This window comes from Panthera uncia (assembly GCF_023721935.1).
Source record: "Panthera uncia isolate 11264 chromosome E2 unlocalized genomic scaffold, Puncia_PCG_1.0 HiC_scaffold_19, whole genome shotgun sequence".
Classification (NCBI taxonomy): domain Eukaryota; kingdom Metazoa; phylum Chordata; class Mammalia; order Carnivora; family Felidae; genus Panthera; species Panthera uncia.
This window is the reverse complement of record NW_026057588.1, coordinates 30,708,706-30,780,794: the sequence shown is the minus strand read 5'-3', so window position 1 is coordinate 30,780,794 and position 72,089 is coordinate 30,708,706. Positions and strand designations below refer to the sequence as shown.

Below are 72,089 nucleotides of genomic sequence, written 5' to 3'. Positions count from 1 at the left end.
CCCCGGCAGGGCACTGCTCAGGGTCCAGAATGAAATCTGCCACCTAGTCTTGGAGAGGACACATGGATCCTCGGCTCAAAAGAATCCTGAGCATCCTCGATTCTACTCCAGATCCTCCCCAGGGGAGATGGCTCTTGAGATCTGTTGGGGCAGGCAAGTCACAGTACTGAGTAAACGCTCAGTGCTCACAACCAGTGTGAGGTACTAGTGATAAAGACACTGAGCCAGATGTAGAGAAGCTCTCCCAATGCCAGCTTCAGGCACAGGGAGGTGTTATATGTGATGAAGAGAATGGAGTAGAAGTCAGGCAGCACTGGGTTCTGATCCCCCTTTTACCGTCTGTTTCATGGCTTACTCTGTGGGATCACGGGAAGATCTCATCACCTCTTTGTGCTTTCATTTCCCCATCAAAAAAGTAGGTATAAATATGCCCTTTTTGCGGAAGCATCCGTGGCAGCACAATTACACAATATTGTGCAGATGAGACATAGTAAAGTGGTAAGGTTGGCTAATAATGATCTCATTCAGAATCTGATGGTCTGAGAAATTGGAACATGGACAGGGGGGTGAATTTAGAAAAGGCCTGTCTGAGGAGTTGACACTTCAGTTGAGAGCAAAAGGAGACAGCAGTATGGGATAAAGCATTCATTATAAGAATTCATTATCTTATAACGGGAGATCCTGGGGCAGTGAAGTTTGGAAGGGGAAGGGTGAATTGAAGGGTCAGAGAAAGAGCCAACAACAGTCCTGAAGCCCCTGTGTAGGTGAATACATTGGAGCAGTGGGGACATCCAAGAAATCAAGCATATCCAGCTAGCAAGATGAGGCCATGAGGAGACTCACAGAGAGGGCTCTGGGGTGCTGTTGCCTCTGGGAATCTGCCACCTCCCTGGGGCCACAGCCACACATCTGGACGTGGGCCTGGAGTAGCTGTTGGTCAGTTGTTGGCCAGCAGTTAGGAAGATAAGCTGGACAAAAGGCAGAGGAGATATGGACAAACTGCAAGGCTCCAGGTACCTCTGTCTGCTCAGCAGTATATGTGACTTACACGATCTTTCAATAATAATGACTGATGCTTCACTTCCTTCCTCCAAATTCTGTGCCGGTTCCCTCTTTGGCCAACTCTATCCCAGAACCATGCACGAAGGAGATTCTGGGAGATGTAGTTCCAGCTTATCCAAATTGATAGTACACTCCATTCCGATGCTAGTGCACTAGTTACTAAGATAGAGAAAATACGGAGAGGAGCAAGTTTGGGGTGGGAAATGTTAGGAGTTCTTTCATGGGCACGTTTAATTAGAGATGTCTATTTAAGATGGCCATCAATGATCCTGCGCTTCATGCCCTGTGTGATCTTCTCCCCTTGGGGTGGGCTGGATTTAGTGACTCACTTCCAACAAACAGAATTGGGCAAAGAGGATGGAATGTCACTCCTGAGATCAGGTTACAAAAAGACCCTGGCTTCTGTCTTGGGTACTCCTCCTTGTCCTCTTGCTCACTTTCTCTGAAACAAGGCAGCTGCCATGTTGTGAGTTTATGGAGAGACTCCCATGGAACAGCCATGTGAGTGAACTTGGAAGCAGAACCTCCCGCATCACACCTTCTGATGAGACTGCAGCCCCCACTGACAGCTTGAGAACATCAGCCAGAAGCACCCAGGTAAGTGGCATCCAGATTCCTGACTCACAGAAACTTGAGATAACACGTTTATTTTTTCAAACTGTTTACATTTGGGGGTAGTTTGTTACGCAGCAATAGATAGCTATAGACACCAAAGTGGATATTTATGCTTGAAGCTTAAGGGGAAGGTCAAGGATGGATGTGTTTGTTTAGGAACCATTAGTGTTTGATGGCATTTAAAGCCATGGAACGGAATAATGTTAAGTAGAAACAGTAGTCAGAGAAGAGCAGAAGTCTGAGGAGTGAGCCTTGGGGATTCTCACTGTTCAGTGGTCAGACAAATGCGGGAGATTCAGCAAAGCAAGTGGACACCAAGTGGCTAACGTGGAAGGAGGAAAAACAGAAGGGTGTGGTATCAGGAATCAAGAGAAGGTCATGTATCAAGGAAGTGGGGGGGGGGCTCAATGCTGCTACAGGTCAGTCAAGGTGAAGGCAGAGAAGTGCCTGTGGGCTCTGACCACGTGGATTTGGTTAGCAACCTGGACAAGGCCGTTTGAGTGGAGCAGGAGCTCACGTGGACAGGACTGAGGAAGGTGGGGGTGTTCTGTGCTTAGCTGTGTAGCATGAGGCATGCCCAAACAAATGGGGACTCCCCCTTTCGGTTCTACTATCGCTGTGTTTGCTTCCCTCTCTGGTTCTTGGCTTTGGGAGATGATGACAGAAGATGACAGGGGCTGGGCAGAATGGATGGTGGCTTTGAGGAACAGGAGCAAGTTTGGTAGCACAGCTGGGGAGCTCAAGTGGACATGTTCGTTCGCTGAGATCATTTCTTTGTTTGGCCTGAGCTAGAAATTTGAGTGAAAATCAGTCATTTGACAGACCCTTACTGTGTGCAGAGTCTTCCAGGCAGGAGTGATCTGTCATCGAGTGAGACATTACCCCGAAAGGAGTGGATTCAAGGTCCAGGGGGAGGCACATGTTTAAATAAACATTATAGGACCTTGTGATTAGTCATGTATGACAGAGGTACGTCCTGTGCTGTGGGAGAGTAAGAGAAGGAGGGCCTGAGCTTGCTACAGGGGGTTGGGAGTGGGTGGGTAAAGAATGAAGGCTTTCTGGAGGAGGTGGCCCTGGGGTAGAGGCTTAGAGAGTGCCCACTGAGTTTTTAAACTTAAAGTCTGGGAAGATTATTCCAGGTCCCTTCTCTCATCTCCCTTCCAACCCACCCGCTTGCTCTCCTTTTCCAACTCATACCCCTGCCCCTCTCTCCCTCCTTCTCCTCTTCTCCTTCTCTCCCTCCTCCTTCCCTGGCCCATGATGAAAGGCTTTAGTGGCCTCCCAGTTAATGAATTATGCATGCCCTTCAGCGGGTGTGCCTGGCATCCAATTAGGGCCTTGGCCAGGTTGATAACATAGATTAAAATGTAATTCATTGAGGTTGACATTTAAGCCCCAGTGTGAGTGGCAGGAAAGAGAAGCAATGCTTCCCCAGGACCTGGTGTTTTGGGTGGGGGATGGGGAGGCTCTCAGCTACCAGCATTTGCTTAACTAATGCTGGTTTAGAGTCCAGCCAGCCTGCGGGCTGAGCCTTTTGATGCACCTTTGTGCCGGGGAAAGGTGCAAGGCAGGCTTTGGGTCAAAATAAGCTTTTTTTAAAAAAAATTTTATTTAGAAATAATTTGAGATTTACCCAAACGTTGTGATGATAGTACAGAGAGTTCCCATATACCCTTCACTGAGTTTTCCCTCATGTTAACATCTTATGTTACTATGGTACAGTGATCAAAACCAAGAAATTAACATGGGTACAATACCCATTAACTAAACTACTAATGTTTCTTCAGATTTCACCCAGTTTCCCACTAATGTCCCTTTTCAGTTCCAGGACCCCGGATTGCCAGGATCCCATATGTCAGTGCAGGCTTTGGTGACTGCGTCTCAGCATGGACAGCAGTCCCTCTCCACGTGCCAAGCCAGGGGTTCTCAAACTCTTGAGTCCAGGGAGTTTCTGGGGATTTTGTTGAAAAGGCACATTCTTCCCTAGACATTCTGATTCATTAAATCTTGCAGAGAGACCTGACATCTATATTTTTAACAAGCACCCCAGGCAATGGAGAACTGTTGACCCTGACCAGCACTCCAAGCAAAGTTGGTTTGATTCCTAGTTCCTTTGGCAACCCAGTTGTCAACCTGCAGATTTCCCTCATCCCCCAACTGAGCCTTTGGGCCTCGCAGGGTTATCCTCACCCAGACCCTGGGGGGAGGATGACTAACACGCTGGGCAGGGCAAAATCCCAGGTAAGTCTTATGAGAGAGAAGAAGGAAGAATATTTATCTGCCAGTCATTAATATACAAGTTTTCTCGTTTAATCCACACAACAACCCCTATGAGTAGATACTACTTCCCCCATTTTATAGATGAGGAAACCAAACAATCATGATATTAAGTGTGAGGTTGCCAGATTTAACAAATAAAAAAATCGGAGGTCCAGTTAAACTTGAACCTGAGATAAGGCAATGTTGGGGTTATACTTATATTTTGAAAACATTGTAGTTCATCTGACATGCAAATTTAACTGGGCCTCCTGCATTTTATCTTGCGGCCCTACTAATATCCTTTGGTTGCAGAGCTCACTAGTAGGCTTCGACCAGATCTGGCTTCAATGTGTGTAGCATGGGGCACCCTGTGCTTACCTGTTTAGTGCCCGTCTCACCTGTTGGACCACAAGCAACAGGAGGTGGGGGCCATATGTAATTATCCCCTGCTGTATCTTCAAAGCTTGGCGGTGTGGCAGTAGGTGCCTAGTAAATATTTATTGAATAAATGAATGGCTAAATGCATGCACGAGTAGAATCTCTACTTCCTTTGTACCATCATGGTGGTTGACAGAGAGCTAAGCTGGTGAGGTGTCATGTGATCAACTTGCTGATAGAGATGTGGGAGGAGTTAGAGGGTCCAAGGTATCATGCCCACATCTGGAACCCTAGCCCTTGCGCCCTGAACAAGGACAAAGTGCCAGCTCTTCTCATCTCATCCTCTCAGGGCCTCTGCTCTCCCAACTGGGAAATGAGATTGGGTCCCTTCCAGCTCTAGGTTTCGGCGATTCTGTGATTCCTAACCCCACCCTCCCGTGGAGATAAAAAAAATATGGCCAAATAAGAGGATGTGCTGCCGACTATATTTACTTCCCAGCTCATTCTTATCTCTCCTCTTCTTCCTCTCCTCCCTCCTCCTCCATAATGATTTTCTCCGCACCCCGTGGTGCCTGGCTTTGGGTTCCTTTCCTCGAATGCTCCCTTCCGCCCTGTCAGACGAAATCAGAACCCCAGAGAGACCCGGCACAGCACAGTTCTTCACATTCAAGGGAGACATTGGGAGCGCATTGTATCTTTTAAAATAGACCCGTTGTCGTCGGAATGTATTTTTAGCTGTGGGAGAGATTGGCATGCTCTCCGTGCCACCATCTGCCAAAGGCAGTTGCTAGGCAACTGACACTGACGACAGCAAGGGGATGACTTCATGGAGGATCTGGGGACCCTGATGGCCCCATCCCTCTCCACTGTCTAACTCCTGCATGCGAACAGCCAGGCCCAAGGGAATAAGCACTCCTTGCTTTCTGGGAGAGGCCAGGGAGCTGGTTCAAGGCCTGTGGGCAAAGTACGGGAGATGCTATACAGGTAACAAGAGACAACGGGCCATCACTGCCACCCTGACTGGTGGATTTTCTATTTAGAAATTTAGATGCTATTGTGATTTAGGGCTGGGATCTGGACTCAGTGAATCCAAAGGATACATATCCTTCTTCTCAGCAGCCCACAGGCACTGGTCTGAGTCACAGCAGGAGCTGTTTGGAGGTCATCAGCCCAGAGCAGGATTCATGGATGAAGTAGCCAACTGGTGGCCAGAACCCCTGGGTTTTTGCTGAGTGATTTGGGGTGAGTCTCTGCCCTTCTGTGTCCCCCAGTTTTGTTATCTTCAAAGTAAGGATATTGAGCCAGATTATAATTCACGGATAGGGATAAAAAGCAGAAGAACCACAGAGTAGAAAAACCCACGAGCCAGACGTCGGTTTGGAGCCCAACTTTGCCCCTTAAAGCTCATGTGTGACTTAGGTGAGATGCTGAACTTGTCAGTACAGTCTCAATCTGCGAACGACGGCAGTAATGGGCTCATTTTGTGTTGTGGGCATTCAGCAAGGCAGAGCCGGGAAGGTACGCAGCAGGACGCCTTCACTTTGGGGCCCAGTAAATGGGCAGGTAGATTCCATTTCTGCAGCAGAGCCTGTAAAGCATCTGCTGCAATTATTTCCCTTCATGCATATTAACACTTCATGCTGGGCACATTTCCAGCCTCCCTTGCAGCTAAGTTCTCAACAAGGACACGTGAAAGGAAGGGACGGCTGCAATTTCTACCTCCCTCACTTAGAAGAAATTGCTTCCCTGGATGTCCTTGCTCCTTTCCTTTCTGGAATCCAGGGCATGGATGGGTCCGTGACACCACTTTGACCCTGCGGAACAGGACAATCTGCTTGGGGTAGGGGAGCAAGGAGAGCAACAAGATGAAAGGATCCTGGGTCGATGTTCTAAGAGGACTGAGCACATGTGGTTTGTTTGCTTGGGGGAGGGCAAGAGCACTGGCAGGTGAGTGGGGAGGCGACAAAAGGAAGAGAAGGTAGCCAATAAAGGCCAGCCACCTCAGCAGGTGACAAGAGCTTAATTCCCTGGGGAAGCTCTGCAAAACAGAGTAGGCCAGGAGCTTCAGAGAGAGCTGAGGGTGAAGGAACTGGGCCATGTTGCCCCCCACACCCTTGATCCCTGGACCACTCTTCCAGTCTCCTGTGTGCCCATGGGCAGAGTGAACGCCCCCAGCCCGAGGGCAGCCCTTTGCCATCAGAAGCCAGGCTGGTGGGCATGGCAATGATAAGGGGATCTGAGCGGATGTGGCACAGCAAGAGAGCAGCAGCTGAAAGAGAAATAAACTTCTGTGTTCTTCAGGCCACGTAGTGAGGATTGTTTTTTTGCAGCTCAACTTTTACCCTAGCCAATTCAATTTCCAAATGCTATGCATATTAGGAAGTCTCAGTTTTATGTAATCCCTCTAAGCTCCTAGACTCCATGCGACATTCGTGGAGGTTACATCATGGTCGGGAAAGCAAGGTTAATGCTAAGGAGCACAAGTATCTCAACGGAGCGTGCGTCACATGGCACCGCTGGGATTTGGGGAGAAAATGACGTAGGTCCTCAGAGAAGGGCAGATGAGTATAGACCAGCACAGTCACAGGAGTCTTCTTGGCGGAGGTGAACTGAAGCTGAGCGCTGTCGGCTGGGGTGGAGGGCACCCTGGCTGAGCCCCGGGTAGCTCTTCCGTGAGGTATGGGGCAAGCAGGTACCTGGCTCACAGCACCGCCGTGTGGTCTCCACCAGTGGACGCTGGGTTTAGCTGCACGGTGCGTTTAAGGAGTGGGCTGCTTGGTGCCTGTTAGCTGGGAGTTCTTCCTGGTGTCTGACTGCAGTCAGTCCTGCTTTACTTCAGGTTTTACTTTAACCTCTAAGCATGGGTTGGGTTTGACGATGACTGCGAGGAGTGGGTTAAAATTAGCAAGCCCATGTCACCCCCATTCTCTGTGGGAAAGGGGGTGTAGAGAAGAGTCCAGCCCTCCCCCCTGCCCCCATGGATTGAGGACAAATAGGAAAGAATGAGGCAGTCCACCCAGGCTCCCAGAGCCCCAGTCATCCCCAAGGCTGGGAGAAAGAGCAGAGGGCAGCGTCTCTTAGGCGAGTGGACTGTACGGCCTTGATCCGAACGCAGGTAACTCAAACTCACCCTTGCCTGCTTGTTGCCAGTGCCACCACCAACTCATGTCTGTGAACATGGGGCATTTCCCCCCCCCCCATTCTAGATTTTCCTGGCATTTTATTCTCTTTGAGAAAATAAGAGCAGCTTTCTTTGTTCTCTTTGGGAAATATGTGTGGAATGGGGAGAAAAGAAGGGGTGCAGCCTTTAGAACTGAGGGCAAAAGGAGGGTCTCTCTGTAGCTAGTACTAATTCCCTGTGCCCAGGGAAGATGGGGACATAGGAGGCTCCGTGAAGCATCCTGTCTCTGAAGAGTAAGAGCCATAGGCCAGGGTACTTATGGCCAATACAAGACATAAGATGGACTAAACTGCGGGGCTTGGGGCCCATCTGAATATACCAGAAGCAAGAAAGGAAAGATTGGGGACACCTGGGTGGCTCAGTGGGTTAAGTGTCTGACTTCGGCTCAGGTCATGATCTCACGGTTTGTGAGCCCCACATCGGGCTCTCTGCTGTCGGCACGGAGCCTGCTTCAGATCCTCTGTCCCCATCTCTCTCTGCCCCTCCCCCACTGGTTCTGTCTGTCTGTCTGTCTCTCTCTCTCAAAAATAAATTATTTTTTTTTAAAAAAAGAAAGGAAAGATCAGTGTGGACTATAATAGAGAGGGCACTATGAACAAGAAATGTTCATGGGATGCTGACCCAGAGGATTCGGGCAGGAACAAGAAGCTGGAGTGTTTAGGGGGAGCAGTGAACACAGCAGAGGCCCCCTGCTCTGAAGGAGTAGGAATGGAGCAGGAGAGTTAAGCTAATTCCGGGGGTGAATGCAGGGTGCTGAGGGAGGGGGAAAATTGGCAAAGAACGAGGCAGGGAAGGGAAGGGAGGGGACGGTTACCCAATGCCCAGGCCAGACAGGAGGCCATTCGGTCAACACTTCATGGGCTGGGAGTATCCATATTCACGTCCCAGGAGCTTTGGGGAGTGAGTGAGGATGGAGAAGCCCAGTGAGTGGGGCATAAAGAAGAGATACGGACTGTCCCTGGTGGATTACGATGTGCCTCAAATCCCAGGAGGCCTGGAGATGTCCTCGCAAGTCCCACACAGCATGCACATGAGGGACAGTGACAGGGGCTGGATGGCAGGGGGGCCTCCTCCTGCCAGGTTGAGCTCATGTCTCTCCACCCTGCTCCAAGAGTCCCTGCAGTGAGTGAGCTGGCCTTGCCATGTCTCAGAGCAATACCTTTACCAAGGCTGTGGGGGGGGGGGCTCACCTAAAAGTAATAGGCGTGGAATCACTGTGCTGTGTCTAAAACTCTTCTGTCTGCTGCACTGTCATTCTGGAGCTGGAGAATGAAATTGTCCATTCTTTCCCATACATAGCATTTGAAGCTGTCAATAACTTGGATCTCACCTCATTTTTCATTACTGTCTTCCATCGTCATCGTCATCATCACCATCATCATCATCATCATCATCATCATCATGTTAATAACAAAATTAAAATTAACTAGCTTTTATTGAGTATCTGTATGTGCCAGGAACTCAAAGCATTACACATATAATAGCATTTAATCTTTGTGGCAACCCTATGGGTAGGAACTACTTTTTCTCCCCATCTCACAAGAGGCAACTGAGGCACAAAGAAAAGAACCGGCCTAAGGTCTGTACACCAGCATGTGACAGGACAGCGGATGTATCAGACGCCAGAACGTATTGCATATGGTGCACATTCGTGCCCCCAGCCTTTCTGCAGGCTGCCCACCATGCCTGGACTGCCTCCCCACTTCTCAGCTTCTCATTCACCTGATGGACAAGCATGCAAACCCTAGCCGGCAAGACCTAGCTTAAAAGTCACCTCTTCTAGAAAGTCTTCCCTACCTCCTGGGGAGCAACTTTCTTTAAGCTCCCCCAGCACACCCTGATTATGGTGTCAGTCACATCACGTTGCTGGGTTTTGTTCGTGTGCTTGTTATTTCCCACAAAGGAAGAAACCACTCTTTTTTTTTAATCTTTGCACTTTTAAGTAAACAATTAATTGATATATAAAGAAGCTGCATTTTTGTTCCAGTTCATGCTTTCCCTCTCCCTTCCCCACCCAGGTCTGGTGTAGAGCAAGGCTGCAATAAATATTCATTGAATGGAGATGTCTTTCTGCCCCCACTCAGCTCCTTTCCTGACCACCCTGTTCCCGACTCTTTGCTGTGTGGGAGAATCCAGACATCTTGTACAGCTGCAGCTCAGTGTGGCCCATTTTGGCTGGGATTCAAGGAGTAATTGCAGACAAATAAGTATTATTACAACCCGCATCAATCAACATCCCTCTCCTCAAATGCTCTTGCCAGGAAACAGGGGATCTCAGTAAGAATCTTTCTGTTTAAGCTTAAGCATCTTTCTGGTGCCCATGGAGTATGTGATACTCAGAGGGTCACCAGCACTGACCATCTGCAGCCGAGTTTGTAAAACATACTGCCCATATTATTTGAGATTCCAGGCCCCTAGAGGCAGACATACTTGGATTCAAATCCTGTCAGTCACTGTATCTCTCTGTGAACTTCACAAGGGGCTTGCCTTCTCTGGGTTTCAGTGTTCTCACAGGTAACATGGAATCACTAATACTTCCTGGGTATATGTTGCAATGATTAAATGAGATAGCACGTTTGAAGCATCAAGAGATTTTCTGGGCAATTAATAATTGAAAACTTTCTTTTTCTCTCACTTCTTAGTTAATAATTTCATTCTTTGTACTTTATTGGAGGTAGGGCTTTGTGTCAGCAGCTAAACGTTAAGTTCCAACCCTATCTACATTCCAGAACTTTCAGAGCCCAGAATAACCAGTGTAGAGAAGCTGTCCTGGAGAAATAGGGGCTTGATCTGGGCATGGGAGGAAGAATCATGTTTAAAATAAAATTTATAGGGGCACCTGGGGGCTTAGTTGGTTAAGTGTATGACTCTTGATTTCGGCCCAGGTGATGATATCACAGTTTCATAGATTCGAGGCCCATATCGGGCTCTGCACTCAGCACAGAGCCTGCTTGGGATTCTCTCTCCCTCTCTCTCTGCCCCTCCCTCACTCATGCTGTCTCTGTCTCTCTCAAACTAAATTAATAAACTTAAAAAACGTTTGAAAAATAAATAAAATTTATAGATCTTTTGTGGGGTGCTAGAGTATTCTGGAGACAAGGAAAACAGGGAATTAGAAGACCCCAACCACAAAACTCCCCTCCCTTGACAACACCTTCAGAACCATCCATGATATTTCTGCAGAGGAAGTTGCCTGAATGATGAGGCCTGGAAGGTGGGTCTGGGGACACTATGGATGTCCAGGGCAGCACTCTGAAGCTAAAGGAGAAAGAGCTTTCCCTGGGTCACTGGCTCATCTAGCAACCTGTTTTGCAAAATAAGGTTTTAAAACTTAACATTCAAGTGGCCAAGTGGCTCTGTTTGCATGGATCGTGCTTGTGTGTGGTAGAATTTGGCTTCTTTTTGCCAATCGTTCAATTCAGTTGAATAAAATGTCCTGATTACTCTCTTTGGGTCAGACATAGTGGTAAGAGTTGAGGATCCGGGGCAGGAAAGACAACTTGCCACTCTTGTGGTGCTTACTGTCTTCTAGAGTGATCTATGGGAAGGCATGAACTAGAAACATGAGTGCTGACTTCTGCCTGGGGGCAAAGGGACACCTGACCTGAGATTTGAACGATGAGTGATCGGTTATTATTATGTGTCAGGTGAGTGTTTTCAGTTCATTGGCCAAAAAAAAAAAAAAGAAAGAAAACAGTGTCCTTTGGTCAAACAAACCTGGGTTCAATCCCAATTCTGTCACTTATTAGCTGTGTCACTATAGGCCAATCACTGAATTTTTCTGAACCTCAGCTCCTTTTCTGTATAATGAGGATAGTTGTAAAAGCTCCTACTTGAAATGGGTTTTGTGAAGATTAATAGAGGCATATATGTAACACACTTACACAGTGCCTGCGTAACCACTCGATAACTGGTAGTGGGGATGGTGGTAGTGATTTTACCCTGAGAAACCGAGGAATGGAGGCCCAGAATCTCAAAGTTAATGTACAGTTGGTGCTTTATGATGTGTTTTCCACTGGCCTTCTGATATTTTCTATGAAGCTCATAAATTCTCTTCCTCCTCTGCCATCAATAACTGGCTGACTCACTGCAACTCAGTTCAGATGTTCCATTATCTGGGTGATCATCCGTGGCAGGTCTAGTAAAAGAGTTACAGAGAAAAAGCACAAGCACAGACACATTTCATTTTAACTTGTACTTTGACCCCAAATTCCAATGAAATCATAGTGAGTTGGGCTGGACCCGTCTCATGATCAAACCCTTCATCTCCACAGGGTAACTAAAATCCAGAAGCCTCCTATTCCTCAGTTTAAGCCATTATAGGTTTCTTTCTGGGGTGACCAAGTACAATCGGGTTCCCTTATTTAGCAAATACTGTGTTGTTCAAATCATCTCACTATGAGTATAGACTTTTGCAACTTCCTCATATTTTTCTGTCAGTTAACTCATTGTTTTCTCCCTTATTTGGGGAGGGTGTCAGGTTATGCTTTATATATTTTGAAGCTTGTTAGTGGGTGCCTACAAGTTTTTGATTGCATTAAAATCTTAGTGGATTTTTTTTTTAATCATAGAGTTCCCATCCTTATCCTTATTCATGTTTTTCAACTTAAATTCCATTTTGTCTGATTTCACTATTGTGAAATACCTTCTCTATCTTTTCATTTTCTACACTTTTCTTATTTTGTTTCAGGTATATCTTTTGTAAGCTAAGTGCAATCTGGTGACTTCCAACTTTTTTTAATTGAATATATTTGACATATAATGGGTAAATGTAAGGTGTACAGTGTGTTAATTTGATACATTTATGTATTGTAATATGATTGTCATTGTAGCAATATTTAGCACCTTTATCATGTTACATAATTGTCTTTCTTTTTTAATGGTTGAGATAATTAAGTTTTAGTCTCTTAGCAAGTTTGATGATTGTAGTACAATATTATTATCTAATTCATTATATAAGGAATTAGATCTCTATGGCTTATTTATTACTCACTGCAAGTTTGTACCCTTAAACAACATCAGTCTTATCATCCAACCCCCCAATCCCCTAAGCAACCACCATTTTGCTCTATGCCTTTTATGGGTTTGACTTTTTTAGATGCCAAAATAAGTGATATCATACAGCACTTGTCTTTTTCTGTCTGACTTATCTCACTTAGCATAATGTCTCAAGGTCCATCCATGTTATTGCAAATGGCAAGATATCCTTCTTTCTCATGGCTGAATATTCCCTTGTATTACATATGCAAACATATATGTCCCTAACATTTTTAAATGACCTCTGACTTTTAGTAAGTGAGTTTAAGCCATTTACATCTATTGTGATTACCATTATATTTGGTTTTATTTTCGCAATCTTGTATTTACCTCACCTGCTTTCCTTTTTTCTTCTTTTACTTCCTTTTGTTTGTTAATGTTTTCTTTGTTTTCTCCTTTTTCCTTCCTCTGCTAGTATAAATTCTCTTGTTTCTTGCCTACCTTTTCTTGATATTGTTTTGTGAATTCACATTTGTTGGTGAGAGTTTTTGTTTTCTTTTTTCTCTCTGTGCTCATCACTGTCTGTTGTGTGTGTGTGTGTGTGTGTGTGTGTGTGTGCATGTGTGTGTGTGTGTTGCTTCCATTCAGCTCTCCTGGCCTTTAGATTCAGGCCTTATATAATCAGGTATGTGTGTAGGTGTCTTACTCTATATGAATATTACAAACTAAGTGACTGAGCCAGCAAATCACTTAGATAAGTCCATGTTGCCAGGGTTTCTATGCCTGTCCAGCCCCATTTCAGTCAAATAGCTTAGAATGGGGCATAGCCCTAGGCAGGAAGAATACCTTTCCCTAGCTCAGATATAGGTCTGAGAGCCTGGCTTTGGCCTCCCAGAGTTCATTGCCCCTCTTAGGCTTCAGGAGTTGAACTTTTTGCTTATTTCAGGTCTGGGAGTACAGCAGGTCTGCAACTTCTCTTCATACCTTTATTCTCTCTCTCTCTCTCTCTCTCTCTCTCTGTCTCTCTCTCTCTCCCTGCAAACCTTTAAAACAGGTCCAGCTTAGGGATCTATATCCAAAGGAGTCTCGATTAAGACTGATGAGTAGAAGGAGTAAAATGACCTTCCCCAGGCTGACCTTTTGTCAGAATTGTGAAAGAAGCAGTTATTCTTTTTTACCTCCTCTTTCTTATATCTTTATTTCATCTTTCCTCTCTCAATTCCCTTCTTTCACTACTTCTATATTGACCTGGATTCTTCTGGTCTGAAAAACTCATCCCCCTCATCTGGGGGCCTTGAGCTTCACCACCACTCATTCTCCCCCAAGGTATTCGTGTTGTAAAGAAGAAATGACCAATGGTGACATTTGAAGTAACAGGTGGAGATGGAAATTTGGATGATACTCTCCATGTTTTATTATAAATGCAGGGGCATGAGGTTGTATCTGGTGGGGGCTACTCTTTTGTATCCTTTGAGTCCCCTTCAAAGGCACTGGGCTAAGGACTCTGACAGCTGTGGATGATGCCTCTGATAACCCTATATATTGTGACTATCTTCTTGGGAATGTTTGAATAGACAATGATTTCACAGAATGTTGGTCAGGACTGAGAGAAGAAACCAAAGTGATCTTTTCTTTCATTTGCTTCGTGTCTTCTATTGAGCAGGTCTCTAGGAGGCCAGTCCGTGTCTTCTGTGGGCAGGTTTCTAGGAGGTCAGTCCTAATGGTCAGTGAAGAAGTTGTGCCATCTCTTTCTGCCTGAGGGTGGAGGACAGCCCTCCTGCTTAACCAAACTGGACATAAGGCAGCATGATAGAAAATTTCTACTGTCCATTCCAGGCCCCATTGATCATAGCCTCCCCAAATGTCCAGTCACTGTTAGAAAGTAGATGTTCATGTTTCTCATTCCCTACCACTGGCTGTCCTGACCTGCCAGGCGGCAAAGTTTCTGTTTCATTCTAAATGGAGCAGAGGATGTGGAAAATCTTTGGTGGCTTCTGGCAGGCAAAGGATCAAAGCAGTGTTTAGCAGCCAAAGGCACAATCAGAAAGGCCAAGATCAAAGGGGAAGGGCTTCATTTGAGAGTAAACTCTTCTGTTCCTCATTACAGTCCTTGCCAAGGCTTCTGTCATTCTGTGTTGAAAGGAACAAGGATTAGGAATTTGGGCTGTGGCTGGCTGCTGAAGCCACGTGCTGACAGACAGTCCTGGAACAGCTACAATTTAATTGTAAACCTTAAAATTAAAATAAAATCCACTGACTTATAAGAGGGAAAGAGGGTCAACACTAGTGGGGTCAGAAAAACCATTTTCAAGAGCCCTTGGGTTGGCCTAAATTCTATATATAAAATGGAAGGTGAAAGTGTTTGCCATGGAAACCATCAGAAGGAAGATGAGGGAATTCAGGTCTTGGTAAGTGATTCCAGTTTTTGTTGTGGGCACTCAGTGCACCAGGGGAAATAATTGAGGCCTTGATAAATAGGAAATCTGGAGAGGCTATACCTGAGGCTTAATGCATTTTTTAAGGGGATGGATTCCTCACTGAGGATGGGGAACCTGCTTCCCAAACTCTGTGGTGGGTAGCTTAGGATATTTTGTGTTTGTAGGGGTTTATTTTAACTTTATAGGGTAGCTCTCTCTCTTTTTTTTTTTTACAACTATGACCAAAAAATCTTTGAATAGGATGCCCACAGGTATCTGCTTGCTGGCTTTTTTTCCTTTCCTGTCTGAGAAAGGACCCTAGCTTGGGTAGGGGTGAGGTGAGAAGCTCTTCTCCTGACTCAGGCAAACCTCTCCCCTCTTTGTGCCTCAGTTTCCCTATCATCCAATGGAGATGTGAGATGAGATGAGTGCTTCCTGGATGCACTTTTTAGAAAAGTGAACAAAACTTGGGCATGGCAGTGGGTGGATGGGGTTTAAGTGTCCAAGTACTAAAACGAGGATGTGCAGGTTAAATTCAAGTTGGCATGCAAAATGCCACAGAGCTCCCCAGCTTTTGGCTGCAGGGTGAGGGAAAGCTTGACTCTTGTTCCTCATCCCAAATCTGCTTCACGCAGACCATCTCCCAGATTCTTCCCAGCTCTGGAAAGCAGAGCTCTTTGACAGGCTGTGTGTCCTCAGCCTCTGGAAGTGGCTGTAGCATCACAATTGCATTTTTCCTGGAGGACAAGTTCCCCTGCACTCCTGCAGGCCCCTGCACAGGCCTTATTATGGGATGGCACCGAGCTCATTCTTTCAGAGTGAAAGGTTCCCTGTCCATCTGAAGCGAAGCTATTATTCCTTGATAGGAAAGCCTTGTCATTCTCAATGTGCTTCTCATATGCCTTTTCTCTCTTCATCAACGTGAGCGGGTATTAATCTCACTTAATTCCTTGCAGCTGGCCTCACTTTGCATGGCTGTTTGGGGATAAGGTTCTTTTGTTCCCCTCTTCTTTTTTCTTAGGCAAACAGATTTTCTTTTGAGTTCTGGATGAATGTCACTCCAAGTTTTTGGTGGGAAGCAGCCCTCTCAGAAACAATTTCTCCTGGGGCAGAGCATTAGAGCAGCAAATAGGGAAGAAGCATTTCCTGTGGTTGTCCTGCAGTGGAGGCCAGGCTTCTGTGGTAACAGAAAGGGTTAACAGAGGTGAAGGGGGCCCATGTTCAGGTCTGGATCCATGCTTGTTTGCTGTGTGACCTTGGGAAATCCCCTTATTCTCTCTGAGCTACATTCTGACTGTCTTGCAACAGAGATTTGGATTTAATCATTGGCAATGTTTAAGACTACTTTAGAACCCTCTTTTAATGAAAGCTATAGAAAGCCAATATGAATCATGTGAAATCACTGCTTTTGTAAGTCAAAAATGTCAAGTGTATCATATGGTTTATCCCAGGGTTTCTTAACCTCAGCGCTATTGACTACGGGGGTGGATAATTGTGGAAGTCTGTTCTAAGTAGAGTGGTCAGTAGCATCCTTGGCCCCTACTCACTGGATGCCAGTAGCACTCCCCAAGTTTTAATAATAAAAATGTCGTTAGACGTTTCCAAATGTTTCCTGCAATGGGGAGGGGTACAAAATTGCTCCTGGTTGAGATCCATTTTTTTGTTTTGTTTTGTTTTGTTTTGTTTTGTTTTGTTTTGTTTTTGTTATGAGAGACAGTGAAGGAGGAGGAGGAGGAGGAGGAGGAGGAGGAGGAAGGGCAGAGAGAGAGGGGGACAGAAGATCTGAAGTGGGCTCTGTGCTGACAGCAGCGAGCCCGATGTGGGGTTCGAACTCACAAACCACGACATCATGATCTGAGCTGAAGTCAGATGCTCAACTGACTGAGCCACCCAAGTGCCCCAAGACCCACTGTTTGATCTAATAAAATAAAATAAAATCTAATAATTGAGAGGTGAGAGTGTCCTTGGAAGTCGGGGTGGGAAGGAGCATTACCTCGATTGGTTCTCTGTGGCTCCAGAGGCTGTTCTGATATACCAGTGTTTTAGAAGACACAGTTTAAAAACTGATAGACTCAAAGCCCAGAGTGTCTCTCAGCTCAAAACTTCCAGATGAATCCAGGGTCCTCTTTCCAAGTTAGAAATTTAATGTGAAAGGCAGGGGAGGCAGCTCCTGAGGGATAGCCGGCAGCAGTGCTCCCAGCTTCCATTTTGGAAGGATGTATAACAGTATAAGCTGCTTTTTCTAGGCATCCTCATTTGGACACCTTCTCCAGGAAGCCTTCCATCATAACAATGAGAGAACATGCTCTTGACTTCTATATCTGTTCTGAAAGGGACCTGTCCATTCTGTTCCACCAAACCAAGCCTTCTCTTCCTGCAGGCCCAACCACTGAGGCTCTTTGAGATGTTGGCATTGGGACCTAGGGCAGGTACTTGAGCATGAGGATCTCTAGAAAGGCAGGTCAGGCACTTGATGTGCTTGCCCAGGCTTGGGGCTTGGCAGGAAACAAATCCATGGTTGTATTTGGATCCACGCTGAGTCATAGGCAGTGACTCTAAAGCCCTTACGGCAGGACCTCTGTCCCAGCCTCCACCTCATTTTGCCAGACCAGCTGTGGGACCTTGGATGAACCTTGCTTCCTCATCTGCAAAATGCAGCCATCAAGATTTCTTTTACACGACGATTGAGAAGAGTAAATTTAGATTACCTACTTAAATACCTACACAGTGCCAGGCACGCAGCAGTCTCTTTGAAAACAATCACGAGTGTGATGATTCCTCTGAAGATTTTAGTGTTGGCAGTCCAGCCCAGGCACCTGGGTCAGGCTATCATCCCAGGAAGCCCCTAGCCCCCCTCTCATGCTGAGAGAGAGCTGGCCAGACTAGGACAGAGATTTCTGGGCTCTGGGTGCCCCCCAGGGACACATCCCTTCGTGAAGACGAACCTTTTCTTCCATAATTGGAGATGAGGCTTCAATTCTTACTTGTACTCACTGGATCTCAATTTCCTGGTTTAATGAAACAACCTTATGGGGTCAAACATCTGTTCTACAGGTAATTACAGAGTGTCCATGATACAGCACTATACTTTACTTGGAGCCTTCCTCCTTTGTTCTTAAGGATTATTTGCTCTTATGTTGCCTTAATTCTCTCATTCCTCAAATAAAAATAGCCATTTTTTCTGATTATAAAAATAGTACATGCTCATAATAAATACAGTTGCAAACCATACAGAAAAGTATGAAAAAAGTAAAAAAAAATCACTCCAATTTTTGTCTCAAGATTTTGTCTCTCTTGATATCTTGTGGTGGGCCTTTTAGAGTTTCTGGAAGCACCTACACATGATTTCACATGCACACACTCAAGGAATATTCACTATTTGCTTTTATGTTTTAATTTAAGTATAATGTGCAACGTGCATATAGAAAAGTGCACAGATACTTAGTGTACAAATCAAATCGTCACAAAATTTTGCTCATGCAACCATACCACCACATCAAAATACAGAGCATTTCCCAGAACCCCCGAAGTCTTGCAGTCATTACCCACGTCCCCGCTATTCTGACTTCTGTCACCATAGGTTAGCCTGACTAATTTTGAACTTTACACTATGGGAATTATGCGGTATATACTCTTTTGTGTCTGGCTTTTTAAGTTTGACTTTGGGAGATTCATTCAATCCATGGCCTATAGTAGCACTTTGTTCTTTTTCTTCGCTGTAAACTATTCCACATATATTGTGGATATACCACATTTATTCATCCTACTCGTACATTTATTTTTTCTACTAATGCTGGGCTTTTGAGTTGATTCCAGCTTTTGACTATTAGCAAATAATGCTGCTATGCCTGGTAAGTTAATTGTCTAAACCCTGATGGTAAAGACACCTTGTCATCTCTAAGTACCTCTTAAGCAAAAAGGAAATGTGGAAATACCTGCCCTATGCAGGATCTTGGCTTCTCTGTGGTACATTTAGAATCTTGGAGGAGATAATCTGTCAAGGTTCTTCCATCAGGAACATGAGGGATTTAGGGATTGCATCTTTATATTCAGACACATGCTTGATCCTTCTCTACTTGAAGGTAGATGTATTATTAGTCAGGGTTCTCCAGAAGAACAAACCCAATAGGATATATGGAGATATGGAGATCTATATCTATATCTATATCTATATCTATCTATCTATGGAGAATGATTGCAGGTCAGTGGTTGTAGAGGTGAAGAAGGCTCATGATCTGCTGTCTGCAAGCCGGAGAACCAGGAAAGCCAGTGGTGTAATTCAGTATGGGTCTGAAGGCCTGAGAGCTGGGGTGGCTAATGGCTTAAGTCCCAGTCGGAGTCCAATGGCTAGGAGGTCAGGAAAAGCTGCGTGTCTCAGCTCGAGCAAAAAGCAAATTGCCCATCCTCCATTTTCTTTGTTCTATTCAGGCCCTCAACAGATTGGATGATGCCCACCCACATTGGTGAGGGCAATCTTTTTACACAGTCTACTCATTAAAATGCTAATCTCTTTCAGAAACACCCTCACAGACACTCAGAAATAATGTCTTACTAGCTATCTGGGCACCCTTTCATCCCTTCAAGTTGACATATAAAATTAACCATTGCAGCAGGCTTCCTTAGGACCTGCCCCTTCTATTTGGGTATTGACCGACATCTTCTAAGTGAAACAAAGTAACTCTTTATCTTGCCCCCACTCTAACCCTGGGTCACGTAAAGGGTCCCAGCACCATTTCTTCCCCTTGCAGAAAACCTCTGCCCGTGACCCCCAACCCTGGAGGTGCCTTGGCCTTTTGGCCAGAGGAATGAATAGATCATGACCCCTATCCCCCGCCTCCCCCTTGCGTGCTGGTTCTCCCCTCCCCCCTCCAAGTGCTTTGTTTCCCAGTGAGGATAGCAGGCAGTGGTCCCTGGCAGTTAGATGCTGTTGGCATGGGCTTGGGCAAGCAGAACACTTAGCAGTCCCCTGGAGACACAAGCTGGAGAAGAGCTTTTTGCACACAAGTGAGCAGGAGGGCCTTAGGCAGGCCCCTGAGGTGGGGCCTGGAGAGGTGGGGGCTACTGTAGGCATGTGAGAAACCTCCTGGGGCCCCAACTAATAGAAAATCTTCCCTTGCGAATTCATTCCCTGGGATGATTGCCACTCCCCAGGCAGGCAGAGTAGGAGTTAAAAAAACAGGCTTCCCTAATAGAGTGTTACTTTCAAATGCTGACTCTGCCATTCAGCATCCAGGACCTTGGGCAAGACAATAACTTTTTGAAACCAGTTTTGTCATATTTAAAATATCTCCCAGTGTTGTCATCAGGATGAAATGAGACAATGCATATCACCCTTTTTTTGCTCCACGGTGCTTGCACATTGTAAGGTCAGCACCGTCAGGGAGGAAAGTGAGAACCCTCTGTGTAGAGAAGAGTGGTCAGGAATCAGGAGCCATGGTCCTGGTGTGAGCCCTGACCCCTCTAACCCTCAGCGTCCACATCATTCTGATGAGGAGGCTGGCTTTGGTCATCTCTGAATCCCTCCTAACTGTAACTTTCTTGACATCTGTGTAGCCATGATTGCTGCTTCCAAAGACAAATTTGCAACGTAGGGGAATGGGTTAAACAGACTTAGAAGTCTGGGAACTAAATACCTAGTTCCCCTAAGCCTTAATTCTCTCATCTATAAAATGGAGTAGTAATACCCACTTCATACAGTTGTAGGAAGATTAAATAAAGTAACTTATGTAAAGCACTTAGCACCGCAGAAGTCATGATAATAATAATGAAGCAGTCAATATTACATAATAATTATATAATATTAATATAACCCATAAATAATTTAAATATTTCCTCCAGTCGCAAGGAGTTGAACTTTTAAAGCTTGACTCCCATGGCCATCATTGAGAGCAAAGGAGTGTGTTGTAATGTAACTACCCCAAAGTAAGTCCAAAAGTATAATGTTTATAATTATAATTTATAATTCATAATTATTCTTTATAATGCTGTTAGGATGTAGAGCTCTCACTCCACCCGAGTGGTGGGAAAGCTTAGCCTGACCTTTTTCTGGATTCCCTAGGCCCCTCCCTAGTTCTGCAGATTGGGTCCTAATCCCTGGACCATCAGCCCACGCCATGGCATGGTTTAGGGGCAAGAGGTTTGCAGGACCACCTACTTCTCAATCATTGGTCCACAAAGGGTCCACCATCCATCATCCAGAAGACCTATGCCTTTTGTGAGTTACATTTGGGGCAGGGGACTTGGCCATTTGTGTGATGGCTTATAAGATCTTGTGCCTGGGTACATGTTACCATTCTGGCTTGGGGTCCAGGACTCATCTCCTCTCCAGCCAGGAAGCATGACGCAGATCAGGTTTCTCCTTCTCTCCACTCTCCTCCACCGTTCTCTGTTCCTTCTAGGGCATGACCTTTTGGAAACAACAGTGTGGAACTGAAATGTTTGCCAGACATTGATTCTTTTTCTGCCTTGCTACAGGCTTTTTATCTTATCGTAAGCAGCTAAGAGCACACTAAAGATACAACATTCTGTCTCAGGAGTTTTAGGGGTTTTTTTTTAGGCAGCATCTAACATCTACATACCAACTTCTGTCTCAGTTATATATTGCTGTGCAACAAACCAACCCAGAACATAGTGGCTTTAAAAAAATAACCATTTATTCAGCTCAAGTTTCTGTGGGTCTGGGCACAGCAATTTGGTCTGGGCTTACTCAAGCAGTTCTGTTGGTTTTAGCTAGCCTCACTCATGCATCAGGTCTGCTGTCAGTCAGCTAGGAGACCCCACCATCAGCTGGAGCGATGGGGACACTGGTGCCCTGACTTCCATCATCCGGTAGGCTAGCCAGACTGGTTCACACATGGTAATTGCAGGGTTCTGAAGGGCCGAAAGAGAAGCCAAACCCATATAAGCACTTTTCAATTCTTTGCTTGTATGATATTTGCTGTTGTTTCATTGTCCAAAGCAAGTCACATGATGAAGCTCAGCGTCAATGTAGAAGAAGAGTCAATGCCAAGAGTGTAGATATAGGTAGGTGTGGACAAATTTTAGCCTTTCCTGCAACAATCTTCCAGAACACCTTCCCACTCCTTACCCGCTCCTTAAAAAAAAATTTTTTTTTTAACTGTTCATTTATTTTTGAGAAGCAGAGAGAGACAGAGCACGAGCAGGGGAAGGGCAGAGAGAGAGGGAAACACAGAGTCTGAAGCAGGCTCCAGGCTCTGAGCTGTCAGCACAGAGCCCGATGCGTGACCCGAACTCACAAACTGCAAGATCATGACCTGAGCCGAAGTCAGACGCTTAACTGACTGAGCCACCCAGGCGCCCCACACCCTCTTTCTGGTAAGTGTTGAAACACTATTTCTTCCTTGACACAGCCCCACAATCGTCTGGGGTTAGGTATCACAGTGTTAAGGTCAAAGAGGAAGGATACTGTATGAACTACCCTCAAAGCTGTGGAGAGGACTAGGCTAGGAGCAGGGAGCTCCCTGATGAGGAGCCCTGAAGCCATTGGTCAACAGCTTTAGGTGCAAGGGTGAAAAATAAGGGGGTATCTGCCGTGTTGCCTCGGATTAATCATCTTCCTTCTTTGCACACCATCTCGGTCCAAAATGCAGTTGGGGCAATTACCATATTCTGTCTTCTGTTAGAGTTACCTACATTCACACAGTAACTCCCTCTAAGGTGAAATTTATGCCTCATTTTCCTCCTGCCCTTGTGCCCTCCTGCCCACAGACTCTTGGACATATTAGTTTCTCAGCAAAGTTCACAGGAGGTCCCAACACTCTCCAAGGATGTGTGGAGGGATAGTATTTTGAAGTGTCACATTCTCCTGCATTCCTTGTACCTATTTGGCCCTTTCCTCATTCAGTTCGTGAGGCCATTCTGCATTCTTCTCCTCAAGGAAGGACGGCATGGCATAAGGCAGCCCAAATGGGAATCAGTTCTGAACTTCTGAGGTTCAAAAGCCTTAGCCCTCAGTAGCTGGAGAAGGCGTGTGCTCATGAACATTATTAAGTTTGAAATTTCAGGGTCAGCATATGCTGGGAATTTGTTTGTGCCTCGACATCCTCCTCCGGTCCAAATCCACTGCAATGACAGACAACACAGAAAGGGAACCTTGGGAAGGTGGAGCTCTGCTCAAACTCCAGGCCAGAAAAGGAGCAGAGACAAAGAGCAGTGAGCCAGGAGGGAGCTGCCAGCTTGGATCTGAAAACAGCAATAGTGGCAGGTGACTCCACTCTGCAGGGTGGTGACGGGCACGCAGTATAGAAATTCAGTTCACTTGGAGAAAAATAGAGTCTCATTTATTGTGCTGCCAAGTTTGGAGAGTGGGATTCACACACACACACACACACACACACACACACACACACACCCCTACATGCAGACGGTATAGTACACCTGGACACTTACTGATTCTTTCCTAGTGGAAATCAGAGACCTCACCTGCACTGGTGAATGGGCTTGTGCTGTTGACAGAGAGCTGAGCCATTCCAGGAAGTGCCCGGTGTGTTTTCAGGGCTGTGGCCTGAGCTCAGGGTTTAGCCACAGGATGTGAGGATGAAAAACTGACTAAATCCAGGGGTTGGCTTTTAGAGCACGTCCAGGGCGGAGGGAAGATGTGGAAGTCAGCAAAGTATCCTGTCTAGCTGGGGTGCCAGCATACAAGCTATAATAACAGTGACCCAGGCTTGACAGTGAGTGAATCTAGAAATGGCCTTGACTTCTGACCCCCAGCAAAATCCTTAGAAATGAGACCTCGCTGATTTATCTTCAGTCAGTTGTTGAAATATAACTTACCTAGAGACAAAGTGTCAGTGTTCAGCTTCATACATCTTTACATAGGTTGACACCCATGTGATCACCAGATTAAGACACAAAACATTTGCATAACCCCCCAAAGTTCCCATGCCCCTTTCTGCGCAATTCTCCCCACTGGCATGACCACTATTCTGACTTCTGTTACCAGAGGTTAGTTTTGCCTGTTGGTGTCTGGCGTCTTTCAATCAAAAGAATGTTTCTGAGATTCACTCACATTGTACATTTCAGGAGTTTTGTTTATTTTATGGCTGAGTGGTAGTATTCAGTTGTATGAACACACCACAGTTTATCCATTCTCTTGTCGATGAACATTGGTCTCTAGTTTGGGGCTAATATGAATAAAGCTTCTGTAAACATTCTTGCACAAGTCTTTTTGTGGACACATACATTTATTTCTCTTTGGAGTATAAGTGCTCAGTCATAGGGTTGGTGAATGTTTACCTTATTGGAAACTGACGTACAGTTTTACAAAGTGGTTTTTACCATTTTAACCTTTCTCTCCTAGCAATGGACTCTGCATCCTTGCCAATACATGATATAGTTAGTTTTTTTTTAATTTTATTTTTTATTGTTATCCCTTTTGGTGATGTATAATGGTACTCACTGTATTTTTAATCACATTACCTTGATGGCTAATGATATGGAATACCCGTTCATGCGCTTATTAACTACTTGGCTAGGTTCTTTTGTACAATGCTTGCTCAAGTCTTTTGCCCAATTTTTAAAATTGAAGTATGATTAACATAGAACATTATACTAGTTTTAGGTGTACAATATAGTGATTCAGTTTGTACACAGTGTGAAACGATCATCGCAGTAAGTTGAGATACCATCCGTCACCGCCCATAGTTATAAAATTTTTTTTCTTGTGATGAGAACTTTTCAGATTTACTCTGTTAGCATCTTTCAAATATGCAGTACATATGGTTAACTATAGTCACCATGATGTACATTAAATTCTTAGGACTTATTTATCTGATAACTGGAAGTTTGTATCTTTTGACCTTCTTCATCCCTTTTGCCCAGCCCTCCCCCACTCTGTTTTTGCCCATTTTTAATTAGGTTATTTGTGGGAAATCTTACATATTCCAGGTATGATTCCTTTGTCAAGTATATGTATTGTGAATGTTTTCACTCAATCTGTGTCTCATCTTTTCACATTCTTAATGATGTCTCTTGATGAGCAGAAGTTTTAAATTTTAATAAAATACAATTTATAAATGTTTTTCTTTTCTGATTAATGCCTTTTGTTTCTCTCAGAAACCTTTGCCTATTCTAATATTATGAAAATGTTCTCCTACGTTTTCACATTTAGGTTTTGGTATGTCTAAATTAATTTCAGTGTATGACGAGGTAAGGGTCAAGTTACTTTTATAGTAAGTCTTGATGTCTGGTAGTGTAAGTCCTCCAAAATTTTTTAAGGTTTTACATTTTAGAATCAGTTTTTCAATTTATTTTTGAAAAAAAAAAAGAAAGGCCTGCTGGAGTTTTTATTTGGGTTGAATTCACTCTATAGATCAATTTGGTTGAAATGACATCTTAATAATACTGAGTCCTTGAATCCATGAACATGGTTTATCTTCCCCATTTATTTATTCATTTATTCCTCTTAGCATTGTTTTGTAGTTTTGAGTCAGAGGTCTTTCAAATCTTCCATTAAATATATCACTGAGCATTTGATGTTTATGATGCCATTATAATTTCATTTTCTAATTTTTTTAAGTAGAAAAAAATAGATTTTTCATATTGAAAATAAACATGTTCTCTCAAATTTAATAACAAATGGATTGTTCTATAGCTATGGTAGCAAGTAGCCACCAGAATTGGTTTTAAATTTGTTCAGTTGATCAATGACAACTTGCTTCAGTGAACATGCTATTGAAAATCACAAATCATCATTATTTGCTTGCTTTTGAAAATCAGCCATCAGGGACACACTCACTTCAGTAAACACACTTCTGAGGGGCAGCCAGTCAACAATAGTCTCACCTGAGTAAGGATGCTTCCAAAGATGATGTCAGTCCACTTATGGTATCTGAAAGTCCACCAATCCCTGAACTCCAGTGTCTAATTTACTTTGTTATGTGAAGGTGTGTTGCTTAATTTACAAGTGTTTGGAATTTTTCTAATTATCTTTTGTTATCAACTTTGGCATTGTGCATATATCAGAGAATATACTTATTTTAATTTAATTTTAATTCTTTTAATACTTTGCAATTTATTAAAACTTCATTTAGGGCCCAGAATATGGTTCCTGTTAGTAAATGTTCTATGTGCCCCTGAAAAGAAAGTGTAATCTGCAGTTGTTAGTCTAGCATATATCAGTTAGATCAAATTGATTATTAATACGTTGTTCAAGTCTCTCTCTTAACTGAAATTTCCCTGCTTATTCTACTAATTGTATGGAGAGAGCTGTATTAAAATTTCTAACTATGATTGTAATATTTTCCATTTCTTTGTATACTTCAATTTTTTCTTCATTTCTTTTGGCTCATTGTTAGGTGCATCACAATTAGGATTATTTTATTTTGGGGCGCCTGGGTGATTCAGTTGGTTGAGCATCCAACTTCAGCTCAGGTGATGACCTCATGGTTTGTGAGTTCGAGCCCCGCGTCGGGCTCTGTGCGGACAGCTCACAGCCTGGAGCCTGCTTCGGATTCTGTGTCTCTGTCTCTCTCTGCCCCTCCCCCGCTCGTGCTCTGTCTCTTCTCTCTCTCTGTCTCAAAAATAAATAAACTTTTAAAAAAAGGATTGTTTTATTTTTCTGGTCACTGTATTTTCTTTTTGTCACTAAAAAAATGCTTCTGTTTGTCTTTGGTAAGATTTCTTATCTTGAAATCTATATTGAATGCACTGAAAAACCACGGTCGCAACTTGTAGTGTTTAATCCGTTTTTATCAAAAGTGTTTACTAAAGTGGGTAGGCTGAAGTCTATCACTTGGCTGTTATTTCTTTCCACCATTTCTTTTGTAGTTTCCTTTATTCCTCTTTTTCTATTTTCTTTTAGATTAATAGAGTACTTTCTGTGATTCTTTCTTTGGTCTCTGCTGTTGAATTTTTTAGCTACATAATATAAGGAATTTAATATAATATTATCCCTTTTACCCCCTCCTCTCATGCTTTGTTTTGTCATATATATTACTTCTGTGTGTCTTAGAGCTCCGTCATACATTCGCGTTCTATTTGATTTATCATTTCCTTTCAGCCTGAAAAACATCCCATAAGATTGGTAGTCATGTTCCCACTTTCATTACTGACCTTAGTATTTTGAATCTTTTCTCTTTGTGTTTTGGTCTATCTATCCCAACAGCCCCATGCAGGGCTTGGCCTCATAACCATGAGATGATGAACTGAGCCGAAATCAAGAGTCAGTTGCTCAACTGGCTGAGCCACCCAGGTGCTCCAGAAGTTTAGATTGTTTATTCCAGATCTTCTTCTTTTTTCAACGTAGGCATTTAGAGCACTGCTTTCACAGCACCTCATAAGTTGTGCTGTGATGTGCCTCTAACTCATTCATCTCAAAGTATTATTTTTTAAGTCACAAGTGTGTACTTTCAGAGAACATCTCAAAGTATTTTTTAATTCCCTGGTGATTTTTTCTTTGACCTGTTGGTTGTTTGAGTGTCTTTCTTAGATTTCACATATTTGTGAATTGTCTGAATTTTCTGTCGTCATTGATTTCTGTTTTAATTCCATCGTGGTAGAAGATACTTTGTATGATTTCAAACTTTTAAAAATTTATTGAGACTTGTTTTGTGGTCTAACATATGGTATACTTTGGAGAATGTTCTATGTGCACTGGAGCAGAATGTGTATTCTGCTGTTGTTGGATATAGCATGCTATGCATGTCTGTTAGGTCTAGTTGCTGTTGGTTTGCAAACTGGCTCCTGTACATGGAAGGCAAGGAAAAGACCAAAGAAAGAGGCAGAGCACTCCAGATTGGTGGCAGGTTTAATAAGCAGGGGAACTTACTTTTCAGTCTTGTCTTGGGTGGCAACAAAATGAGTAGATCTTGGCATCCCCTCACCAGAATCTTACAAGTTTATATGTAGGTCTTAACTGGATTCAGTCATGTATACCATCCAGATGGTCTCCACAATGTCTTACTCTGTCAAGGTTCTGTCCTTCAAAATGGCACCCACTGTGGGAACGGTGGGCAGAGTGTGTATTTCAAGGACAGGGGAGGGGGTGACGAGCCTCCAATTGCCCAGGTCCAGTTCCAGTTAACTGGTGGTCACATCCTGTCAATGACCTCCTCTAGCATTCCATACCTTGAGACAGGCTCTTACACTCTTACACACCCCCCACTTCCTCAGTGTGCCTTGAGATGTCAACAAAGGATTTCACTTGCATGTAGGCTGTTGGTTTGGTGGCTATCTGGCTATACGGGAGGCAGATACCACGACAACAATAGAGGCATATGCAAGAGAAAACACAAATCAAGATAATTACCAAAATAAGTACCTTTTTTTTTTTTCTCCAAGAGCCCAACCACTGATTTATTTAAGTCCCCTAGACTGGGGGTTGATCACTCAAGGCATTTCACTTGTGTCCTCGTGTGATTTAATAAAGATGATACATTAGCAGCCTCATCAGGTATGGACACACAACATTCTATTTGGATAACAGTACAGGTGCCTCCTTGGGAGACAATAATAAGGTCCAAGGCCATCTTATCTTGGAGGACAACTTTTCTTACTATAGACATTTCAGTGTTCAGTAAAGAAATGTTTAGTTGGCTATCATTTAAGGCTTGTTGGATGAATTTAGTAAGGGCTTTTACGTGTGTTATAATGTCCTCCAGGCCAATGGAGAAAAAAAGATGGTGGCCAAATGATCGTGCCAGTGGAAAACAGAACTTGCCCACCTGGCCTTGAGGAGTGTGGGGTTGACAGCTTTGGGAACTTAGCCTGGCTGTATATACCATACATGTTGACTGAGAGAGACAGCACTGTCAGGCATGAAGAGATGGACTGGAGACAGGATATGCCAGATCAGGACTACCACCCTCTCTCCCCTTTCAATGGTGCATGTTCTATTGCAGGCCTAGTACTTTTCAACAGCTCTGGCTTGCATCAGGAGAATAGGATCCCAGTGGAGACTGAGTAGTTCCCCCTCACCTAGGGGGTGAAGTAACTTGTCCATCCCAATGGGACGTCTTATTGCAAGTTCTAGTGATGATACCTTTCTCTGGCATGATGGGACTTGGTGTTCTTAGCAGCATATAGCACATTGATCCATGGTGAGAGCCAAGGCAATGGCTGCCCCCATAGCTTCCATACCTTTACAGTGTTGGGTGTCTGAGCAGGAGTCCCTAGTGTGGCGTATGGGGCAACAAGCCCTACTGGTTGATCACTTAAGTGTATTAAAGCCTGGGACAGTACTTTAGTCCATCTGACCAATGTGTTTTACCTGTTAGTAATTTAACTTGCATCTTTAATGTTCCATTCTTTCTATCAACCCTGCTGCTTGCAGGTGATGGGGGGAATGAAACCTCCATTCAATGGCATATTCTTTTGTCCAGTCTTATATATCACGACCTTTGAAATGTGACCCCCAATCACTGTCTAGTTGACAAGGGTATTTGTATATGGTATTCATCTGGCCCAAGTCCTGAGTGACATGAAAGGGTGCCGACTTTGAGTGGGGTCTGGAGAGGAAATGGCACCATGGACCAATCATCCCAGCTACTGAATGATAGGACCTGGCAGGCCTTAGGATATTGGAGATGTTGGGGATGGGAAAAGATGCAGTGTAGAGTTTATGGAAAACTCTAGTGGGAGACTCATGATATAGGTCCCTGGAATTCTGGAGTAAGTCCTTGCTAACTGCAGCAGAGAATTATATGCCCTTTCAGAAGCATCTATTGGAGTCTTACTGACTGGGTCCTGGTTGAGAAGAAAAACTAGATCATGGGCATCAAATGACCATGCATCTGGAATTTCCCATGATGAGGTGGGTCCTGGCTACAAATTCCTTTAGAGAAGGACTGAGGGAATGAATATATATATATATATATATATATATATATATATATATATTTGTAGTGTCATTACATAGTTCTTCTTTAAGAAGACCCAGAATCCTTTAATGAATGGATTCAGTAAGTTTGAGAGGTGGTTTATTTATTTAAAATTTTTTTCTCAAAGTTTATTTTTTAAAAAAATTTTTAAATGTTTATTTATTTTTGAGAGAGGGAGAGAGACAGAATGTGAGCAAGGGAGGGGCAGAGAGATAGAGGGAGACACAGAATCCGAAGCAGGCTCCAGGCTCCAAGCTGTCAGCACAGAGCCCAATGCGGGGCTCGAACTCAACGAACTGTGAGCTCATGACCTGAGTGGAAGTCGGATGCTTAACCAACTGAGCCACCCAGGCGCCCCAACGCTTATTTATTTTTGAGAGAGAGAGAGAGGGAGCGAGAGAGCGTGTGCAAGCAGGGGAGGGGCAGAAAGAGAAGGAGACACAGAATCCGAAGCAGGCTCCAGGCTCCGAGCTGTCAGCAAAGAGCCTGACACAGGGCTCAAACCCATGAACCCTGAGATCATGACCTGAGCCAGTTAGATGCTTAGCTGAGCCACCCAGAGAAGTGGTTTAGATCTAGAAACATCTGGTAAGGCATTGTGATCTTTCACTGTTATGGCTGGCATGCAACTTCTGCTCACCAGCTCTTGGCTTTTTCTGGTTTTACAACTGAAGCAACATTCAAGTGGGACAAGGCACCCTGGTTGCCACTGCCTTTGCTGTCCACTGAGGTAGTGATTTCCACGTTATCTCTGGTGGTTAAGTAACACTACCTGGCTTCTGCTATTCCAGATTCACTCACATTGACTGAATTGGAACGAAGCCTATTTTCATGGTAGCATTGCCTACTGTCAACCTTTACTTACCAAGAACTGTCACCATTGGGCTTCTCAAAGGTATAGGTGCCCTCTACACTGGTACATTCCTCACTACCCTAGTGAAGAGAGTCCCTGGGCACTCCTAGTAAATATCACCAGGTGGTGAGTTCCCTCATTCTAGGAAATAAATTTATTCTAATAGACCCATATCCCGAACCTTCTGATCACTTTATCAATACTTGGCCATGGCAATTCTAGCATTTCCATCTCATTTTTTTGTAGGCTGTCATCGTGTTCAAGCTTCAAGAAGCCATTCCTGCAGCATATTAGACCAGCTCGAGACATTCTTTCAGGACAATAAATCCTGAGTCCTGAGAATGTGCTGTTGTGTTAAATTCTCTCCTATCCAGTCTTATCTTCTGCTCCACCCTTCAGGTCCACCACCCTCAGGATTCACTCCCACACATGTTTTTCTCAGTTTTTACCAGGACATATTGGCCATGTTACGCAATTAATTCAGTGAGAAAGCCATTTCCTCCCAGAGAAGGGGCTACATTCCCTTGTTCAAGCTCTGCTGAAACCTGGCTTTCATGACTGGCCAGGGGCAATGCATGAAATCGGGTGATCTTGAAGTAGAAAAGCATTTCATGTGAGACACACATCACAAATCAAGTCTGTCCTCCTCTAGTAAGAAGGAGAGGTTGGTTTCTGCTCGTTTGGAGAGTTTAGGAGAATCTGGATGTTCATGGTTCTCAAACACATCCATCCACATGTCTCCACCCCAGGTCTCGGGGTCCTAATCATCTTACCTGGGCCCTGGCTTTAGTATAAGAGATCTTCCACAGCTACGCATTGAACCTTCTTTGTAGCTCTCTCACTCTTATGTTGAAATCTTGGGCCTCACAGCATGGCCTAACTGTGGTTCAAGGAGATAAGGTTATCTTTAAAAGCTGCCAGGAAGCCTACCAATTTTCACTCTGTATTGATAGCAGATTGACCAGAGCCTGTCTTTTTTTTTTTCAGGGTTTCCAAGGCAGTTAATGAAATCCAGCCAACACCACAACCCTTGTAATTAGCATCACCTCTATACCTTAGAGATGCTAGGGTTAAGGCATACATCAATGGTCCCCTCCAGCTGGACCGCATCCCAACCCATCCCTGAGAGTCTTTATGACATGATGCTATCTGAATGGTGAGGGATCCACTCACATATTCCCACTGATAATCTGCTTCCTAGGTCTCCTTCTGGTGCCCACTGACTTAGTTTTGTTCCCTGAGAGCAGAGCTTGGGGCTGGGAGAAGAGAGAGAAAAGACAAGAAAGGATGTATTACTGAGACTGCTGCTGTGAGCAATGAGAACTCAATTTTTCTGGAACCCTCTGCCTCCTGAGCAGCACACAGAATGCCTTCAGAGGCTGGAGTGTGTATCTCCCAGGCCTCGTTCTCCCTTCCTTGAGAGTGTTACTCCTGGGTTATTCTAGTTCCAATCTCACTTAGACAAAGTCAGAGGGGATATTTGTGACAAGGGAGAAGGCCCTGGGGCAGAAAATAGAAAGTCACATGGCCCACCCATGCTTCAAGTGGTGTGCAGTCAGTGCAAGGTGAGACTGAGCCTGCACAGAACTGTCCACTGCAGCTGTGACTTAAAGCAGAAGTGGCCTGAGGTTATGTGACCAGGAGACAAGTGATATTGGCATCATCATCCTCAGCCTCATCATCATTTGTGGCTAAACAGCCACAGAACGAGGACGGAGCATTGTAAATCATATAATAGAAACATTGACAAAGCACGCAGGAGGAAAGAGAAAACGGTTGTAGCACTTGAGAATAAGGGGCTCTGCATGGAGGAGACGGTGTTCCCGTGGGAGCTTGAAAGACAAATAGGATTTTGCCAGGTGAAGAAGTCAAGGCAAAACATTCCAGGAGAGGAAAATGTAATTAACAAAGGATGGTTGCCAATGGGGTGCAGTGATGGGACCCACAGTGATGGGAATAAATGATGGTAGTATGATGATGAGGTTGTAGGGATGGGGTGAGGTGATGGGGGTGCAGGGATGGGGTAAAGTGATGAGGCTACAGGGATGGGGGTGAGGTGATGGAAGCACAGTTATGGGGGTGCAGCAATGGGGTGCAGCGAGGCATCCATCTGGAATGGCAGGATGAAGCCAGATGGGAAAGGATTTGAACATCCTGTTGAAGCATTTGCATTGAGCAGCAATGTGAAGTGGGATTGAAGAAAGGCTGTGGGAAGGAAGCCCCAGGGTACCCAGCTCTGGGCCCATGTTGGGTGACAGGGGGATTGCCCCCTGTGACCCGAGTCCATCCCAGAGCACCCTCCCTTTGTTTTGTCTACCTGCAGTCCAGTCTGCACCCGAGGCCATTGGTAGCAGGGTCGATTAGCATATATTTTAAGCCAAAGCTGAGCCTCACACTGAGGTCCTCTCTCATTCCGGTTTCTCCTGCAGGGTTTCAGCAGAGCAGTTTGGGAGGACAGAGAGAGCCCATCAAAGGTCTGTGTCTCAGGGGCCATCCAGGCCGCTGGTCTGTACTACTGATGGGAACATCAAGGTCCAAGGAGGTGACGTCAGGGGGTTACTCAGCTTCCTAGAAGATTAAATGATTTTTAACAGCCCAAGAACTGCAGGAGTCAGTCATGCTCCCTGACCTTCATTCCTCCTTCTTTCTCTTCTCTAAATGGCTAAGCCTGCAGTTTGGAAGCAGGAAGTCTGGGCTCAAGTCCCAGCTGTGCTGGCTTCTCAGCCTTGTGATATTTCGCAATTCCTTCTACCTTGCAGAGCCTCAGTTTTCTCATCTGCAAAGTGGGAATAATGGCATTAAATAAGGTAAGGGTTGCAAAACGTTTAGCCCAGGTTCTGATAGCCTAGAAAGCATTCCGTAAATGAAAACTAGTATCATTATTACAGGCCGTATTAGTTTCTCAGAGTGCAGGCCCTGTCCATTAGCGGGTGCCTGAGATAATCAGAGGTGGCACCTTGACAGAAGAGCAAATATAAGATACGCAGTTAGGAAGTCATGCCCTCCACAGTTCTCTTTCAGCGGTGGGTTTGTAGAAAAGATAGCATCAGTTTGCCCACAGTGTGTTTCTTTTTTTAATCTTTTTTTCAGTTTATGTATTTATTTTGAGAGACAGAACATGAGCCAGGGAGGGAACAGAGAGAGGGAGAGAGAGTCCCAAGCAGTCTCCACACTGACAGATGGAGCCCGATGCGGGGCTTGATCTCACTAACCAGGAGATCATGATCTGAGCCTAAGTCAAGAGTCGGACCCTCAACTAACTCAATCAACTGAGCCACCCAGGCACCCCGCAACCTGTTTCTTATATATATATCTATAACACTTATTAGTTTTTCTTTCTAACAAAGAGAGAACACCTCATCCCTCGTGGTTAATGGTACATATTAACATTGAGCTCCCTCTGGTAAATTCAGTCCTATTCAATAATTTAAACAATCTCTTTAAGTAACATAAGCTTTTTCAAATAAATGCATGACCTCAGATTTGCTTCCCATCCTCCCCGCTCCTCTCCAAGATGGCATCTGGATGCATGAATTGGGGGAAGCTTATGTGACCACACAAATAGAAGCGTGGAGGGAGCCTGGCCCTACTTGCAATAGCCCTAGCATTATTGGGCTGTCCACAGCAACTTCCCTGTGCACCAAATTCCTGGGAAGATGATTAATTCTAACATGGTGAGCTTGTGGTCTATCCTGTTGTCTTGGTCAAAGCCCATGGATCCTCAATGACTCAGTGCCCCACCTCAGCTCTGACCAGCACTCAGCACTGTGCTCCACCTAGGTCAGGCTGTGGTTCACTTTGTCCTCAAGCCCAGGAAGCACCTCTGTGGGTCCCCTGATCTCCTTCCTATCCAGCTCCCAACCATATTCCAAGTACCTCTGAGTTCCCTTCAAGGCCATGTTTGGGGCCCTTCCAAGGACTAACTGATCCAGGATAAGCAGGAGCATCACCTGAGGTCTCTCTTCGCCCAACCTCTTCTACTCGGTTTTGGCTGCCACAGTCTGGCTTAAGGATTTGGGGCACCTCTGTGGCAGTCTTCTCCTGGAGAAACAAGTCTGCCTTCAACTTCCCTGTCTAGCACATCTCCCACTTTTGGACTTAAGTCTAAGAGGGGCTCAGAGCGCCTGGTATCGCTCCCTGTTTTCCCTACCATTGTTCCGTTCTCTTTCCCAAGATCCATGGTGCAGGAGGGGCAGATTCTCCACTCTGTCTTTTTGGGGTCCTCTACACGATACCCTACAGCTTTACTATAATGGTTACCAGAGGTGGGGGGATGATTTTGCGGTATAGAAATGCAAAATATACTGATTTACTCCTTTCAAAACACTATTTCCATTGCATTAGCTATATACAAATTTCTTGATAATAAATCATTTTTTAAGTCAATTTAAAGAAAACTTCTGAGTGAATCGATAGTCAAGTTAGTAGTGGGAATGGTACCAACTGTGAAGTTACAAGGCCAATGGCTAAGTTGAGGCAAACACCAGGACCCACGGAAGAAGCTGTGATGGATACATAAATGGAAAAGACCTTTTGTCTAGGAGGAAGGCAATCCTATTCGCAGGTAATTAGGAAGCAAGAGGTACCAGAAAAGCAAAGTTCTAAGGAGTTCAGGAGAATCTAGGAAAGGTTCTTGAAAGAGGTGGGTGTTGAATTAAGTTTTAAAGGGTAAGAAGCTAGAGAAGAAAGGCATCAGCATGTGTGTGTGTGTGTGTGTGTGTGTGTGTGTGTGTGTGTCTTAATAAGCTAGGGTTAGATTCCAGTCTAGCAAATACCACTGACGACCTACTCTATGGCCCGGACCCAAGCTAAGGGCTTTGATGCCTAAAACACTGTAAGTACCTGAACCTAGCAGCAACCAGCATGTCTATACATAGGATTTTGGTATGCTTAATGTTGAGCCTAAACCAGTAAACTCTGCAGGCACATCAGAAACATTTTAGAAATTCCCACCCCATCCCCCATTCATCTCCCAGGATTTGTGATCACTTCAAAGGTGGGCAGTTTGAATATCCAGACGTCTGGTATAGGCAGTCTCTTTCTATCTTACTCCTCAACAGCATATGTAGGGCCTGTTCACTGGATTTCAGGGGCAATTTGAGGGATTTTCAAGATTGATTTGAACCATAAGTGATTTTTGCTGAATTAAGAATCAAACCTTCAGAAAGGACTGCGCTCAAGTCCTGTTTCTGTAATTCCTGGTGCTGTCATAGGCATATCAGAAATGGAGCTGGAATTGAGGTGAAAGATATTATTTGCTGGAAGGCATCTATTCTGCAGAGGTTTACAGAGCACCTGCCTTTAGCCACATGCATCAGGCAGCCCCTTGCTCTGAGCTCGAGGAAGCCTTTCCTTGCCTATTATACAGAGTTCTGTAGCCAGCAGGCTCCTGATATGTGCTTGTGACAATCCTGCATTTCTCAGGAGGTGACCACTCTGGGAAACCTGTGCATTAGGTTGATGCTTCCCAAACCCACTATGGATATTGTCCTGCCCCCATATCTCCAGGGGGAGTGGAGCAGAAGGACACAATATCAACAAGTACGCCAGATAATTCTGATTCTACCCATCCAGCCCCAAGCATTTGGAAAACCCCATCCCAGGCCCTTTACCCTGAGGGCAGCGTGGACCCTGTTGGGAGCAGGATGGTGATGCTCCTGGGTCCTGAGCTGGATCTTCTATGACCCACCAGCAGCGCAGCGAGAACCCAGAATGCTAAGGACATGCTCCAACAGAACCATGCATGGTAACTTCACCTCTTTGGGCTTGTCTCCTCATATTTACACAGGGTGCTGGGTCTAGATCAGAATTGCAGCCAGTAGAAATACTGCATTGTGTTCATATCATCACTTTTAAAAAGTGAGGCTGCATATAAAAATTGAGAGAGATCATAGACTTCTGGTTTGGTGTACCTACATTGTCATAAGCCAAATGTTTACTGGAGTTGAGAAGCCATTGCCCCTTTAAGACAGGGCATGTGCTATCCAGTTTTCCACAGTCCCCACTGCTTCCAGTTGATCTCTCTTGGCCAGCTTCATTCACTGCTTGTTTGCTGCCTTCCTGACCTTTGCAGGCATCAGAGCTGAGGTCTTTGACTTACCTGATCCCAAATGTCTTTTCTATTTATATCATCCCATGAGCCCAGAACCTACCACATTATCCTTCACCAGCTCACTAGTTAATCATCAGCTTCTCCTTATATAAATCGGAACAGGAAAGTCTTGCTTGGCCAATTCCTCTGCAGATCTTGGTCTGATGCCTTTCTCCACCAACCCTGCATCCTGTGTCTGCCTGCTCAACATTTGTTGAGCCCTTTCTTTCTTTGACTGAAGCTCTCTGAGGCCAGCGGAGGCCGAGGATGTGCGAGGAGTTCAGGCGGTCCAGCCGGATGAGTGGGATGTGGGTGCACCCAGGCCAGACCCTGATCTGGGCTCTTTGGGTCCTTGCAGCTGTCATTAAGGGTGAGACACCCAGTGGGAGAGGAGGGCCCTCAGAAGATAGGGTAGGGGGATTTCCTTATCTTGGATGTTTTTTTTCTACTAGTGCAAACAAACTTATTTCTCAGAGGTCTCATGGTGCATGGAAAGCCATGTAGTAACCTCAGGGCACCTGACCAATCTCCTGGTGTCACTGAAAGCCCCCCAACAGAGTGTCCTTTGTGGGTGTGGGTATTGCACAGAAGATCCAGGTCCTATCCTTGGGTGCTCATACCTTGTCGAGGCTTGCAGAGCCCTCTGTCCTGGGTGCTGGGGAGGGGCAAAGGATAGAGCCCATGCTTTGTGGTACTGGCTGCCCGGATAGGACTTTCACTGTCACAGTGACGTTAGAGCAGGTAGCACCAAGACACCTGAGTCCTGCCAAGCAAGTAGCTGGGCAGTGAACTTCTCAATGCTCTATATTCTATGTGGAAACCAAGAAGCTTGCACTCTCGGTTTCCCAAAATGTCCTCCTCATATCCTGGAGGTGGATGAGCTGATGTCAGGTGGCATCTGTATGAGAACTTTTTATTTTCATTGACATCTACTTATTTTCACGTGTATTCAAAAGCGTATACTTAATTCATCAGAAGCACAGTTCCGTAGATGTTAATGCTTAGGAGTCCTCTAGGTAAGATTTTTTTAAGTTTATTAAAATTTAATTTTAAGAAAAATTAAAAAGCTAGTAGTCAGACAGGGGATGCACAGACATGCCAGCAAATGTGACGGTGAGTATGAAAATGACCAGCATGTGGGGACTCTGGGTTAGATGACTTTGTGGGACCCTAGGATCTGCAGCCCTGGCATGTATCAGTTCCAGAGTAAGAGAAATCTGTGCTGCAGAAGGGAGAGGCTACTTGTGCCCTAAGGTGACCGGAAACTTTTGTGGGTCGGTGCTATACTCCTAGTAGAAACTAAGTCGGTGTTCTTACGCAGGTGGCAATCTTGAAGGAAGCAGTGGACCTGGGTTCATTGACGGGGAGTCTAGATACTTCCTGTTGCACCGCGTCTGGGCCAACAAAGAGTGCCCCCACTGAGGGGAGCTCCTAGTTGAGCTTATTCTGGTTCTCTACCAGGCCAGCATCTGATTCCTCCCTGTGTGTCCCCTCAGGGCCAGCTGCTGATGCACCAGTGAGGAGCACCAGGCTGGGATGGGTCCGGGGGAAGCAAACCACTGTACTGGGAAGCACCGTGCCTGTGAACATGTTCCTCGGGATCCCCTATGCTGCACCTCCTCTAGGGCCCCTGCGATTTAAGCAACCAAAGCCTGCTTTGCCCTGGAATGACTTCCGAAATGCCACATCCTACCCTAAATTGTAAGAGCAGGCTCGGTCCCATGGGTGGAATGTGAACTGGGAGTGGGGACACAGCACTGAGTGGGAATAAAGGTCATGCAGCCTCCTGGGAAAGGTGGGGAACAAGAAGGAGGAGGAGGGGACGGAGGAGGACGAGGAGGACGAGGAGGAGGGTGGGTACGGGAGTAGACAAGACCTTCGGTAATCTCATGGCTCCCCAGCTGGCTGACCAGCAGAATCAGTGGTGGTGGTGTTCAGAGCATGCAGATTTCTTGGGCTCCCTTCTTGAACTTCCTAAATTGGAATCTCCGGAGCTGGGCCCAAAAAACTAGAGTCACTGAAAGGTCTCTAGGGATTTGTGGACCAATCAGGTTTGGGAACCACTACGACGGACTTACTGAGTCTCTGTCCGGGTGATTCCATGTCACCTCTCACCCAGGCTGAGGGCCTTAGGGTGAAGAACCACCTTGCAAGAGATTTCAGCTCTAGCACTCTGTGCCCAGTGCAGGGAAATCCATAGACACCTATGGAATACGTGAGTGTGTTCTGGGCCGGGAGCTCCCAGTCACTGAAAATTTTCAAGCTGAGTGAGGTGGGTGAATCCTGAGAACTTGAGCATAGGTTGAGATGGAAGACTTGAAAATCCTCAAGAATCTTCTGAAACTCAGATTTTGTGAAGTCCTCACATTGGGCCACGCCGGTTCCTTGCCTTGGCGGTCCCAGGCAGAAGGAGTACCCTGGTTTTAGGAAGTGCCCTAAGCCACAAAGGAGACCCCATGTGGCCCAGCGACTGAGGAACTAAGCTGAAACTCATCTGTTCATTCATTCAGTTATTCATTCAACTAATATCCATTAAGAGCCAGCTCAGTAACTTCCTCTCCATTAAGCTCTGGCAGATACCACAGTGGGCTGGTCACAGCTTCCCTGAAGGAACCTGGGGGCTGGTGGGGGTGGCAGGGGTGGAAATAACAGCAATAATTAAAATATAGAGTGACAAGGGCAACCTTAGGGGATCAGAAAATGGTGCTGAGAAGGAACCACCTAGCCTCACCTTGTGGGGAGGTCAGGGATGGCTGTGTTGAAAGCAGCGAGGGCTTGATTTCTGGTAAACAACATACAAAAGGGCAAAAAGGCATAAGCACTTGTCTGGGGTTAAATTTGCAGCGATGGTTTCCCACCGCCTAATCTGTACACTATTTTATTAAAAAAACAATTAACATTCATGGAGCACTGAAGTATAGTAGAAATCACATATGTAGACTCCTTCAATCTTATTGCATAGCAAGCAGGCTCAGTGCTAGGGGCTATGAAGTACTGAGGTGACCAAAACAGAGTCCTAGGCTTTAAGCTGCTCCCATTTGAGTGGGAAAGCTGGTAACACCCATGTACAAGCCCAGGAGAACTTCTAGGAAAGAACACAGCATGTACAGCGGTCTCCAAAGAAGAGCTGTGGTCTAACTGGAGAAATCTCAGAAGGCTTCTTGAAGGAGGTGGCACTTGCACTGAATCTGAAAGAAAGGAAAGAACACGGGCAAACAAACATGAGGAGAGAACAGTCTGGGCATAGGGACCAGCTTGAGCAAATGTTTGAATGCAGGAATCTCCTTGTACATATACCTCTATTGGTCCCTGGTAGAAAAGCCTAGAGGTGTCTTTTTGTTCCTCTGGGTGCAGAAGAGGGAGCTACTAGAGTAATACCCTTGATTTGCAGCCCAGGGTCTTGCCCTTTAGTTTGGGGAATTGTTGAGTCATCTTGAATCTTTATGTGTGTGTCTGGGGTTATGGTAGCGGGTGTGGGCATGGGTGGGTACTGGAGGTTAATGGCACAATTATTCTGCACAACATACTCTCCTACCCCCAAGCCAGATCAAAGAGAATCATAGTTTGTTTCTTTGTCTGTGCCACTATGGCGGGGGCCAGGGAGATGATTAGACTCTGTACCAATAGCTCCCATATGCCTCTTCTGCTCAGACATAGGACACCAGGCCTCCCTGCCGTCATGGGACCTGGCCCCTCCCAGGCAAGTGTGCTGACAGCAACTCTGAGGATTTTTCCTTTTTTTCCTCCAAGATGCTCCCAGGACTTAGAGTGGCTGGTCTCCTATCAACACATTCTCAAACTGCATTACCCCAAATTGGAAGCGTCCGAAGACTGCCTGTACCTTAACATCTATGCGCCAGCCCATGCGGACAATGGCTCCAACCTCCCTGTAAGGCTGCCTGCCATGCGGGGGGCTCCAGCTAGCAGGTTCTCGGCCAGGGGCCCAGGAGGAGTGGCTGGGTGTCTAGAATCCAACCTACCCCCTGTTGGGTAAAAGAGAAATGTAATCACTTGCACATCAATAATTTTCTTAAAAAGTCATTTAATGACAGATTCCCTCTAACTTCCTTTCTGATTGCTTCTTTATTGGCAGGAACTTGACCTTCAATTTTTATTTTGTTTTGATTTTCCCCTCTGTTGAGTATTTAATGGTCTGTAAACATTTAGAAAGACTGCTTACAAGGACTCTGTTTGGGAAATCCTTTAAAGAGGATATACACCTTCCAATTTTTCTGTTTGCAACGAGGACAGGTAATAATACTAAGTATTTCATTTAGGAATGTAAAATATCTCTGTATAAGTGAGTAGGAAAGCCATCATCTCTCCCCCATGCCACTGCAATGAGAGACTCACTCTATTGGATCATAACAACAACATATATTGAGCAATTGACTGTGTGCCAGGCACAGTACATTATCTCATTTAACCCCCACAGTAATCATGGGTAAAGATTACTGGACCCATAGTACAGATTAAGAAGATGAGGCACAGGGATGGCATAAATGCCTTGTACACACAGTGAGTAGAAATTCCCGTGTCAAAGCCAGTGCTTTGTCTGGTTCTCCCTTATCCCCCATGGCTGGCCCAAGACTTGTAGTCCCTAATATGACCTTAAAAAAGAGAATGAAAAAGATATATTTGTAAGTATATGAATCATGATAGTACCATGTGAATGTTTTATGTTGCCCAGTCCCAATTTTTCTAATTGATATAGTAAAGTTTTCACACTTCTCTTCCCTTTTTTTTTCTCTCCTCGCTTCGCTTCTCTCTGTAGGTAGTGGAAAGAGTAAAGTTAAAACAGTTTAAGCGGATTTTGCTCTCCACAGGGCTTACAATGATTTCTGTCTTCGTGTGGGTCACAAGTTCAGTGATATTTGGTTAATACTTTCTGAGCACTTGAAATTGTTCTAAGAACTTAAATGCAGAATCTTGTTGAAATCTCATGATAGCCCATAAGATGAGATACTTTCATTCTTCACATCTTACAGATGAGAAAAATGAGCCTCAGAGAGGTTAAGTAATCTTCCCAGCATCACACAGTTTGTCAGTGGCAGAGCTGGGAATCAAACTCAGGCCTCCATGCTCACCCCTTGGCCTTCTTCAAAAGACATAATCTCTCATGCTTTTAGAAAGGAAAGTGAGACACCTATATTTCCCTAAAGAAGGAAGGTCCCAAATGTATGGGGAGGGGGTATGAATGCCTGGCAGGCCAACTGGAGGGTTCCTCTCCCTTCTACAGGTCATGGTGTGGTTCCCCGGGGGTGCCTTCAAGATTGGCTCAGCCTCCTTCTTCGATGGGTCCGCCCTGGCTGCCTACGAGGACGTGCTGATCGTGACTACCCAGTACCGGCTAGGAATATTTGGTTTTTTCAAGTAAGTGTCCCTGAGAGCTTGACACCCCAGGTTCCCGAGGCACAGCTGTATGGCAGCCACAGGGGATTCAGTGCCCAGCTGCGTAAGGAAGAATGAGCCTTCAGTGGCACTGAATAACTGTGACCCGAATTAGTGAGGTAATCTTTGCAGCTATAACAGATAAACTCCCAAGTCTTGGTGGCTTAAAACAATAAAAATCTCTTTCTCACTCAAGTAAGGTCCAACTGAGTGATCCTGACTGACAGACATCTTTTCACATGGTCAGTCAAGGACCTGGCTCCTTCCCGTCTTGTGACTCTGCCCTCCTTTCGGGGCCTAGACCCTCTGCGTCTGGCCAGCAGATGGACGAACAGCAGGGAAGATCCTGCAAAGGAGTGGCCACCCACCCACAGCCTCCACCTTGAACTCCTTGAGCGGCAGGAAGCAGATTGCAGCCCACTGAGTATTCTCACCCTACTTCTGGCCCCAGCACAGGGGATGAGCATGCCCGCGGGAACTGGGCCTTCCTGGACCAGGTGGCCGCCCTAACCTGGGTCCAGGACAACATCAAGTTCTTCGGTGGTGACCCACGCTCCGTGACCATCTTCGGACAGTCAGCGGGAGCCATCAGTGTTTCCAGCCTCGTGAGTTCTTCTCTTTGGGATTTGAACGGACCTTGGTGGGGGAGGTTGCAAAAATGAGGACCATGAATCACTTATAGCTGACTGGTGCTTTCCTGTGAAACAAACACTTTTATACACATTGTCTCCCTCAAGCCTCACAGAGAGAGTTAGGGGCTCTCTGTCATTTTGTGGACAAGAGCTGTCATCAGGAAGAGTTTAAATGAATTACCCAAGATCACATCCTGAGTAATAGTTTGAAGAAAAATCCCTTATATTTATAAGGTGGAAGCCCTGGTGTCCAATTACCAGGACTGGTAATTACTTGTTTAATAGGAAAGTTCAGCTAAAACTTTTTAAAAAAAGGATGCATATAACATTTTATTTTATTTTTTTAATTTTTTTAACGTTTTTTATTTATTTTTGAGACAGAGAGAGACAGAGCATGAACGGGGGAGGGGCAGACAGAGAGGGAGACACAGAATCAGAAGCAGGCTCCAGGCTCTGAGCCATCAGCCCAGAGCCCGATGTGGGGCTCGAACTCACGGACCGCGAGATCGTGACCTGAGCTGAAGTCGGACACTTAACCGACTGAGCCACCCAGGCGCCCCTATACATTTTATTTTATTTATTTTTTATTTTTTTTAACGTTTATTTATTTTTGAGACAGAGAGAGACAGAGCATGAACAGGGGAGGGGCAGAGAGAGAGGGAGACACAGAATCCGAAACAGGCTCCAGGCTCTGAGCGGTCAGCACAGAGCCCGACGCGGGGCTCGAACTCATGGACCATGAGATCATGACCTGAGCCGAAGTCGGACGCTTAACCGACCAAGCCACCCAGGTGCCCCATTTTATTTTAACTTCAAGGAGAAAGTGTACATTTCTCTATCAGTGGTTTGGTATATAGTGTGGTATCTTTTCAAGGTTGGTCTGCTGGCTAGAGGTCCAGCGTGGTTCTCTGGCATAAACCACCCATTGGAATCATGGTCCTCTAATTACGGTTTCAGCTTCTTTACAGTGAGCATGAATTTTAAAAGATGCGTGCTTTGTAGTCTGTGAATGAGGTGCATTTATGGAATTTTCCGCTCCCCGCCACCGCACCCAACGTATTTTACTCTTACCTTTTTCACACCTAATTTGCCGGCAGTATTTTTCAGCTACTTGTCTTTATCACAGGTTTCTTTCCCCCAAACATAGTTTTGTTTTCTTTTCTTACACACATACTTCACTGGTTCCCGCAGTATTTCATTGATTATGTAATTACAGTAGCAAGTGTAACTGACCAAACAAGTGAGGAAGCAAACACACCTGCCTCTTGGCCAGAAACTTGTGGGAATAGAAACCTGTGGTGGTGCTAGAAAATAGCCCACTGGCTCTGAGTGCTTGGCATCTCCAGGGTCACATGTTCATCACAAAAGTCTGTTACAGAGAAGTGGTTTAAGAGAGCTTCCACGGTGTAGCACTTGACAATATACAAGATATTTTTGTATCTTCAAAATAATTCAGTAAGGTGAATTATAATCACTCAACTTTACACATATGATGACAACCCCCGTTTCGTGGGTGCATGCTGTCCGACCAGGCATTGTGCAAAGCCTTCTATATTTGTTACTTCTGCTCTATGCCACAATTCTGTGATATGTGCTCCATTTTTCCTTCCAGTTTTGCAAGAAGTAAATTGATGCTTAGAAATGTGAAACAATTTGCCTGAGATTCCCCCAGCTAGGAAATGAACCAGCTAGCAAGCAATCACACACCAGGATGTTTGACCTCAAAGTTCCTGAGGCACCTGGGGCTCAGACAGGTTAAATAATTTGTCCATACATCCATGGCTAGTCCTTGAGTCCCCAAACCAGGGCTTTTTTTTTTTTTTTTTTTTTTCTGTAAGCACAAAGCTTTTAAGGAGGCTTCCTGGGAAGGTTTCTTTAAGGAAAGGTGGGTGGTGTATGTGCTGGATGGAGAGTCCCCTGCATAACTTTTCCTGGTCTCTTGTGTTCTGTCTCCAGATTCTGTCCCCCATGGCCAATGGCTTATTCCACAAAGCCATCATGGAGAGTGGGGTGGCCATCCTGCCTTTAGTGATGAGATCCCCTGGTGATGAGAGGAAGAAGGATGTAGGTATCTCGTTAACACCTCTCCTCTACTTGGTCAGGGGAGAATGTGGTCAGGTGTCGATAGACCATGTGCTTGGCAGTCCTACTGACCATGGTCAAAAGAATCTGATGCTGGCCAAGGTGAACCTTATTGCTCTATGGGAGGCCTGGTTTGACAGAAAATAGGTCCCCAGTGAAATACTGTTGGTGTGCGTGAATGTGTGTGAGTGTGTGTGTGTGTGTGTGTGTGTGTACATGAGTGTCTATGTAATTGTTCTGACATCTTATTCATTATTCTTCGCTTAGGGTATATAACTCAGTCCCCTGTGTTATATACGGCTCATGTCCTATATCGACTCCACTCTATCTAGAGTACTCTGTTAAGAAAGATTCTTAGGCTGTTTCCAATTCAGTGGGAAATAACACTGTGACTGATTCTTGTTGCCTGGCATGAGATTGTGAGGGGGTGGTGAGGCATATGCCCCAGACTTTTGTCATCTGTCATCTTGGTTAGTGCTCTAGCGGACAGTGAGGACCTGGAGACCAAGGTCTCTTGCATCTTTCATGTCCCGGCATGATTCCTGGTGCATACTAGGTGACTATTGCTGTTTGCTGAATGAATGAGTTAACAAATGAGCTGATTCGGTCAATGAAGATTAAGCACGGGGCTGTGGAGCCACCTCCTGGGGACTATGCATTTTCGTGGTGCATTTGCTTGAACACCTGATAGAAAATGACAGTGCACACCACAAGCAGAGACATGGAGTCATAATATTGTAAAAATACTCTCAATGCATCGGGAATATTGATTTGGGGAACATGACGTATCAACTTTCAGTTTGTGCCTCTGTTTGTTCATTTAGCACACGTACGCTGAGTGTCCATAGTCCTCCCAGCTCTATGCTAGGACCTGTGGGTTTATAAATGGGAAGGGCTACACTGACTTCAGAAGACCATAATCATTTTACGACAAAGGTTTTTAACCTGAAATCCATGGGTAGTTGGGAGATGGTCCTTGAGCTCCTACAGTTGTACGTTGTGTGTAGATTCTATATGTTTGTGCATTTTCCCAGGGAGAGGGTTTGTAGCTTTCGTTGGATTCTCAGAGCATTCATGACTCCCAGACACTTGGGGGGCCACCACTTTCAAGGGATGAGCTCCCACGGAAAGTTCAACGACTGCGCAAGGCAGTGTTTGTGAAAAGGCTAGGTAGAGAAGGTGGGAATCCTTGAGGTAACAGGAAATCAGAGGAGGAAGGGGTTCATGGGAGCTGCAGTGGTCTGAAAGGACATCTCGGAGGAGCCAGGGATGAGTGGAATTGATGTGAGACAGGAAAAGCTGTTCAGGGTATTCTAGGCTGTGGTGGGGATGAGGCTTAACAGAGCTGACAGGCTGGCACTGAGCCAGAGTCATGCCTCAACTGACAGTTAAGTCATGCTTGCAAAGCTGCTCCTCACGCTTGGGGCTCCTGGCTCCACTCAGCATCCCAGAGTTGGGCGCCTGGACTCAGTGGAGGCCTACTGCCAGTGGAGCCAACATCATCGGACTGGTCTCCCCATGGCCAGGAACCTTGACTCTGTTCCACAGCCACAGGCTGACACACCACCTCCCCCTACTCCAGCGGTTGCTAAAGATGACAAGGAGAGTCAGGCAAGAGAACAAAGAGGTACAGTGCCCGCCTGTCCTCAGGGGGCGGGGAGGGGCAGCAGGCTTCATGTATGAAGGATCTAGGACTCTTCACTTTTCATTTTCTTGGCGACTTTCCATGCTGTGCTCTGACCTGGTCCTTCTCTGGCAACAGTTGCAGGTGCTTGCGCATATCTGTGGTTGCCATGCGTCTGACTCTGCAGTGCCTGAGGGCAAAACCCCCCGAGGAGTTGTTGGACATCAGCAAGGTGAAGAGGGGCGGGAGGGTTTGGGGGCAGGGTGGTGCTTGGAATGGAAGGGCAGACAAACCCCACCACTCTCTTACTTACTTTGATATGGGATTTGGAAAGATGGAGGTTGGGATTCATAGTAATGGCTGTAGAATGTACAGAACCATGATAGGTCATTTAAAGAACTTGATGGGCCAGGGATGCTGCCTAGCCAGGAGAAGATCCAGGAAAACACAAATGTTGTCTTTAAGTCACTGGGAAGAGGGACTTCCCCTGTTCCACATGCTGCCAGAAGCTAAAATCAGTGTCGAGTGTGAGTTCTGTTAGGAAGCCATTTTGGCTTGGTATAACCAGGAAATTTCTAAAAACTCTGAAAAAGGGCCAGCACCTTTAGAAGATAGTGAGGCACCCCCCTCTGTAGGTATGTAAGCAGAGTCTAGATGACCACTGACAAATTTCAGTCACTGGACTGAATCAGCTCTTTGTGCCCCTTCCACTAGTGAGAGCTTCTGATGGTCCTTGGAAGAGCAAGGTCATTATCTGTCAGATTCCAACAATTGTGAAATACTTTGTTGGCATGGATGAAGGGTCCGCTGTGAGTTGTGCTGGAGCCTGGGAGCTGGATAACAAGTCCTTGACCCGATGGAGTGTGAAAGGTCTTCTGTGTGCTCCCCGCCATCCCCACTCCCAAACAGAGACCCCCAAAAAACGTGGATAAAGCCAGGTGTTTCCTCCTGAGACCCAAGACTCAGCCAGATCAAAGGCACAGTGCTGAGGAGGACATCTCAGGAAGATGCGCATACTAATTCCCACTACTGTGGCCACTCCCCTGTCCCCTGCTCACCACTCTGCCTGCTGCATTTGGTCAGAGGTTCTCAAAGAATTTGAGCCCCTTTGCCTAAGCAAGTGCAGGGCCGGCCAAGCAGAACTGATACATCAGGATGGGCCAACTGTGGCTTTTTCCTTTCTTAATGTAGTTTGACCACTGCTCGGCGGGTTGGGTCTCCTTGGCTGGGGGCTTGGGGACAGCAGATTTTGTGAACAGAAGCAGATGTTGATTTTTCTCTTCTTCCTTATTCCAGAAAATCACGTTTTCCATTCCAGTGGTTGATGAGTTTTTCTTTCCTGATGAGCCTCTAGCCCTATTGACTCAAAAAGCATTTAATTCAGTTCCTTCTATCATCGGAGTCAATAACCACGACTGTGCCTTCCTGCTGCCCACGGTAAGGATCCCAGCTGTCCTTCCTGTCGCTTCCTCAGCGGTGTGGCAGCTGTATGTGCTTCCACAGCTCAGCACTGCCAGCAAGGACGCCAAGTGTCATGCGGGAGCCCGGAAGCCAAGGACACGGTGATGCCCCTTCCCCTCTCTGAAGGAGGGTAGCTGAGGATTGAGGGCAGCCGGAGTCAGCATCTGCCCTGCTCCTCATACAAGGTTCATGGAGAAAGAAACAACTCTATGAAAAAAGTAAGAGAGGATGGATCCATTCGAGCTTTGTTCAAAACATCACAAATGATTGTTTCAAATGAGCACAGTTACTACTTCAAAGATGAATTTCATGCAGGTTTGGAAAACGTTCAGGCCTTTACATTTTCGTGTGCGTACATTTTCGTGTGCGGTTATGAAATTTTGACTTCCAAGAATGCTCTCTGGGTTTGTACAAGTTGCGAAATCACTGAATTGTCTTATTCATTCAACAAGTATGAAGCGAACATTTACTTTACGCTCTACACCCTGGTAAAAAGCAAGCATTCAACAGTGAACAAGTCATGCAGTCCCAGCTTTCTGCAGGCTCACATCCTACTGGGGAGGCCCAGATGAAATGGACAGTTGAAAAGATGGTTTCCGGAAGTGTAAGTGCTAGGAAGGACATAAACTGGTGGGAGAAGGTCTTTAGGGAGGAGGAGGGGTGGTCAAGAAAGGCTTCTCCAAGGAGGGATTATTTGTGCTCAGGCTGAGTCCTGAGAAGGAGCCATGGTTTCTTGACCCTGCCATTTAAAGAAGACCCTGTTGATTTGAAAGAAACTTTTCATCTGTCCTCAGAAGGGTAGGAATGCTCAAACCCATAACATCATCACAGCGCAGTCATGGAGACCAACCTCCTCCTTTCAAGCTGAGGGAGATGTGGTTATGAAATCCAGAGGCTTGTCAAGGTTCAAGGCTAGTTGGTGGCTGGTTAGAACCAGAACCCTGAGTTCATCGGGCTATTAAAGGCCTGTTCTACCATTATTAATGTGACTTACAGAGCAATGTTTTGGAGTAAGTGGGAGTGAGGATCTTTCTGCTCGTGTTGCAAATGAGGCATCTGAGTCACAGACTGTGGCTTCAGCAAGGCCTTTCGATGCTACCAGGTTTGTGCTAGAAAGAAAAAGGCAGGTGCTACCGATGACACCACCACCATAACCACTGCAGCCAGTCCCGAGCTCTTCCACGTGCCCAGTGTGTACCATCTGTCCAACAACTTGCAAATGGGCATTGTTATTCCTGTTTTTCAGTTAAAGAAACTTAGTCTCAGAAAGGCTAAAATTCCTTCCCCAAAGTCTCCCAGCTGGGGGAGGAGACAGTGTTGTGTAATTTCTTCATGCATTTAGGCTCTGCCATTAAATGTTGGGTTCTCTGGTAACCTGCTGTGTGACCTTAAGTGAACTGCCCAACCTCTCTGAACCTTCGTTCCTTAATCCGTGGTATAGGATGATCTTAACTACCTGCTTCACAAGCACACTTCAGTAAATGTTAGCTATTGGAATTATTCAAGTGGCAGGATGGGAATTGGTGCCTGGGTCTGCATAGCTCAAAAGCCTGCATCAGTGTGGATAGTTCATGTGACCTCGCAGCGACATCCACTGCTGACCATTGGAGACCATAGGAAATCCTCCAAAATTCCCTCCAAATCCTTCAGCTGCTGAACATATAGAGAGGTTCTTAGTGGTTGAAATACACGTGTAGATAAATTGAATGATTCAGGAGTTTCCCTCAGATTCCAGGAGACAGAGATGTTTAAATATTTACCCTCGTGATTTATTATCTCAAGACTTTCAGCAGAAAATGTCAAAGCGAAATTCATTTGACAAGTGGAGAGTATTTCTACCCTCTCATGTTTTTAAGCTGTAATACTGGCCCGGGAGGGGTCTTTTAACAAGTAATTACTCCTAGCCCTTACTATGTACCAAGCATAGCCTATGTTCTTTTTAAAAAATATTTATTTATTTATTTATCTATCTATCTATCTATCTATTTATTTATTTAGAGCATACGTGCATGACCAGGGGAGGGGCAGAGAGAGAGGGAGAGAGAGACTGGGCCCAAGCAGCCTCAGCACTGTTAGTTAGCAAAGAGCACGACGTGGGACTCGATCTCACGAGCTGGGAGATCATGATCTGAGCTGAAATCAAGAGTCAGACGCTTAACCGACTGAGCCACCCAGGCACCCAAGAAAAGCCTCTGCTCTTAACCACCAGTCTTGCCACCTCACTGGCTCTCTGCAAACTGCTGGCATCTCAGAGGCCCTAATTGTAAAGATCTCTAGAAAGAGAACAATAAACCAGTAGTTTGAGATTTTTCTGGCCTCTCTTTGAATGTGGTGTCAAAGCCGAGCTGTAGCCTGTATTAGTTTGCCCGGGCTGCCACAGCAAAACACCACAGACCAGGTAGCTTAAACAACAGAAACTTATTTTCTCACAATCCCAGGGGCTGGATGTCCAAGATCAAAGTGTCAGCAGGCTTAATTTCTTGTGGGGCCTCCCTCCTTGGCTTGCACGAAGCCATCTTCTCCCTGTGTCCCCACATGGTCTTTCTTCTGTATGCACACACCCCGACGTCTCTGTGTGTCAGAATTTCCTCTTCCTATAAGGACACCAGTCAGGTTGGATTAGGGCCCAACTAAAGTCCTCCCTTTGATTTCATCACTTCTTGAAAAACGTGGTCTCCCCTCTATCACACTCTGGAGTACTGGGGGTTAGGTCTTCAACGTGGGAATGGGGGTTGGGGGGCACATTTCAGCTCATAACACGGTCTTTCCACAGGGCAGCCACTCGGGCCCCACAAGGCCACAGGTATGGCAGGGAATGGCTGCCTTTAGCAAGTGTGAGAAGAGACTGTCATTGCTCCGACCCACTGAGGCCACTCCTGCATGTCGCCCCCTGGGGACTAAATGGGTTCCTGCTCTTCCCAGCCTCCCCTCTAAAAGGCAGGCCCCTCAGCCCTCAGCAAGACCACTTTCCCTTCTGGTGTATTGAGGTGCTCACGGAGGATGCCCTACTTCTCTCCACAGGAGTTTCCTGAGATCCTCGGGGGTTCCAACAGGTCTCTGGCCCTCCACTTCATACACACATTCCTGGTAAGTGAGCCTGGGCAACTGTGACTCGTCAGAGATTCACCTATTTAACAGACCTCCTCGGGGCACACTCAGCAGTAGGGGCTGGGGCTACAGTCATTCCTCGTTCACTCATTCAGTGAATCTTTGCCAAATAGAGTACCACAGTCCCTTATTCACGATCTCAAAATCCAAGGAGCTCTGAAAAACAGCCTGTAGGACAACTGAAACTTCCTTAGCTGATAGGTGGCCCTTGGTATTTATTGTTCTTATCCACTTCATTCATCCCCCTATTCATGTGCTTCTCTGATGACATAAGTAGTGTGGGGGCTGGGGCAGCCGCCCCCAGAGCACGTGACATGACACGCAGCCTATATACTGAATTATTTATGCACAGTCAGCAAAGTTCTGAATTCTGAAACACACCCGGAACTAAGGACCTGTATTCACTCCACGCCAGCCGGGCACTGTATTAGGTTCCAGCGAGGCCCAGGATCCTGACTCAACTGTTTATTCATTCACTCCCTGAACAGATGTGTCAGTATCAGGTCTTAAGCCAGACACTAGATGTAGGAACGGATTCCTTTCTCTTCTTCCCTCCTTCTTGCCGTAAACATCCAGTGTGAACTCTGTACCAGGTTCCCTTTGTGCACTTATTCATTGACTGGCTGCTTCTCGAGAGCCCAGCGCTTCCCTAGGCACTGAGGTACAGTGATGAGCAGGCACTCCTTCTACACTTGCAGAACCTGGGGAGCGTGTTGTGGATGAAGTGAAGGAGGCACTTCAGTAGTGTCTGCAAACCAGAGCAGAGGAATGTTCGAGGCCCCGTGTGGCCCACATGAGGAAGCAGGTGGCTGCCTCAAGGAGAAGAGCCTTGAAGGATGAGTTAGGTTTGTCTGGCTGGTAGAGGAACAGGGGCCAGGGGAGCTGGAGGTCCCGGCCAGAGGACCCAAGATTAGAAGCAGAGGAGTGTGATGAGGTCAGCTGCAGGGTAGGCTGCAGTAGAGGAGGGTGCTTGCAGCTGTTATATGCTCTGAAAGGAAGGTGCAGTTCATCCCAGGGGCTGGGAACAGAGGAAGAGCGGCATGATTTGATTTCCATTTTGGAAAGAGCCTTCTGGCCACAGAGTGAGCCAGACCAGAGGCAGGGGATCCTTCGGGCCCCAAGGCCCAGAGGTAATGTTTGATGAGTCTTGGCTATCTAGTGGTCCGAACTGGGATTAAGGTTTGAGAGATACTTAAAATATATACACCAGACAGTGAGACCTCACAGGCTGGATTGGAGATGGCCTCATGGAGGAGGAGGTGGTGATTGATCTGGTTTAGGAAAGGGAAACATTTGAGCAGAGGGCATTTCAAGAGGAGTAGGTATGTGGAACCAGGTCCTAGGAGTGGGAAGTGGGCTTTGTGGGGAGGTGCAGGAGGACTGGAAGGGCACGCAGTCTCTCCTAGGTGGCAGAGCAAGTACTTTTCAAATGATTAAGTTGTTCTCTGATGCAGATGGCATAGCCTTGCTCTGGAACCCCAGGGGTCTGCACTGTGAGTATCCCACTGGGGCTCACCAGAGGGTCCACAGAGCATCCGGACCCTCCTTGGGTACCGTGAGCACCTAGGGGTCTGCTGGTCACGTGGTCCAAGTCAGAGACACTTGCACCAGAGCCTGGACTTGCTCTGGGCCTGATTAAAAACACTCAGCCTTCAGAGGACCTGATGAACAAGTCTGAGTGTGCTGTATACTGCCTCCAAATTCCAGAGAAACATCTGCAGGACCATGCTTGTTTTCATGTTGGGGGGTGGGGATGGTGGCTGAGGTGCCATAACTTATCCCAGCATTCCCTAGACCCCCCAGATCCCCGAGAACATCATTGATGTGGCAGACCCTGAATCTTCATGAAGTTAACGTTGCATCCTCTGGCATTTGCGCTGGGGGCAAGTTGAGGGATCGAAGACTGGGAGGCAGCCCAGTGTCGGGTCAAGAAGTCAGGGAATTGCCCCGTTAAGGGTTTTGGCAATAGGTGTTGAGGGAAACCAATAGAGCAGAAGACCTGCTCTGTGCCAGACAGCATGTTTCTTTCTTCATATCTCATGCGATTCCCAGCACAGCCTGTTTTTTATAGATGAGGGAACTCCAAGAGAGCAACTAGCTCGAATCAGCAAAGGACTGGAGGCAGTGCTACTACCTGAAGCCGGCCTCCTGGGTGTGGGACCTGTGTTGGCACAAAGGTCTACACTCAGAAGAGTTCTACACTTGATTGAATGCTATGTTGTCACCATCTTGAAATTGGTATCATTTTTGAACAACATTGCCCTGCAAACCATGTTGCCAGTTCTGGCCAGGGGTGGCCGTTTCTGGAGCATCTCAGAGAGGCATGTGCACGGTGATTAGTAGCATGAAATTTGGCTGCAAGTGAAAGAATGGCTGTACCAGTTTGGACAACCCCTTAACCTCTCTAAGCCTCAGTGCCCTCATCTGTGAAAGGGGGCTAATTTTGATATTTGCATCATGGGATCACTGTGTGCATTAAACGAGGCGATGCATGTAAAGACCTCAGAATCATGTCTGCCCAGGCAAACGCTTGACGTGTTGGATGTTGCTGACCTGGATCTCCTGTGGCCATGATTTCTTACAGCAGATCCCCACCCAGTATTTGCACCTTGTGGCTGATCATTACTTCTACAACAAGCACTCCCCGGTTGAAATACGAGATAGTTTTCTGGACTTGCTTGGAGATGTGCTCTTTGTGGTCCCTGGGGTGGTCACAGCTCGGCATCATAGAGGTGAGTCTCTCAGCACTACCCCCGCTCCCGTCACAGCAGGGTCACAGCTCAGCAAGGCCAGTGGCTGCGGGAATTCTTGTTGCCTGATGACTGGCCCTGCTCCACCCTTCTGTTCTCTCAGTTAGAGGGAGTTCCCAAGGATGTCTGGGATACAACCCTGCAGGCTGACCTTTGCAATTGCCGTGCCTTTCAGAGTTCAGGGATGCTGATCAGTTTTTGTTGTTTCTGTTTCTCCTCCTTCGTCAGGACCATCCAGAAAATTCCCACCTCCCCATAATTTTATTTCCCACATTCCTTTCTCTGAAAGTGTCTTCCCAAACATTTTAGGTATCAGCAGTAGCGGAGCAATCAGAAAGGGAGTGTTACTTGTGGCAACACAAACCTTGTTTCCCTCCTTACCCCTGCCCTGCCCTTATTCTCTCTCCATCTCTCTCTCTCTCTCTCTCTCTCTCTCTCTCTCTTCCATTCCCCTTTCTTTCTGTTTCCACAATTTTTTATCAAGAGCCTACTACGTTCCTGACAGTATTCTGGGCCCTGAGGATACATCAGTGAACAAAACAAAGACACCATGTAACTCACATTCTGGTTGGGGACACTAACAAACAAGTCAAGATAGAATATATATGTGTTAGATGGTAATATAAGTAAAAAAACACAGGGTGGGGGATAGCAGTGGCAGGGAACTATAGGATTCTGTATCAAAAGGTCTGCAAAGGTGACAAGGGAATGAGGACCAAGAACGGACTCTTGAATTTGGGAACACAGAGGTCACTGGTGACCTTGACAGGAACTATTGTGATAGGATGATGGGAGTAAAAGCCTGGTTAAGACGGATTCAAGAGAAAATGAGCAAACTGATCTCCAGAGAATACAATCCCAATCTCAAACTTTCACCAGTGGTTTTGGAGAAATGAATGAACTGACTCGAAAAATTTACATGGAAATGCAAGGATAGCCAAAACAATCTTGAACAAGAACACCAAAGTTAGTGGACTTACAAGTTATCTGATTTCAAGTGTTATTTTTGAGTACAGTCATTAAGAAAGTCTGGTACTGGCTGAAGAATAGACACATAGAACAGAGTGGAGAGTCCAGCAAATCGACAGTTAACCAGTTTTTGACAGAGGTGCTAAGATAAGTCAATGGAGAAAGGAAATTCTGTTCAAAAAACAGAGCTGAAATGACTGGATATCTATGTAGAAAAAGTGAGCCTCAACCCTCTAACTCACACTATACACAAAAATCAATGTGAGTTGAGTTGTAGACCCAAATGCAAAAGCTTAACTTGTACTTAAGCAAAATAAACTTTTCAAAAAACACTATTAACAATGTTAGCAAAAGTGGTGGAGGAGGAAAGTCCAAAATCTGTCCCACCACAAAAGCAGTGAATAAATTGGCATGTACTGTCAGAATCAATTTTACCAGAACTCTGGAAATAAATCAAGGGTGTATAGCAAGCAAATGAACATTTCATCAAAATATAGACCCTGGAGTCTCAGTGAGAGTGTTTGTGGCATGTTAACTTACTCTGCACCATTTCCTGCCACCAGCTAGGCAATGGCCTTAAAGACAGCAGCCCATATTTATAGTCTAGCCTGCTAGTACTGGAGGGAGAAAAAAGAACCTATTCTCAAAGACTTGTGGTTGTTTGCTTTGACCTATCTGGTGGCTCCCTAAACAACTAAGCTAAAAGGGCTTGCTTTTATTTCCCCTAACATAGAGCTTTCTCAGGGATTAGACACCTACCCGGAGGGCATTTTTCATGAACATTTAAAGGCAAATGCATTTGCTGATACCACTAGGGGCAAGGGATAACAGTTGGAATAAATAAGAGACAACACTTAGGAGGAAAAGCTGGGCAATGAGCTGCTCTGGGAATAAAGGATTGAGAAGCTCTCCATATACCTGGGAATTTAGAAGGCCTTGTGCATATTCAGAGTAGGGAGCATGCTCATAAAAGCCCTGAGATGGCCCTAAGCTGTTATATCTGGCTGACTTGGAGGCTATCCTCAAACAGAAAGTGAAAACTAAGTAAGAGTTGTAAACTGTCTGGCTGAGTGTTGAGGGATGTTCCAACACACACACAATGTCCATCTTCAAAGACTGGGAGATTTTGTTTGTTTGTCTTAGGCTTTTATGAAAACCTCAGCTGACCCATAAAATTATTAGTTGACCACTAAGAAAACAGGAGAAAGACTTTGGTGGCTACACATGACCAAGAAACATTTATCTTTTTAATTTTTGTAATGTTTTATTTTATTTTTGAGAGAGAGACCGGGGGAGAGGCAGAGAGAGAGGGAGACACAGAATCCCAAGCAGGCTCCAGGCTCTGAACTGTCAGCACAGAGCCCAACGCAGGGCTCAAACCCACAAACTGTGAGATCATGACCTGAGCTGAAGTCGGACGCTTAACCGACTGAGCCACCCAGGCATCCCAGTACAGAAACATTTCTAAACAAACAAACGACCACAACCACAACAAGCAGTAACAACAAACCATGGAAAGGAGGTAGAATCTGATGTTCAGAGTTGCCACATTATAATATTCAAAATCTCCAGTTTTCAACAATATATTACAAGGCATGCAAAGAAATGGGAAAGTATGGCCCACAGACAGGAAAATAATTAATAGAAACTGTCCCTGAAGAACCCCAGACATTGGATTTACTGAAGACTTTAAACCAACTATTAAACATGCTCAAATAGCTGAAGGAAACCACATATAAAAAATTAAAGGAAACCATGAGAATGATGTTTCACCACATACAGAAGCAGTAAAGAGAGAATTTATAAAATTATAAAAAGGACCAAATAGATATTCTGGCATTGAAAAATACAACTGGAATGGAAAATTCACTAGAGGGACTCCACAGCAGATTTGAACATAGAGAAGAAAGAAACAGAGAACTTGGACACAAATCCATTGAGATCACCCAATGTGAGGATCAGAAAGAAAAAGGAATGAAGAAAAGTAAACAGAGCTCAAGAGGCCTGTGGAACACCATTAAACATCTCAACATATGCATGATAGGACTTCCAGAAGGAGAGGAGAGAAAAAGAGGTAAAAATAATATTAAAAAAGTAATTATCAAAATGTCTCAAATTTGATGAAAGATGTAAATATTCATGTACATGAATTTCAGTGACTCCCAAGTAGGAGGAAACTCAAAGAAATGTATGTAGAGACATATTACAATCAATCAAAAACCAAAACCAGAAATTCCTGAAAAAGGTAAGAGAGAATAGACTGATCATGTACAAAGTAGTTTCAATAAGATTAACAGCTGATTTCTCAACAGAAACCACAGAGGCCAGAATGGCATATTCAAAGTGATGAACTAATAATTATTATTATAACTAATAATTATAATAATAATAAAGTGCCTGCCAACCAAGATTTCCATATCTGTCAAAACTATCTTGAAAAATGAAGGAGTAATCAAGACATTGCCAGATAAACAAAACCTGAGAGATTTTGTCACTAGTAAACCTGCCTGATAAGAAATGATAAAGGGAGTCCCTAAGGCTGAAATGAAAGGACACTAGACAGTATCTGAAACCCACAAGAAGAAAAAAGAGCACCACTGAAGGTACTCACATTACTTATGTTTACTTGTAGAAGTCAGTATTAATTCATTTTTGGTTCTCTAATGTCTCTTTTCTTCCTATATGATTTAAAAGACAAGTGTAAAGAACAATAATTTTAAATCTATGTTTTGACATACAGTGCATCAGGGTGCAATTTGTGACAACAACAACATAAAGGCACAGAGCTATAAAGGGGGAAAGTTTTTGTATACCATTGAGACAAAGTTGGTATTCATTTGAAATACATTATTTTAAATTAGGATGTTAATTATAATCCCCAGAACAACCACTTAGAAAATAACTACAAATATGTAGAGTAAAAGAAACAAGAGGGAATCAAACTGGTACACTAGAAAATATTATCTAACACAAAAGAAAGTAGTAATGGAAGAATTGAAGAATAAAAAATATATGACATATTGAAGAACAAATAGTAAAATGGCAGAAATAAATCCTTCCTAATCAGTAATTCCACTAAATATAAATGGATTCTCTCAAAAGGCAGAGATTGCAGAATGAACGGATTATAAAAACAGAGTCCAACCGTATGCTGTTCTAAAAGAGACTCACTTTAGAAATAAAGATACAAAAAGTTTGGAAGTAACAATGGATTCTTGGATATAATGCCAAAAGCGTAATGAAAAAAGAAAAAATAGATAAATTGGACTTCATAAAAATTAAAAATTATTGTGCATCAAAGCACAATATAAAGGAAGTGAAAAGACAACCCACAGAATGGGAGAAGATATTTACAAATCATATACAGTAAAACCTTGGATTGAGAGCAGCTTGTTCTGCAAGTGTTCCACAAGACAAGCAAACATTTCTAATAAAATTTAACTTGATAAATGAGCAATGTCTTGCAATACAAATAGTACATGACACCAAACATCACATGATCACAGCTGAGCCTGATTCTTCTCTCTCTCTCTCTCTGGCTGTGGGATTGTGGGTGATCGTCTCCCATGCTCAGATGCTCAGTCTCAGGCCAGAGTGTTTGGCAGAAATCAGTGATTTTTCAAAACATTGGAAGGTGCCTACAACTGGCACTAGTATATTTTTTGTCCCTTCAAAGCACCTATGGACAGTCCTTTGCTTTTCCATACAAGAGTAAGCTTAGGAATGCTTTGCTTCATTCTAGGTCAGGCTGCCTGAGATATAGACCCTTTCCTCTGCTGCCTTGCCAGTTACATTAAATACAGTATAAGAAAAGAGTTTATTAATATTGTGCTGTAGTCAACATCTGTGTGAACATAGACAATGGTCCCCATGCAGAAAAATGTTGAAAGGAAAGGCAGTAAGAAGGAGATGATTATGGTGGAAGTTAAGGAAATCATTGAGAGGTCAGAATGAGGTATGTGGGTGGCCGAAATTGCAAGATTTTATAGGAAATCTACATTGAGCATTTGCACAATATTAAAGCAGAAACAAGAAATAAGGGGGCTAGATGCACCAAAAGGAGTCAGGAGAATATCAAAGCAATGGCCACGTGTCCTGGAAGATGTAGAAAAGTTGCTTCTGGTTTGGATAAATGGGAAGCAACTAGCAGGTGATACTGTGACCAAGAACTTTATCTATGAGACGGCAAATGCCTTGTACGCTGACCTAAGTAAACTGCCAGGTACGTCAACAGAAAATTAAAAAGTCTTCAAGGCAGGCAGGGGTTGGTTTGATAACTTTAAGAGGACAAGTGGCATCCGTAGTGTTGTGAGGCATGGAGAGGCTTTGAGTTCGGATGCTAAAGCAGCTGACGCGTTCACTACCAAGTTCAAGAAGCTCATGGTTTCCGAGTGTTACCTGCCAGAGTAAGTTTTTAACTGTGATGAGATGGGGCTGTTTTGGAAAAAGATGCCAAAGAGGACCTACATTACAGAAGAAGGGAATGCAATGCCCAGTCACAAGCCCGTGAAAGACCATCTCCCCCTCTTGTTTTGTAATAACGCAGGCTAGAGTTTTAAAGTCAAACACCTGCTCGTGTATCATTCCACGAATTCACAAACCTTCAAGAAATGCAAGGTGCAGACAAGCCAGTTAAACGTTGTATGGAGGTCCAACAGGAAGGCTTGGGTCACTCATAGCTTGTTCACTGAGTAGCTCAACGAGGGCTTCAGTCCTGCGGTGAAGAAATACCTTTTTAAAATAATCTGCCACTCAAAGCTTTGCTGATTATGGATAACGCTCCTGCTCATCCTCCAGGCTTTGAGGACGACTTACTGGAGGAATTCGAGTTCCTTAAGGTCAAGTTCCTTCCTCCCAACACCACTCCAATCCTCCAGCTCATGGATCAGCAGGTCATTTCAAACTTTGAAAGGCTTTACACCAAAGCACTATTTCAGCAATGCTTTGAGGTAACTGAAGGAACAAACCTTACCCTCTGAGCATTTTGGAAAAATCATTTCCACATCGTGAGCTGCCTCAAGATCATCGATAAAGCCTGGGATGGGGTCACCAAGAGAACCCTCAGTTCTGCTTGGAGAAAACTGTGGCCTAACTGCCTTCTTGGACATGACTTGGAGGGGCTTGCTCGTGAACAGGAGCCGTCAGTTGGCCATGTTTGCGGGGAAGTCCATGGGACTGGAGGTGAATGAGGACAATATTCAAGAGCTGGTGGAGACACATGGCCAGGAGCTGACCACCGACGAACTGAAGGATCTGCATCACGAGCAACAACAAGAGGTTATGGAGGGGATCTCGTTGGCAGAGGAGGAGAAAAAGGCAGAGGAATCCCTCACTTCCAATGAGATTAGGGAGACATGTAAAATGTGGGAAACAGTGAAACATTTTGTAGAAAAGCACCATCCAAATAAGGCTGCAGGTGTGCGAGTGATGGATCTATTTAATGACAATGCAATGTCATATTTCTGTGAAGTCCTCAAAAGGAGGCAAAAGCAAGTGTCATTGGATGGGTTCCTTATTAAAGCTGCATGAAAAGAAAACGATTCCACTGAGCCAATGGATAGCAATGATTCTAATAGCGATAGTGAAATTCTTCCTACACAATAACCCTCCTCTAGTCTCCCTCACATCAGCCGTGAAGGTTTTCAAAGGTAAGTGCAGGTTACTTTGCTTATTTTTCTTTCTATTTTGTATTTTCTTTATTATTTTGTATTACATTATAGTATTGTAATCATTTTTATGTGAGTATTTTTGGGTTGTGGAATGAATCATCTGAGTTTCCATTATTTTTTATGGGGAAATTTACTTTGATATACAAGTGCTTTGGATTACAAGCATGTTCCAGGACAAATTATGCTCACCAACCAAGGTTTTACTGTATATGATAAGGGTCTGTTATTCGGAATATATGAAGGACTCAACAAAAAGCCCAAATAACTCAATTCAAAAATGGGCAAAGAACTGAATGGACATCTCTCTAAAATAGATATACAAATGACTAATGAGCACAGGAAAGGGTGATCAACATTATTAGCCATCAGGGAAGGCAAGTCAGATCAAGTCACAGTAACATATCACTTCATAACCGCACCGGAGTTGCTGCAATAAAAGAACAAATAAACAAACAAAACCCAGAAAACCACAATGTTATTGAGAATGTGGAGAAACTGGAACTCTCATATACAGCTGGTGGGAATGGTAAGTGGTACATGCAAATGTGGAAAGATGGTTTGCCTGTTCCTCAAAAACTTAAACATAAAATTACCTTATAACTCAGCAGTTCCACTCTAGGGATACACCCAAGATAACTGAAAACAATAGTGTGACATGAATGTTCACAGCAGCCTTCTTCAGAGAGATCAAACAGTGGTAACAACGCCAAAGGTCCATCAGCCCATGAAAGGATAAACAAAATGTGGTGTCTATATACAATGGATTATTATGTGGCCATAGTGAGAAATGAAATGCTGATACACGCTACAACATTGTTGCACTATGAAAACATGCTAAGTGAAAGAAGCCAGACACAAAAGGCCACATGTGTGATTCCATTTATATAAAATGTCCGAATTGGCAAATCCATAGAGACAGAAAGCAGTCTCCGAAGGAAGGGCAAATGGGGAGGGACTGCATAAAGGCTTCTGTTTGGGGTGCTGAAAGTGTTCTGGACCTAGATAGTGGTGATGGTTGCACAACATTCCGAACCTACTAAAAGCCACTGATTTGCACACTTAGAAATGGTTACAGTGGTGAATTTTACATTACGTGTATTTTACATTAAAAGAAAAAAAAAAAAAAAAAAACAAACCCAGAGCGCTGTTACAAAAATGAAGAGGCAAGCCACAGACTGGACCAAAATATTCACAACATAATTGTCTGACAAAAAAATTCATATCCAGAATGTGAGAACTCTTACAATTCAATAACGAAGAGACAAACAATCCAATTACAAATGGATAAAAGGCTTGAAGGGGTACTTCACAAAACAAGATATCTGAAGGCTGAAAAGGTGCTCAACGTTATTAGTCATCAGGAAAATGCAAAATAAACTTCAAATGAGGAGACCATTTACACCTCTGGAACGGCTAATATCTGACTCTTGGTTTTGTCTCAGGTCATGATCTCACAGTTCGTGAGTTTGAGCCCCACATTGGGCTTGCACTAACAGTGTGGAGCCTGCTTGGGATTCTCTTTCTCCCTCTTTCTCTGCCCTTCTGTGCTCTCTCTCTCTCTTAAAATAAAATTTTTAAAAACTGAAAAAAAAAAAACCCCAAACTATATACCCAGAAGTATTCCACATCCAAGGATGTGGAATATTCAGAAGTGTCATATACTTCTGGAGAGAATGTAAAGTGACATAACCATTCTGGAAAGCTGTCAAGTTTCTTACACAGTTTAATGTACATCTACCCTGTTACTCAACCATTCTCCTCTTAGATATTCACTGAAGAAAAGTGAAAGCATATGTCCTTACAAAAGACTTGTATACGGATATCCCTAGCGGCTTTAATCATAATACCACCAAACTAGAAAGAACCTAAAAGTCTATCATCAGACAAATGGATAAATACATTGTGATATATTAATGCAGTAGCATACTACTTGGTGATGAAAAAACAATCAACTACTGATACATGCAATAACGTGCATGAATCTCAAAAACATTACACTGAAGAAAAGAAGCCAGACACAAAAAAAGTCTATATAATGTGTTATTCCGTTTACACGGAGGTCAAGGACAGGCGAAATTAATCTGTGGTGACAGGAATAAAAACATGGATTGTCTCTTGGTAGAGTGACTACAAAGACACACAAGGGAATTTTCCAGGGTGATAGAAACGGTCTGTATACCTGGGCATGGTGATGTCGTGTCGTGAATGTCAGTGCATTTGTAAAATCTTATCAAACTGTGTAATTAAAATCTGCGTTTTTTATTGCCCGTAAATGATACTTCAGTTAATAGAGAGAAAGAAAGAGACAATGAGAGGAGAGGAAACAGAGATGATGAGTAATGTCAGGTCTTGCTAGAAGGGATTTAGAGAGATAAGGCAGTAACCAGAAGGGAAACGGAGACCAAGAGTACGTGTGTTTGTGTGTGCCTGTGGGTGTGCATGTGTATGTGTGTGCATGTGCGTGTCGGTGCGTGTGTACGTTGCACATGTGTGTATGCATGTTAACGGGAGACTCTGGAAGCCTGTTGGCTACTGATGGCAGTGGTCCAGTAGAGAAAAATTGATGATGCAGGGAAGGAAGGGGGGATTACGAAGCAAAGGCCTTCAGCTGAAGAGAGATGAAACAATGTTGAAAGCAGGGAGTAACTTTGTTCGCTTTGTCTCCAGACAGCCGAACCAGAGTTAGTGACAAGAAGTCACAGGGAGGTAGGTCTTGGCTCAGTAAGAAAGGCTTTTAGAGAAGTAAAAAGCTATTGCCCTCTCAGACTGCCCGGAGGGGTGCTGAGCTCTTGCCACCAGGGGCGTAGGGGCTGCTGTGGCAGGAAGTGCTGGCCTCCGACAAAGAAGAAGGAAGTTAGCATGGTTCGAGTCACCTGCCTTCTCTCAGCCATCCCACCCGTGGGTCTGTGGAGCCAGGACCAGCCCGGGTGGGGACGCAGGGCCGCCCCTGCTCCGCTGCGCATGCGCACCGGCCGCAGGCCCTTTCCTGCCTCTCCACAGATGCTGGCGCACCTGTCTACTTCTATGAGTTTCAACACCGGCCCCAGTGCTTAAACGACACAAGGCCAGATTTCGTGAAAGCCGATCACTCTGATGAAATCCGCTTCGTCTTTGGAGGTGCCTTCCTGAAAGGCGACATTGTCTTGTTCGGTAAGAAACGGCTTCGGGGGCTTCTGTTCGCGCAGGGACTGGAGCTTGGGATGAGCTGGGGAAAGGCACTGTTAGCACGAAGTCCCTCAACCGCCCAATACTATGCAAGAGTCCAGAAGACTGGTGGGTTAGTATTTAATCTATGGTTAACAGACATAGCCATTCCCTGGAAAATGCCCTCCTCTTATTTTTAGGAAAAGGAGTTGCCAGCATTTGCTTGATAAGTGTTTCTCTTCATACTAAAGCCTAAAGGCGTGGGCCCTTGAGGGCACTCATGCAATCTAATTTTCTTGTTTTTAATTAGAACCTCTTTCTTCCTTCTCTCTGACCACTAGTCTCAACCCTCCTTGCCCTTTCTAGAATCACTGATGCTACCCAGGGCTTTAAAAGGAAAACAAACAAACAAACAAACAAACAAACATGTTTTTCATAATTCCAGCCCAAAGTAGTGGGACCCAGGTGATCTAATGCAGTTGCTTGCAAACTGTTGCTAGCAAGGTTTGCTCATTCATTCCTGAATTTATGACCTATTCAGTGCCTCAAATAAGAAGCCAGTCATATGAGGTTATCAATAGAGAAAATATAGGAACTACACACTATAGATATCACTAAAATATTTTGTTTAAGAAATTGCACAACACAGGCTCGTAAGCAGTTCGCGCTGGCTTCTTGACAATGAGGACAGAGCCTCTGCCAGAGTATGCGCTCTGAGGTTTATTCATTATGTGATTTATTCATTCCCATCCTTGTAATAAAGGTAATGACACAACTGCCTCCTACGTTGTCTTAAGGATTAAATGAAACAATTCTCATAAGGTATACAGTGAGTACTTAATAAATGTCCCTGTTACTATTACTCAGCAGCCATCACTGAGCTCATAACTGTGTGATGGGCACAGGAATCTCCAAATGGGAAAAAATGAACCGCATGTGTATCAAAGGCTAAATTCCTTAATATCTAAGGAGCTCTTGGGGCACCTGGGTGGCTCGGTTAACCATCTGACTGTTGATCTCAGCTCAGGTCTTGATCTCAGGGTCATGAGTTCAGGCCTCTCATTGGGCTCCACACTGGGCATGAAATCTACTTAAAAAATATAGATAGATAGAGGGGGCGCCTGGGTGGCTCAGTCGGTTAAGCGGCCGACTTCGGCTCAGGTCATGATCTTGCGGTCCGTGAGTTCGAGCCCCGCGTCAGGCTCTGTGCTGACAGCTCAGAGCCTGGAGCCTGTTTCAGATTCTGTGTCTCCCTCTCTCTGACCCTCCCCTGTTCATGCTCTGTCTCTCTCTGTCTCAAAAATAAATAAAGGTTAAAAAAAATTAAAAATAAAAAAAAAATTAAAAATATAGATAGAGATAGAGAGATATATGGTATAAATATCTATAAATATATATGGTACATAATATATATAAAGAACTCCTAAAATCAATGGGAAAAGAACAACCCAGTCAAACACTGGGCAATATATAAATAGTTTATGGAAGAAGAAACATGTGACTTTTAAGCATGAAAATCCACTCGACCTCACCCATATCAAGAGGATTGAACGTTAACCTTGACTGAGGAATTCTCTCTCAACTATCAAGGTTGGGGAGAGCGATACATTTTACATAATATATTTCAGCAGGTGTGGGGAGACAGACAACCTCATATATTAATGGAAAATTTAAAATGCAGATAGTCTTTACCCTAGCAGTTCAACTTCTAGAATTTTTTGCACAATTATATACAGGCAAAGGTTTAGGCACACACTGAAGCATTGTTTCCACCAGCAAAAGATTGGAAACGATGCAAAGATCCACCAAGAGAATATTGGATGCCTGAATTATATATTCATAGATAACTGAATATATACATACTTACGTGTTATACATTTATAGAACAATAAATGGCAATGAATGGAAGGTTTATAGACAACAGTGTGGGCCTATCTCCTGGATACAGTTTTAGTACAAAGAGAAAGACGCAGGATATATGTTCGTATTATACTGAGTACGTAAAAAGGCATCTGCCAAAAACCCTTGCACGAGGCTAGCCTGCCTTCGGAGGACACTCAAGAAGCTGGTAGCTATGGTTGCCTCTGAGGCTGGTAACTAACTGGGTGTCTGGAGGGAAGAGACAGGAGGGAAACTTACTTTCGTTAGATACCCTGCCTGCATTTTGGATTTGTCCTTTGAGCAAGTATTACTTTCTCAAATAGAGAAATGCCATAATTAATTAATTGTTTGAGGGGGAGTGGTAGAAGGAGAGAGAGAGGTGGCCTCTGACCCTAGGAAACCTGCAGCCTCATGGGAATTTCTGGAAGAGCACTGGTGAGACAGGGAAGCGAAGCCAAGATCCCTCGGGCGAACCCTGGCGGCTCTAGGCCTCAGTATGTGCAGACACAAAATGAGCCCAACGATTGAGGATTGAACGGTGGGCCAGTGAGAGGATCCCGGTGGGAAGGGAGGTGTGAACGAGATTCAGCAGGCCCGAAGCACCTTGGGCTTCTGGCAAATCCGTGTGAGAGCCGGATTTTGTGATTGTCTCCTTCAGAAGGAGCCACCGAGGAGGAGAAATTGCTGAGCAGGAAGATGATGAGGTACTGGGCCAACTTTGCTCGGACCGGGTAAGTGAGCACTGCCTTGGTGCGGGCTTTCCCCACAGCCAGGTGTCTGGGGGTAGAAATCTCACCCCCATCTCTGCCCTCACTTCCAGGAACCCTAACAGGGAAGGTGTGCCTCTGTGGCCAGCCTACACCCAGAGCGAGCAGTACCTGAAGCTGGATTTGAATGTGAGCGTGGGACAGAAACTGAAGGAGCAAGAGGTGGAGTTTTGGACGGATACCTTCCCCTGATACCCTCCACTTCCACAGCCCTCCCCAGTCCTCCTTCTCCCTTACTCTCCCTTTCTCTGCTCCCTCCTGGCTTCTTCTCTTCTGCTCCATGGGAAGTTCTCTCTGTGTGATTTGGTTTTCCTTCTTCCACAATGTCACCCGCGATCCTTAGCTCCGTGTCTGTGTTGAGCTACTTCGTGGAATCAGCTGCTTTCACCGATGTTTTATGGTCTTGAGGGCGATTCTTAGGGGAATTCTTTTCAACATCAAACAATGCTACTAGCCTTGGAAGGCTACCAGATTTCTTCAATAAATCCCCGTGATGGCTGGCCTATTACTTGGTATCATAATGACCTTGTTAGTCAGATGAAACAAAATCAGAATGTAAAATAATGTACAAGGAACAGAATTTAATTCTGTGTTCAGAACATTCTCACAACCCCCAGCATTCAAGATGATGTGGACTTCCTATGAGAGAAGGTGTCTGTGTGTGTTGAGTGAAATGTGAGTGCTTCAGCTCCGATCCAGGGGAGTTTCAGCCACAAGCCAAACATGGATGTCCTGAACACCGATGGCCTGAACCGGATCTTTCCTCCAGCTCAGGAGATATGTGGGGGAGGGGTGGGGGAGGCCGGAGAGCCTCCTCCTCAGCAATGGAAACCAGACATCCTCCAAGGTCAGGGGCCCAGAAGTCAGACGCCAGGCAGTAAGGTCAGGTCAGGGAGATACTGAGGAGTAAAGATGTTTGATGGGACTGAGACTAATCCATCCTTCCATAAACCTATAATGGGTGCCTGATGTGTACTAGACATATCCCCACTGGAGCTACAGTGGTAAGCAAGACACGTTCGCCACCAGTGGTAAGCAAACAAACAGTAAGCAAACATTCACACAGGCGAATATCTGATGATAGAAATCTGATAAGTTCACCTAGGGAGAGTAAGGTGTTTTATTAAAGTGTAACGGGGGACCTAATTTAGATGGAAGTCTTAGGAGGTTCCCTCTGGAGAAATGATATTGATCTTAAGAAAGGATGAATTAGAGTTAGCCAGTTGATACGTAGGGATGCATTTGTACCCTTGATATCCATATAATTCATATTAAAACCACACAATCCCTATTCTATTCATGTCATTTACCAGGGTAGTTAGTTTTTCCTTGTGATTGCTCCAAGAGTACGTATGTGCATAGAATAGGAGGGTTCCTGAAATGTCAGTAATGTAGAGTTCCTCTGGGTCAGAGATCTCCTAATCCTAGCCTGAGTTTGGCCCCAAGAAATGTTTTGTTCAGTCCACACATGTCAAAAACATTTTGGAATTGGTTTCCAGTTAATATGAAGTTAGGGGAATTGCACTTTGGAAGCCATGTGTCCAGCTTCTCCAGAGCAGAAGAAGAAGGTGAAAAAAAGGAGGTGGAGGTGGAAGAGGAGGAGCAAGAAGAAGAAATCTGGCATCAGCGGAGCTGAATTCCCACATGGTAACCAGGGCTTCTGACAGCCCGCACATCACCTTTGAGCCAATTAGAAGGCATTCTTTCTTCAAAACCCTCCACAGACAGACTCCCTCCAGGAAATCATCATTGATAAATAACTACGTCTATGATGTGAAAAATATCTCCTCTGAAGTAGTGCCCCTGTGCAGTGCACAACCTGCACAACTGTTCTCAATGACCCTGATAGAATAAATCTTCGGAACTGAGTAGAGTCTACCCCTTTACAAAGGCATGAGCTCTCAACTTTCTACAGTCCTCACCATTCCCCTTTGTCTTATGCCTGGTCCATTTCACTCATTGATACTACCTGGCCCCAGAAGGTGTTTAAGCCTGGGCCCCTGGCCTCTCATTTTACAGAAATCTATGGAGAAGTAAAGGAATTCATCCAAGGTCATTCAGTGAATTAGCAGCAAGTAAAAACCAGGCCTTGAGTCTCTTGTCTTTCCAGATCAGGACTCTCTGCCATGCTGCCTGCCTCCCTCAGCATATGGTTAAAATCTGTTGGATTGTTTCTGGCCTAGGTGGTTGTGGAAGGGGTAGATCAACAATCCTTGGGGCATTTTATGGTTCTAGGAAGAGGAACCAAGCCACACACAAGCAAGCTGGAAATTCAATTGCCTGTGCAGCTGCAGAAGGCTAATTTCTACATTGATATTTGGCTTAACTAACAGCTAGAAAACACCACTCAACTCATTTTTTAAAATACTATCATATTAAATGACATTACACTTATTTATATACTGCACACAGTCCCAGTATCCTCAAATATGATTCTAATTTTGGTAGGTGTCTTGCAAGAGGGAGCATATTTCCAACTCATCCAGATACAGGGCCCTCTTTCCTCCTTATTCCTGTCCACATGTGATCAGATGGTGTATTGAGTTAAAGTTGAAATATGAGTGTCAGTGGGCATCCTGCTTTTTTCATTTAATTCAGGATTTTCTATCAGAGGTGTAAGTAGAAGACTCACCCGGGGAGCTTTCCCAAAATTCCAAGGCCCAACCTACTCCCCCGTCCAACCAAACCAGAGACCTGTATTTTCATTTGTTGGGCATTTGATGCACACCCCTGGTTAAGAGCTGCTGAGTACTCACAGTGTGGTGGATGAATTCCAGGTTGCTAGAGGATCGTCAGACACTCAGCTTACATATCTGCCTGATGTGGCTACATCACAATCTCTAGCTGTTAGTCTGCTCCTGGACATTTATGGATATAATTTGGTAAGCAACTTTGGGAAGGAGTGCTTTTGCTTTTTTTTTTTTTTTTATTTTGAGAGAGAGAGAGAGAGCAAGCAGGGGAGGGGCACAGAGAGAGGAAGACAGAAATCCAAGCAGGCGCCACGCTGTCAGCTCAGAACCCCATGTGGGGCTCGAACCCATGAACCGTAAGTCATGACCTGGGCCTAAATCAAGAGTCAGTCGCTTACCTGACCAAGCCACCCAGGCACCCCCGAGTACTTTTACTTTTTAAAATTATGTCTGGCATCTGGATTTGCAGCAGATGGACCCGGGAAAAGGCCCTGCCCTTTTTCAGTTGCTCTTATGGTCTACAAATGCACTTCCCCCAAAGGGTCCTTTCACTTCCTGCTCATCAACAGCACAGATACATGTATTTTGCAATCACCTCTGCTTTTCCATCAACATAAAAACAGAAAATTTAATTACTTTCTTACTGTAAATTAAACAACTTACTTTTTTACAGACAATATATACTTTTTTCGAACAATCTTGGATCTGAATCACTAAATCAAATCAAATCAAATCGAACAAAACTCTGGAGACAAACCAAATATTTGCCTGTGAATTTCCTAATGTGCAGCAGAGGGCAGCATTATAAAAAGGGAAAAAAGTGCTTTCCTCCTCTGAGGCCCCTGGGGTGCTAGTAAGGTGATATTGCAGAACTTGGAAGAAAAAGAAAACCAAACGAAATAGTTAAGTTATAAACCAATACCATTTATCATTGTCCCTTTCCTCTGTAACACTTGGAAAGGGGAAAATTCCAACCCATTGCCTCAAAAGTCTAATTTCAATGACTGCACTCACAGGCAGAGCAGAGATTGGGGCCAGCAGGGTTTCTTCTTTCCTAAGTTTTATACTTTCCCATCAAGACCCCAGGAGCCTGCCTTAGATGGGCAGAAAGGTGTCCCTTTCCTGGTGTCTCCGTGTCCCTGCTCCTCTTCCCTCAAAGACCCTTTAGATTCCAGACCTTTCTGCCCAACCCCAAGGCCCAACTCCCAGCCCTGTGGCCCTGGCTACAGGTCACAAACAGGCAGAGGTGGGAGGGGGGGCGTGTTCTCATATCATGTATGACATTTATCCACATAGCATATGGTTATAGTTTTTTATCACTGCTGTAGAGTCGTTATTTGTGTGAATATGCCATAATTTACCCATTCTGCTAGTGATGGGCATTTGGATAATTCCTAGTTTCAGGTTATTATGAAAAGAGTTGCCATGAATACTTTAGGACACGCCTTTTAGTAACTACACCCATGCATTGCCCTTGGATATTTACCTAATAATGGCTTTGCTGGGTCACCAGGGTTGCATATGTCAACTTTAGTAGATACTCCTGTCATAAACCCTAAGTCTAACATTCTCTTTAGGACATCAAAGAGCAGGACGTGGGATGAAAAGCGAGAGATGGCTAATATCCAGGAAAAGACAAGAGCCCTGAATAAGGGTCCTTGCCCCATATTTATTAAGATTAGAAGGCTTACAAATGTGATGGGTGTGCACAAAGAGACAAAGAAACTGGGAACATTAACTTGGGGACGTGAGGGAAAAGGGGGGTTTTGAAGATATACGGTGTTTGGGGTTTGGGTCCATATAAAACAAAATCTTGGTGCCAGGCAGATGAGCAGATGTTTGTTAATGGCAGACAGGAGTCGCTGTGTCTGTTTATCTTAGCTAGCCTAGGGGATAAGACAGATAGGGCAAATTACCTCAGGGTTAACAAGGCACCTTTTCTTATGTGAACCATCTCCACTCTAGGCTGCTTCCCCTGCAGTGCAGCGGTCCATAGTCCAATTCACCTGTTTACTTAACTTTGCCCTTTCCTCCTGTGAAAGCAGCTTTTCTGTTATAGTACTAAATTGGGGGGCATTTTTGCCCTGCATGCCTAATTTTGTTTACCTCATATACCTTTGTATTGGGAGCCTTTGCACCCGTTCCTATTTTGGGGCCTTTGCCCCTCCCTCTCTATTCTGGGAGCTTTGCACCCCTCTCTATTCTGGGGTGCCTTTGCACCTCCCTATTTTGGGGGTGCCAATCTTGTTTATCCAAACTTGGGTGTGAGCATTCTATGGCTTTGTATTTCTTTATGCCTTGTTAACCCGTTGGTGTAAGCCCGGGAGATTCCTAAACTTATTCCCCACAACTCCAAAAAGCTTTCCAGAGTGGGTGTGCCCTCATACCAGCAGAGTAAAAAATTTCTAGCTGCTCCATATTGTCAATACTTGGTATTTTCTCAAGGATTCTTTCACTTTTATTCTTATTCATTACTGTATTTCCTTGCTTAGCTTTGCTGTAATGCAACAATTGATTTATAAAATTGCATTCCTGAAAATAAGTTACTCAATGGGAAAAGTGGACCACTGATGGTCAGTTAGTAATATAAAGGCAAGGACAACTTTGTCCACCACCATGGCCACTAGTTAGGTGACCAGGCATTGACTTCATCAAGGGTCGTTTTTACTGCAGCCATTACCTTGAAACCTCAGGGAATGTCTTTTGACACTCAGATCTCTGGATGGAAACCACACTATGTTGATGTTGCCAAGGCTCTTTTGATGCTGTCTTGTAAGCAAGTGATTGGATTCCCCAGATTCAACCCATTCTGGAACTGGCAGAGGCAGAGCACAGTAGGAACTTTGGTCTGGAGGTGGATCTCAGAGGGGACAGCCGCACCTCCATGTGCATGGGAGGGGGGCGGTGTATCTGCATTCCCGCTCTCACAGATACACAGTAGCTCTAAATCCAGAGGGTTTATCTACTGCTACATTTTAAATGTGTTTGTCCAGCTGGGGGGAGGGTTCCTCCTCATGCATCGGGTTTCCCTTTCTCTTCTCTAAAAGCAGTCGTCACTCCTCTGTCTACCTTCCTACTTCTAAAATGTTGACTGATGTCATTGTCTCTCCTCTTCCATTCTGTTTGTACACATGCTTGTGGACGTTATTTTTTGACCTTTTAGAAGAATATGGGGAGGGAGTGGAAATAAATGCAGCCACTGATCCTTCTTTAGTAGGAAGGGGAAAAATGCTTTTTTAAAATTTTTT

At 44.8% G+C, this 72,089-nt stretch overlaps 1 protein-coding gene across 1 annotated transcript; it reads left to right on the top strand.

Annotated features, from left to right (window-relative positions):
• The first annotated feature begins 37,768 nt into the window (after nt 1-37,768).
• Nucleotides 37,769-66,659, top strand: CES5A (carboxylesterase 5A). The gene is given in 15 exon segments (XM_049621215.1): nt 37,769-37,786; nt 38,109-38,374; nt 40,424-40,562; nt 41,913-42,046; nt 42,516-42,669; nt 44,653-44,760; nt 46,541-46,581; nt 46,583-46,634; nt 47,699-47,839; nt 50,885-50,950; nt 53,556-53,703; nt 63,360-63,509; nt 66,043-66,115; nt 66,205-66,332; nt 66,335-66,659. Coding segments are annotated over 15 exon segments (1,737 nt in total). The 3' UTR covers nt 66,454-66,659.
• The last annotated feature ends 5,430 nt before the right edge of the window (nt 66,660-72,089 follow it).